The sequence below is a fragment of the Equus asinus genome, chromosome 22 (genome assembly GCF_041296235.1).
Source record: "Equus asinus isolate D_3611 breed Donkey chromosome 22, EquAss-T2T_v2, whole genome shotgun sequence".
NCBI classification, from domain to species: Eukaryota; Metazoa; Chordata; class Mammalia; order Perissodactyla; family Equidae; genus Equus; species Equus asinus.
In genome coordinates, this window is record NC_091811.1 from 50,178,659 (window position 1) to 50,250,564 (window position 71,906).

Sequence of the window (71,906 nt, forward strand, 5' to 3'; positions counted from 1 at the left end):
TAAAAAAATATATAAAACATACGGATTTCTGGCCAAGGTAGACTTCACTGACAGTTAAACATTAATATTTTAATTAATAAGAATTTTTTCAACAAATACATTTATTCTTACAAATAGACTCTACTTAAATATATTCATGAAGAACATATTCTTAAATAAAATCTTAAGAATTCTTCATATTCTAGAATATATTCTTACTACTTTTTAATTTTTATGATCTTCAATCTCCTCCTCTATCTGCCCCTCAGTATCTAGCATAGTAGCAATATATGGGGTAAAGAAAATGGAACATATTTAAAATGCTGTTAGACAACAAATGATTTTTAAAAGCTTTAAATAATATTAAATAGTTAAAGAGGTAACTTTGTTGAAATGATGATTTGGTGAATTGACAATTTGGCAAACTGGCCATTTTACTTTTGTTGAACTTGCATTCTACTTATTGTTAGTGAATTAATTGAGGGCCAATTAGAGAGGTCAAAGTTCATGGGAGCCAGAAGATTGTAATTTGAAGACAAACATCTAATTTTGCTTTCTTCTAAACCCCACTAAAACTACAGAAAAGGGATTTTTTTTTTCTTTAAAAAGACACAAACCTACAGAGTAAATGAAAGATAAAACATCAGGAACAGTATATTTGGGGCACTGAAGGCAGACAGATGTGTCATATCTGATTTTGCAGAGTTAAGAAGGACAAATTCTAGACCAGCAGCTAGGCAGGGGCATGGGACTGAGAACAAACTATGATGTGCACTGCCAAATCCTCTAGAATTGGGAAGGAAAGTTGTTAGGTGAAGGCTAAAATAGGAAGAACTGGTTGAAAGTTATTTAGAAACATTTTTAATCCCTTCATCCCTTCCTCCACTGCATGTAGCTGTGAGACCATCTCTTACTCACCCTAGCAGGAAATCGAAAGTTTATTCTTTGGAGAGAGTAAACAGAGTGATTTGGTCTCAGACACACTAGCTCTACTTGAGGGCATTAATATTATGCCCCAAATAGGGGATTAAAGAAACATATCCTTCCTAAATGCTAATATTCCCAGATCTCTTCTTCCATTTAACCCCCAGAATGCTGGCAGTCAGGTCTTTAGCCACCAGGTAGAAGACTAGAAGAGTCTTCTCTGTGAGGAGTGGGAGCAGCCCAAGAGAAAAGACCTAAACATGCTGATATCAGGGATTCCTAATCAAAGACTCAACCAGATTAACCAATAAAAAAGCTCAAAGCTGCCAAGTCTCACCAAAGCACTTGGAAGTTCAATCAATGTTTTAGTCTTCTACTCTAAATATGAACACACTACCAGTATTACCAGGCAAATGAGGAAAGCTTCCAATATGAAAAATAAAAGATCAAATCAAACTAAAAGAAAAAAAGGACAACTTGAAGGAAACAGAGAGAAGAAAACCAAAAGTCAAAACCCAAAGACACTGAGAGAAGGTGAAATGCATCCATGAAGCAAGTATAGGATGCTTATAAGGAATATCTAGAAAATAAACGAAGTGCTCTTAGAATTAAATATGATAACAGAAATGAAAATCTCAATACAAGAGCTGGAAAATAAAGTTAAGGATATCTCCCAGGAAGTAAGGCAAAGAGTCAAAGAGATTATCATGTGGGAGGAAACCATCACCACAATAATTAAAAAAAAAAAATCTTAGAACCAAACAATTTCCTAGGATTGCATGAATTTCAGATTGAAGTGTCCACAAAATGCTCAGTGTCATAAAGAAAATAGAAATACACCAAAGTATGCCACTGTGAAATTACAGTACAATGGGACAAAGAGAAGATTCTACAAGCTTCCAGATAGATAGAAATACAGAACAATAGAAAGATAGATAGAAATAAGTGAAAAAAAAAAGACTCAGAAACCAGAAATGGTTTTGTACCTCTCAAAAGCAACTCCAGAATCTAGAAAACAATAGATAAATACCAAAGAAAAATATTATTTCCAACCTAGAATACTACACCCCGTGAAACTACCAATCAAGTATGAGGGTACAATAAAGACATTTCTGACACGCAAGTTCTTACATTCACCTCCCACGCACTTTTTCTCAGAAGATACTAGAACACAGCTTACCCACGCACTTTTTCTCAGAAGATACTAGAACACAGCTTACTCTAAAAAAAGGGAGTAAACTAAGAAAAGAGGAAGGTATGGGATACAGAAAACAGGTGACCCAATGAGAGAGAGGTGAAAGAAATCCCCAATGATGAAGAGATATACTTAGATGAGAATTATGTACCAGATTGGAGCAGTGTGACTAAAAGTGATACGTATTAAGGGCTGTCAACTCCATTTCCTCGGTCATTATGCTATTTTTTTTTTTTATCCTGGCAAAGCTACTAGTAAGTATATTCCACCAAAAAAAGAGAAAGAAATGAGATCCAGGAAAAAAGGAATCCAAATCAGGAGAAAGCCAAAGGGAATTCCTAGGATGGCATTGAAAGGAAGTCCCAGGATCACAGCTGCACAGCAAGACCAAGGAGCAATCAGGGTAGAAGGAATCTCTAGGAAAAGTCTCAGTCTGTCTCTCATAGACACACACACACACACACACACAGGAACTAATAGATTAAGCTGATGAAATTGCCCTTGTGAGAACTGTAGTAAGAGTCTTACCCAACCAAGTGGATTCGCCTCCTGGCAAGTTAAAGAAGACTCTCCACCAGAGGTTGTTGTCTCACAAAGTTAAGTATGTTTGCAGCAAATAGGAGACCATGTGGAAATGATGCGGGGTCGGTGAGCCGAGGAGTCGAAAGAAAGATTTCTTGGACTCTCAAGATCTGGCAGTAGTGCTCTTTTATTTAGAGAATAGTGTAGCATGGGGACAGGACCCATGGGCAGTCAGAGCTTCTGCTGCTGCTGCTGGCATGGGGACAGGATGCATGGGCAGGCAGAGCTGGTGCGTGGAGACAGGACCCACGGGAAGCCAGAGCTCCTGCTGCTGCCGCTTCTGCTGCCCCCGCTGGCATGGGGACAGGACCCATGGGCAGGCAGAGCTGGTGCGTGGGGACAGGACCCACGGGCAGTCAGAGCTCCTGCTGCTGCCCCGAGTTGAGGGTTAGGGCTAATTTTATAAGGCATGGGTACGTGAGTAATCTCTTCACAAGACAAAGGAAAGAACATGAAAAAATAGTTAAAATGGTATCAGTGCAGGTGGGGTCTGGTCATTGGGTCTGGCCATTTGGCGGTCCCACAACTTTTAGATAAGAATCAAACCGGATTGAGTAAGTGGCAGAAGTCACCACTCCCTTCTTCCTGGCACAGAGAGGGAGGCATCTTTACAGATAGAGGTTTCCCTTAGAAATGTAAATGTTCCCCAACAAAGGGGCAAGCAAATTCCACTCCTCGGAGCCCGCTTCTTATCTGTAGTTTTAAAAGTAACCAGCCTAAAAATCCTCATCATAAACCGGTTTAAAATTAAGCAGCCTAAAAATCCTCATCAGAATCATTTCCAAAGTCATGGAGCCCCTGAACCAAGGGAAGCAGGGACCTTTTATTTTGGATGGGGAATGAATATTCAAAAGGAAGAGGTCAGGTGGGGGGCAAGCCTGGTGGCTGAGCAGTTAGGTTCGCACGGTTCACTTTGGCAGCACAGGGTTTGCCAGTTCGGATCCCTGGTGGAGACCTGTGCACTGCTTGCTGAGCTATGCTGTGGCAGGCATCCCACGTGTAAAGTAGAGGAAGATGGGCACAGATGTTGGCTCGGGGCCAATCTTGCTCAGCAGAAAGAGGAGGATTGTGGCAGATATTAGCTCAGGGCTAATCTTCTGACAAATAAAAATGGCAAGCAATAGGATATATTGAAGTATATGAGGAAGCCATTTGGTATAAACCTAACTCAGCCTGACTTTGTTTTTTCCAAAAGGGCCTGACTGTGGCCATTGAGCACGCATTGCATATCTGCTTTAAAACATTTACTATGGCAAGACAAAGGCCCTTGAGATCAAGGTGCAACTTCCCCCCACACTGGCATTTCCTTAGGGATAAGCATCTTTCCTTAGGCTAGGAACTGATTGCTTCACTCACCTTTGACCACCCAGCTCACCTGTGACCACCCAGCTCGAGACAACAGACTGCCACCCTGCTGTGTTCACTGAGACAGAACTACCTGCTGTTTCCCTCAATCGCCGTGCTGACAGAGCAGTCTCAAGACTATTGTAAAAGGGACATTTCAATCCTACGTGAAACATCCTCTCTGGGGGTATATAACCACTCTGTGCACCCCACTTCTTTGGTGCCCTTTCTTCCTTCGGGAAGAAAGGCCCTGGGCCACGGTCCTCAGATTTCAGCTCAGAATAAACTCTCCCAAATTTTCATTTATACATTGGTTATGGATTATTTTTGTTGACACTTCCTAAAAAAAAAAAAGGGAGAGGTGGGTATTCGCTTGTGCAGGCTCTGTTGGAAAATATGCTTCCACATACACTGCAGGTTACCTTAATAAGGCCTATGCTCCTCCTGGAGAGATCTTAGCATTAAAAATAAGGCAAAGGTCATAGGCGTAGCTCTTGTGGGGAGGCCTAGTCTGGTTCAGGGTGATTGGTGATTGCGTCTCCTTAACATAACAAAAGGGAAAAAAACCCAATTTGGAAAAACAGTTAAATGTTTCCAAACCCACCCTTGAGTTCCTCTAGGCAACTAGCTGGTGACAATTTGAGTCACCAAGATGATCATTGTTTATTTTTCTCTTTAACAATTGACTTTTTATCTACCATATGCTGTTTTGATGCAAGTCAAATTAATGTTATTTCAGTAAAATACTGGAAAACACCCACACTGTTTAATAAAAACTTTCATTCATATTTAACAATGCAGTTACTGCTAATTATCTCTATTTTCCTCACTGCACTTTGATGTCTTTCATCCTTCACTTAGCCCAAGAAATGATTAGTCATTGGTATTTTCTCTCATTTCCCTATAAACAAATAGCTCATTGCTGTGGAAAGGTCTTTTAGCTATAAATTATCACTGCAAAATAGAAACACATTCTAAAAAGTAACTAGTAAAATAATTAAACAAGAATAAAACAACGGTAGAGGGTAATTGCAGGATTTCTACATTAGAACACACCAACTTAATAGCATCCTGACAGCTTAATACATCAAATTTAACTTCCATTATTTCTTCTCTGATCTGTGGCTTATATGAAAGTATATTGCTTATTTTCCAAACATTCAGGGACTTTCTAGCTATTTTTTTTATTGATTTCTACTTCAATTAGAGAACATCATCCTTCGTATAATTTAAATCATTTGAAAATTTATCAAGATTTTTTTATGCCCTGGCATATGGTGAACTTCAGAAAATTTTTCATGAACGTGAAAACAATGAGCTTTCTGCAGTTGTGGGGTACAAAGATTTATGTGTGTCGATGAGGTCAAGATGTTACTCACTTTTTTCCCAGTCTTTCACATACTTACTGATTTTTGGTCTGCCTTTTCTAATCAGATGGTTATCAAGGGTGGGATTTGTCTATTTCTTCTTTTAGCTATTTTTTTACTTTATATATGTTGAAACTTTGTTATTAGGTGCTCTATCAGTCAGTTATTGCTGCATAACAAGCAACCACAAAATCTTGGTGGCATAGAGGAGGAACTATTTAATCACTCTCATTCGCAGGGATACAGATCAGCTGAGGTAGCTCAGCATTAGGCTGAAACCTGCAGATTGGCTGCACTTGGTTCCTGGCTGCGTCTGTTCCACATGTCTCATTCTGGGGCTAGGCTGAATGATGATCTAATCTACATGTGCTTACAAATTCAGAACTGTTATATGTTCTTGTTGGATTGACTTTTCTACCATTTTAAAATATGTCATCTTCAGTGTTTTGCTTTAATTCTACTTTGAGACTAATACAGTTTCATGAACTTTCTTTTGGTTAATGTTGCTTGGTATACCATTTTCCATCCTTTTACTGTCATCCTAAGTGTCTTTATATTTCAAATATGTCTCTTATAAGTAGCATATACTGGAGTGTTATTTTTTAATCTAATATGACCATCTTTGTCCTTTAATTGGGGTGTTCAGTAGATTTACATTTAATGCAATTATTCATATATTCTGTTTTAAATTTACCATCTAATTACTGACTACTATCTGCTTTCTACAGTCCCATCTGTTCTTTTTTTTCCTCAATTTTTTTGCCTTCTTTTAAATTTACAAAGAATTTTTATTATTCTATTTTTCTCCTCTACTATGTTATGATATACAGTTTTTTCACTATTTTTAGGAATGGCCCAGAGATTACAACATACACTCTTGTTTTATTAAAGTCTAATGTAAAGTAGTATTTTTGTTACTTTCTAAACAGTATAAGAACCCTAGAACATTTTAATTCCATTTCCCATTTCTGCCTTTTGTCCTATGGCTGGCATATGTTTTGATTGTATTTTATATATATGTAAAAGATATTTATGGTTGTTTTGTTTTATACAGTCAATATTCTTTTGGATCCGTATACACTACAAAGTGATCACCACCACAAGTCTAGTTACCATCTATCTTCATACAGCTGACCCCCTTTACCCATTTTGCCCACCTCCCAACTCCTTTCCCCTCTGGTAGCCACTAATATGTTCTCTGTATCTAAGAGTTTGTTTTTGTTTTATTTTGTTTGTTCATTTGTTTTGTTTTGTTAGATTCTGCATATGAGCAAAATCATATAGTATTTGTCTTACCCTGTCTGACTTTATTTCACTTAGCATAATACCCTCAAAGTCCATCCATGTTGTCACAAATGGCAAGATTTCACTCTTTTTTATGACTATTATTCCATTGCATATATATACCATATCTTCTTTATCCATTCATCTATCAATGGACACTTAGGTTGTTTCCATATCTTGGCTATTGTAAATAATACTGTAGTGGACATAGGGGTGCATATATCTTTTTGAATTAGTGTTTTTGTGTTCTTTGGATTAATACCCAGAAGTGGAATTACTGGATCCTATGGTAGTTCTATTATTAGTTTCTTGGGGCTAATAATAAACTATTATTTTCCATAGTGGCTGCACCAATTTACAATGCCACCAATGGCATATGAGGGTTCTCTTTTCTTCATATCCTCTCCAACACTTGTTATTTCTTGTCTTTTTTGATAATAGCCATTCTAATAGGTGTGAGGAGATATCTCATTGTGGTTTTGATTTGCATTGCCCTAATAATTACTGATGTTGAACATCTTTTCATGTGCTTGTTGGCTGTGTGAATGACTTTTTTGGAAAAATATCTATGCAGGTCCTCTGCCATTTTTTAATTGGGTTGTTTGTATTTTTGTTGTTGAGTTGTGTGAGTTCTACATATCTTTTTGATATTAACCCCCCTTGTTAGATATATGATTTACAAACATCTTTTCCCACTCAGTTGGTTGCCTTTTTCATTCTGATGATGGTTTCCTTTGCTGTGCAGAAGGTTTTTAGTTTGATATAGTCCCATTCTTTAATTTTCGCTTTTGTTGCCCTTGCCTTTGGAGTCTGACCTACAAAGCCATTGCTAAGACCAATGTCAAGGAGTTTACTGTCTATGTTTTATTCCAGGAATTTTATGGTCTCAGGTCTTACATTCAAGCCTTTAATCCATTTTGAATTAATTTTTGTGTATGGTGTAAGATAGTGGTCTAATTTCATTCTTTTGCATGTGGCTGTCCAGTTTTCCCAACACCATTTGTTGAAGAGACTGTCCTTTCTCCATTTTATGTTTTGGCTCCTTTGTTGTAGATTAATTGTCCATATATGTGTGGGTTTATTTCTGGGCTCTCAATTCTGTTCTATTGATCTGTGTGTCTGGTTTTGTGCCAATGCCATACTGTTTTGATTACTATAGCTTTGTAGCATAATGTGAAATTGGGGTGTGTGATACCTCTGGCTTTGTTATTCTCTCTCAAGATTGCTTTGGCTATTTGGGATCTTTTGTGGTTTCATACAAATTTTAGAATTATTTGTTCTACTTCTGTGCAGTATGTTGTTGGAGTTTTGATAGGGATTGCAGTGAATCTTTAGACTGCCTTGGGTATTATGGATATTTAATAATATTAATCCTTCCAATCTATCAACATGGAATATCTTTCCATTTATTTGTATCTCCTTCAATTTCTTTCATCAGTGTTTTACAGTTTTCAGTGTACAGGTCCTTCACCTCCTTGATTAAGTTTATTCCTAGGTGTTTTATTTTTCTTGATGCAATTGTAAATGGGATTATTTTCTTAATTTCTCTTTCTGAGAGTTTGTTGTAAGTGTATAGAAACACCACAGCCACAGATTTCTGTATATTGACTTTGTATCCTGCAAATTTACTAAATTTATTTATTCGTTGTAACAAAAGAAATTTGTTCTTGGAAGAGAGACTGCATTACATGCTCAATATACTATTTTATTTTTTTATTTTATTGAGATCACATTGGTTTATAGATTGGTGTAAATTTCAGGTATACATCATTATATTTTGACTTCTATGTAAACTGCATCGTGGAAAGATGGAATGTTTAGGGTTTCTATATAGAAAGTTTCTGTTTTAACATGGTATACTGAAAATTAGCTGTCCATAGATGTATGGTTTTATTTCTGGGCTCTCATTCAGTTCCATTGATCTGTGTGTCTGAAACTAGACTTCTGATGGTGGACACGACGCAGTTTACATAGAAGTCAAAATATAATGATGTATACCTGAAATTTACACCAATGTATAAACCAATGTGATCTCAATAAAATAAAAAAATAAAATAGTATATTGAGCATGTGATGCAGTCTCCCTTCCAAGAACAAAACCTTGGAGAAATATAAAAGAGAAATTTTTAACGAGTTTGTCTATCATCAAATCAAAAAGGGGGATTTCTTAGAGCACCATAAACTAAGTAATTATTGAGGAACTGAAAGCAGGTCTGATGACATTAAAGAGGGAAATGGTAAGGAGAATGGTATGCAGGGCCAGCAGGAAGGTATCAACATATGAAGTAGGAGTAACAACTAAGGAGTTTCATGAGTGTAAGAGTAAAAGCCAGGAGCAGGGAAAGTCAAAGGGCACCAACAGGGACTTTGGCTGGGGCAATGTGTGAGCAAGTACATACGGCATTGGACAGGCAGCTGCAACAAGGTTATGTGTTTCCTTGTAGGAGCAGTATGTGGGATGAAGAGAGATCTCAGTGCCTCTGAGTGGCTAATGATGTCAGGGAAGAACAGGAAGTAGTGGAGGCCAGAAGAACAGCTGCTAATGTACCCCATCTGGCAGTATATGCCCACTTATTATCCAATTTCACTAAAAAAAGTATGGAGCACAAGCCCTGAAGGCTGCTTCTACTTCTCCCCCAAGGTGAACTCCACAAGCAGAGGCGCCTGACTGTATAGATGGGAACCTCAGTTGCAAAGGTTATAATTAAAATAGCAAAAAATATATATAATGCACTAACAAAAGTGCCTAGGGCTTATGTGAAGAAAATAAAAATCAAACTGTAAGCAAAAAGAAAAGATTCAAATAAAGAAAAGATAGAACATATTGTAAAAGTTATTCCCAAATTAACATATTGGTAAAAAACAATTCAACTGAAATCTCAAGAGAATTTTTCAAACCAAAAATCTGATTCTGAAGTGAAATTATAAGAATAAGCAAGCAATAACAGAAAATAAAAAATATGAAAATAAGGGACTGGCACTACTAGGTATTAAAACACAGATTGTATCTACACTCAGGGAGACAATGTAGTGCCACTGTAAGGTCAGATAGATCAAGGAAGAGAACAGGAAACCTAGAAATAAAGCCTGTAAATACAGAAATTTAGAACAGGTTTATGAGCCCTCATCGCCAATTCAAAAATCTCAAAAAACTCTGAAAACCAAACATTTTTTTTCAAAACCAGTTTGGAGGCAAAACGGGAAGTTAACTGACATGAGGCTATCTGAAACCTTTTTAAATCCCACTTAGAAGGGGTACTCGGAAGTTTCACTGCAGAAACAGCAATGTGTTTGAGTGCAGGGTGCAGCAGAGGTGTTACAGAATGTGCAGTATATTCCATATATATCTTTTCTGAAGTGTTGGGACAATCTCAGAAATAGATTAAAATATAAAGGAGTGAGAGTAAAATTTTCACCAACTTGTCCTTTCCTTTGTATCTCAAACAGAAAGGTGTCTAACTCAGTGTTTTTATATGTAGAAGCCTTTAAAAGCAGTTGACTTTATTACTCAAGGAAGGGCTCCAAACTCCGTTATATTTTAAGGCTGCTTATGGAAGAGAGGGGGTTACTAATTGTTCCTGCTTACTTTAAATGGATAAACATAAGTAGTTTCTATGTATAAGCTGAGTGGAGAGGCTCAATGGAAAAGGAGAGACAGCAGAAGAGAAAGAGCATGGTTGATCTAGGGAGATACTCAAAGAGAAGGGTCAGGATAGGATTCAGAGCAGAGAGAGGCACTGACCAGAGATGAAGGAGTGTGGCCTCCTCCCCAAGCTGGAGGGGAGAAAAGAAGGACAATTCCAGGTGTGGGGTTTCGGAAGTTGGAGGTTTCCCATAGCAGGAACAGGAACATTTCCTCTGTAAATTATCAGGTGAGAGTTAGGAATGTTAGGTTAAGGGAGTAGGTAGCTTCAGGAGAGTAAGGAAACCATTGAACTTGTCACAGTGGGAAAGGGAAGTGTGTGTACTTGGGTGGAGAGGGGGAGAGAGAGAGACTGTGTGTGTATTTGTGTGTGTGTGTTTTCAGAACCCCAGGACTATCAGGGACTAAAGAAGCCCTAAGCAGATTCTCATACCTTGGAGTTCACCGAGTCCTCTCCTCCCCTATTAGCAAAGCAGTTTGTAGCTAGGAGCCTTCTATACTCTTGTGTCCTCCTCTGGCCACAACAGTAGTAGTAGCTTGTCCATCTTCAGACTGAGGGCCCCTTTTGCTCTGGCTACTGCTGCCTCCCCATGGGCAGTGAACTGGTTCTGGTTCCCAGGGGTGCTTACTCAACAGCCCTCTCCAGGGCCCACCTGGCACAAGATTACCAACAAGCTATTGAAGAAAGACATATAAGTTACATGAACTGGGCATGAGTTTTCGTTAGGACTGAGGGAGACAAAAGCAGAGTAAATGATAAGGAAGAGTACCAGATTCTCTTAGAGACCAAAAGACTCAAAACAGCATCTACTGGATGTCAGAACAGCTTAGCCCTTACCCAGAAGAAACCTTGAAGTGAACTGCTTTGAGTTTGAACATGACTCCAGACCTAGCATTGATTGGGCACTAAGCCTGCTTTGTGCCAAATCCTGTTGGACCCCTCTGCAGAAGACGCCTACTGCTGGAGGTTCTTTTACATGCTGGAGCCCTGCTTTGGAGACAGTTGATAGCCTGGCTCAAATTGCAGAGTATCGTTTGCACCCAGGACAACCCTACTCAGTGAGGAGGTAAGTGAGTCAGACATACCTCTAACTCAACCAAGGGCTTCAAATGTTCTCAAGGAAGGATCTGGATGGGCACCAGTTCTAAATTTCTCTTTAGAACTGGCAACTGGACCCAGGATGTGAAATCATTGCTCAAAGCCACAAAACTAAGGAGAAACTGTCCTACAAGTTTGAACTCTCTTCCCACTTGCCCATTTGGGATATTTCTGTTTTGTTTCTTCATGTACCAGAGTTTGAACAAAAAAAAAAGATGAACATTTTTAAGAAGGAGGATGGGTGGAGTGGTGAATATTGAAACCAGAGTGATAGTCTTTCTCCCTACCTCTGTTCAAAGATTCCCTAAGTAGCTTGTTTTCAAAGTTATTTTATTTTATTTTGTTCACTGAAAAACAAAAAATGCCCACTGAAAAAGCTACCTATATAGAAAACAAAAATGAAGAGCTATGGTGATTGTAGTACATGGGGTTGGGGGAGAGACCTACACACGTGACCAACTTCTTGGTGCCTGTGGTGGCCCTTGAAACACTGTGCAGCATATTGGGCTCCATGGAGTTCAAAAAAGACTCTGGAAAACCTTCACTAGAGTCTGGGATCCTGGGGACTTCTAGAGTTCATTGAGGCCAGTGTTCTGCCTCCAGATGGGATCAAAATGTGGCATAGTAGCTGCTGGAAGAGTGTAATAAGAGTGTGGAAGATTAAAAAGAAAAGTGAAATTCGCTGCTGTTTTTAGGAAAGAGGACAAGAAGAGAACTTTTATTTACATGGATAAATCCTAATCCTTCATATCCACAGTTACTTACTTGATGCATCACCACCAGGATTTCTTCAGATGCTTCAGGAAGGGAAACTGGATGGAAAACTAGAAGGGCCATCTCTGATACCCTAATCCTCGACCTCTGTAGAGTTCCACTTCTTTTAGTCTGAATTGCTCTTAGTCCTCAATCTGGCTTTTCCTTGGTCTTCTCTTCCTGGCTTTTCCCCTGGCCCAGAAGCCCCCGTCTGTGTTCTAAGAGGCCAAATCCCTGATACCCAAATCTCTGTGAGCACTGGGACATCCTGGGTAAGGAGAAGTTCCAGACAAGTCAATGGCCCAAACTTCCAAGCCACCTCATTCACCTGCCTGGGTTCCCAAGTCCCCTCAGGAGAAAGCATAATCTCCAAACCAGGAGAGATTTTCCCATAGACAAACTTTTGCAGTGTTTCAAAGTAGGAAAATCATGGGATTTGGAGTCCGAGAACCTTGGATGAGAGTCCCAACTCCACCACTTTGTAAAGTCAATGACTGTGTAAGTCAATTAACCTTTCTCCCCCACAGAAAGGGGGTCAGTAATATCTATGTTACAAGGTTTTCTAAGGATTAAATGAGTTCAAGAGCATATAGACCTTGTTAGAGTGTCTGGCATAAATTATGCATTAAATAAATAAGAGTTTTTATTGTATAAGTAAGGATGTAAGTAGGTCGTGGCAGGAAGGAGGATGTGTGAAATGAGGTTTGAGAGAGGGAGGGAAAGAAGGAAGAAGAGTAAGATTTTTCGCTGAGGGGGTGAAATATAAAATGCAGGCGGTAAGTCAGTGAGTCCCAGCAGGAGAGGGAGACTGTCTGGAGAGAACAAATGATGAAGAAGTCTTGGGAATCAGGCTTGGAGGGACTGGGAGCCAGAAAACACTTTTCCCATTTAAAAAAAAAGTGCTTTTAGTGACAACATAATTTTACAGCATAAGCGAAATATTTAACTGGGAAAAGTATGCATGAACTTGACACTCAACAGACGACAAATTTTTATTTACTATGTTCCATTTCAATCTTCTTCAAATATAGTTTTTTTAAAAATGTTTATAAAGCTAGTCAGTGATTATTTAGACATTTATCCCATTTGACTTCATTTTCATTCCCATTTTGCATTTGAGAAGGTTATATCTTGAATAAGTTTTGCAGTCAGTAATCACCAAGGGCCTTATGACTCTGAGTCTAGTGCTCATTTTACCACCACAGCAACTGCTGTAGAACCTTAGGGTATATTGAAAATTCACAGGACCAAGGAAAATGGGGGTCACTCCTTTCTCCCCAGTCTATACCAGTCTAAACTTAAAACTCCTTAAATCCACAAATATTCATTGTCTGTGCATAAAGTACTTGAAAGAGAATTGGATGTGAAATCAGAACACCTGGCCTAGTCCTAGCTCTGAGACTATGTAGCTATGGTGCAAGTCATGTCACCCTTCTGTCCCACATCATCCTCATCAGGAAATATGAGGTCAGATAACATGTCTCTGTTGACATGTCAGACAAGACGTATAAGAATTTAAGCTCTAACAGTTCTGAAAAGTAGCCTTCCACAGAAGGGTCTCTCTTGCTTTGCCTCTGATATCTTTTTACTTGTTGCGACTTCTAGGGTTCACCAGGTCTTGGATGATATCAGGTGCTGAGGAAGGACTGGGGAAGAGCATGAGAGGATAGAGACTGTGAGGGGTCTATCATCTAAAAAGTCAGCAGGCTGGTAGCAATGAGGGTTACAAGAAGAGACTGTAGCTGAGGAAGCATTCATTCTTTCATTTGACAAATATTCAGTTAGAGCCTTCCAGCTGGGTCTACTACATTTCTAGGACTGTGACACTTTCCTGATTGTCTTCTCTTACACAAAAATTATGGAGCCAGTGACAATTATTGGCACTTCGGAATGCACCCTTGAAAAAAAAACAAAGATCCTTGCCTGTGTATAATATAAATTCTAGCAGGAAGAGATAATTTTTTTAATGTACTAAATGAGCCAATTATGCTATGTGTTAGAAAGTGTTAAGTATCATGGGGAAAAAGAAGTTGAGCTTGATAAGGAGAACTTAGGCAGGAGAAAGAAAGTTGCAGTATTTAATAGGGTAATAGGGTAGTCAGATACTTATCTATCCTCAGATTCAATTTCAGGCTTGAAGCAAAATGTGAATCCTGCATAAGTTAAAAAATAAATCCTAAGATTAAAAAAATAAATCACTAAGAATGACTCAGATCATTGTCCCACCAAGTGAATAAATATTTGTTTGTTTTTAGGGATAGTGTACCCAAAAAACCATGAAAAATCTTAGCATCATTGAAGAATTTGTGCTTCTGGGATTGTCCAGTGACCCAGATATCCAGACCGTGCTCTTTGTTCTCTTCCTGGGGATTTACCTCCTGACCCTGATGGGGAACCTGATGATGATCCTGGTGATCAGGTCCGATTCCCACCTCCACACCCCCATGTACTTCTTCCTTGGACATTTGTCTTTCCTAGACATGTGCCACTCTTCAGTCACTGTGCCCAAGATGCTGAAGAATTTCCTGTCTCAAAAGAAAACCATCTCGGTGTGGGGCTGTATCACCCAGAGTTTCTTTTTCATTCTTTCTGGGGGTGCTGAGGGCTGCTTGCTCTCTGCTATGGCCTATGACCGCTATGCTGCCATCTGCCACCCTCTGCTCTACACTGTGGTCATGAATAGACCTCTCTGCACTGCAATGGTCAGTGCAGCATGGATGACGGGGTTTCTGAACTCACTAGTGAATAATCTTTGTATCCAGAGCTTAAAGTTCTGTGGTCCCAATATCATCTCCCACTTCAGTTGTGAACTGCCTTCACTCTTTCCTCTGTCCTGCAGTGATCCCATGGCTAACACCATCCTGCTGGCTGGGTCTACTGCATTTCTGGGACTTGTGACACTTCCCCTGATCCTCTTTTCTTACTCAAAAATCATGTTTGCTATCCTAAGTATCTCCTCCTCTGGGGGCCGAGGCAAAGCCTTCTCCACCTGCTCCTCCCACCTCACCGTGGTGCTCTTGTTCTATGGGACAGCTCTATTTAAAGCAGATATACAATGCATGCTTAACAGCCATGTCAGGCCCTTTTGAAAAAACAAGTTCAGGCTCAATTAGTTTTTACACCAAATGGCTTTCTCATGTACTCCTATATATCCTATCGCTTGCCATTTATTTACCACTCTCCTCTCACCCACTTCTCATACTTCTCTCTGTCACTAATAAGGCACACAACAGCCTTTTACTTCAGAGGCAGAGCGCTGCAACAGCATTTTGAAGCACAAGCAGCCTCAGGCCCCATCCCAGACTTGTGGCACAGCAGGCCCTGAGACTACATTTCCCCCAAGCCACTGCTCCGTCCCGGGTCTCAGATGGAGCACCCTTCCTTCCTAGGGGGCGCGCATGCTCTGAATGTCAGCACGATTGCCCCCACAACTGAAGTACAGTACTAAACAGGACAGGTTAGACCCACCCAGCCTTCAGAGTAGCAGAAAGGGGTGAGCAAGAAGATGGGAATTTTTGACTTTTAGTCCAGGCGCCCAGTCCTTCTCGAGTACCTGTTGCGGTAGCCCCGGGACCTCGCAGGGTCCCTCTGTCAAGTGCCCGCGGTCCCCTGAGGACTGGAGTTTGCTGCTTGCATCCCCTCGCGGCCTTAGGGCAAGAAGGAGCCAGAGCCCCAGGAAAGGGGCTTTGGCGAAACTACACAGAAATTATTTGTGCAGCTTGCATAATTTTAGTTCTAAGTGTAGTAGGTGAGGAGAAAAGTGTGAACAGGAGTGAGATGAGCAGTCAATTTCTTAGCCAAGGGTAAGCACAACTGATGTTGCAGACCTGAAAAACCTGCCCCATTACCATGGCAACAACCCAAGGATTAAAATTTCTGGTTTATTTCATTCTCTAATCAACAAACACAGGTAGAGGTCCACCACATAAGATCTGGCCCTTGCTTTCCAGGAGACCATGTTAGGAGGACAGTAGGTCAATCGAGAAATATTTATTAAACTTCTACCGTGTAGGCAACATACTAGGGGCAGAGGTAAAACAATAAATAAAATGCTGCTGTTGCTTTCAAGCAAGCTATTCCAAGACTGAAGTGATGATTGTTGTGATGTGTGCTGTGGGAACAAAACTCAAAGACTCCTATCCCAGACTGTTGAAATGCAGGGGGAGAGAGTCAAGAAAATCAGCCCAGGAAAATAATAATATGGGTGCAAAATAAGTATACTAATGAGGCACAAAATGCTTGGACTTTAAAGCAGAAGCAAAAGGTTATATTATATTGAGGGAATCAGGACAATTTGATGAAGAGGTGTATTTTGAGATTGGTCTCAGAATAGGGGAGGGTTTATGATTTCCACATGTGGAAATGAGAAAGAGGATATTAAGAGCTAAGGAAAAGAGTACTGTATTTGCTTTCTTAAGCTATAACAACACTGTCTGTAAAGTACTAAGTGCTCTAGAAATATTAGCCTATTTATTCCTCATAATATCCATATTTTATGGATGAAATTGAGAGAAGTTAGTTGCCCAAGGTCACACAGCAAATAAGTCACAGAGATTCAACCCCAAGTTTGCCTGACTCCAAAATCCATGTTTTAGCCATTACAGTAGTGCAAGCCAGGCTTTGAGGGTAATGGCAACTCTGCCTTGCTGTCCTCCAGTGTTGAAGGAACAGCTACAATTTAAGCACTTAAGTACTGGACTCAGTCAATATTGTTAAAAAGCACCAAGCAAGCAGACAAATCAGAAAACAGGAAGAAGAAATAAAATTGGTCAGTGTGGATAAGAATATTTTTATTGTCTAATACTTGGAAGAGTTCTAGGTATTTGAGGATATCAGTAACCAAGGTACTTTCTAAGGCAAATTATTCTTTGACGATGTAAATGTCCCTCACAGTTGACCCACTGATAATCAATACTTACTTTGATTGAAGGGGCCCTTCATGTGAGGAAAGGGACCCTGAAGGAAGGTAACCAGAGGAACAATTTATTTCTGAAGGTAGTAAACATCAACAGAGTAACCACAAAATGGTGGTCCGTGAGACAGACAATTATGAAAGCAAAAGATGGTGCAATTTCAGGCCAAATAAATGGTGCAGAATGCTTTCAGGGTATAACAAGTGTTAATACAGGAGACAAAGTTTGTAAATAGCGTTAAACATTTAAGGGAATTTAATTTGCCAAATTTATAAGCTAAATGAGAACTAAATCTAAAAAGAAAGAAGCATAAACTTTTACAACAAAATCTTGGTTGAATTTAAAGTTTATATCTTATACTTTTCAAAATTAAAATACAAATCACTGTGTTACCCCTCCCAAATACACACACATACAAGCGCTCCTCAGACATTACAACCTACTAACACTAGGTGTGCAATAGGTGACGAGAAAATTCTACATCTCCCTATCTCCCAAGGGCTTTTTGTCCTTACTATGTAATGTCATTACTGAGATTGAAATATGAATTATATTAATTCAACATGAATTAAATAATTAATGTAATTATCAAGGATTATATAACTTAACATGACGAGGCAAGTGTAGAGGACAATATGAACTTGTACTTCATGGACCCCGGTGGGCACAACCCTTGTGAAGACATAGAACTTTGCCACTCACTCTAGAAATCCCTTCTATTAGCCCTGTGCCAGTCATAATCCTCTCTTCCTCCATATGTAACGACTATTCTGACTTTTATAGTAATCACTCCTTGCTTTTTCAAAATATACTTTTATCACTGAAATGTGTATTACTAGTCATATAGTTTAGTCTTGTCCATTTAAAAAATGTTTGATGTCTTTTAAGTCTCTTTTAATCTATAGACTTGTCTTTTATATCTTTTCCTCACTTTATATGCTGACAGCCTCAGCCTGTTTGCCCTGCAGAGTTTCCCACAATCTAGATTTTGCTGCTTGCATACTCATGGCTAATTCCACACGTTCCTTTATCTTTTATATTTTCTGCAAATTAGCAGCTGATTCCAGAGACTATATCAGACTCAGGTTTGATCTAAATATTAAAGATATATGTGGTGTATGGCAAGACTATAGGAGGCAAGTGATATCTAGTAATCTCTGTGATGTTGGCAGCCATTGATACTTCATGCATATATCTCTTAATTTATTGGGAGTTGCAAAACGGTGATTTTTTTTCCATGTGTTTTTTGGAATCCTTTTACATAAAGAGACACTTCATCTATTTCATCTACTATTTTGTTATACAGTGGTACAGTTCATATGGGAAAGGCCAGATAAATGCTTGATCCTTTTATTTACCAGTGTTTCAGACAACAGATTGGTTTCCTATTATCTTCTGTGAAGGACCAATTCTTTTCTTTTTGAAATGTCATTAGGAACTCATGAATTTAAACATATTTGATAGGTCTCAATCTATGATATTTCTTATCCTTATTAATGCTCAAATTATCCCTTCCTTGGCTAGTGGAACATCTTCAAGTTGGCTCCTGAGTCCTTTTGATATAAACCTAATAGTCTTTGAGAGCTTCATAACTATCTAATGTGCCAAGATGTTCCAAGCTTATCTTGTACATTTCCTGCTCTAGACTTGGAATTGGTCAACCCTCTAAGAAGCCCTGGTTTCTTCTAATGTGAAATGATATTTTAAGACCACAATATAGATGCTAGGAGTGCTCATTGCTACTGTTTTTTTTCTTTTGCACATTGTTTTTAGGCATTTTTGGTGGACATAGCAGTTACAGATATACATATACATATTAAAATCCTTATGAGTTCATACTGATATTTCTAATTCAAATTCAAGACTACAGAGTTTTTAACTTAATTTTTTTGGTATTACATCTGTATCTCCTTTCTTCTACATTAATAATCCTGATGATTATTAAGGATAAAGAGATGATAGATTTAGAATATGTCATAATAATCCACTTGTTTTATTCCACATCAACACAGTCTCAGAATAACAATACCAAGACTACCACCATAATGATTACTGAAAACACTAGACATTTTGGGCATACACTGTCAGCTTAGTTTTGCCTGTTTTGAACCTCATATATATGGAATGATACAGTATGTATTCATCTCTCTTTTTTCACTCTACATAATATCTGTGAGAGTCACATTAATAAGAGCTTTTCCCCAATAGTTATGTAATATTCCATTATATAATTAATTAAAAATGAATAATTATTTAGAAAAATTTATCTGGTTCAAGTGCAGTGACCATTTATCACACATGATAGAGGTTCAAGAATCTGGCCTCGGAGACCACACAGTTTGTGCGCCGACTCTTTGAATTGAGCTCCAAATCTCAAGCAGTGTGTTGATACAAACTGAACTTCGTTTTCACTTCTCATTCCTATTTCATCTCTGGGATAAAGTTAAAAGAAACAGAGATATCGATGGAATTATCCTATAGCCTCAAGCCCTGGTCAAGCCAATTATGATCTAGTACAAGCTTCCATAACCCTATGTCCGTGCTGAGCCTATAGGAAGCCATACCTTTGGAGAATCATACAGATTTCGAGGAAGAACCTTGAAAATCAACCATTTCTGTGGTGTTAAGCCTGTGGTCTCCAAACCTCTAGGAGTTCATAAACAATTTTCAACATTTCAAATGTTCTAAGAGAAATCACATAGCTACTTAAGTCTGTGGATGCTAAATAAAATCCTATTTCCTTGCTTTTGGCTGACATATCAACTTAGGGTGACAACCCATGGTTATCTTATGCTCATCAGAAACAAAAATGTCTTGAATTAATAAGAAATAGGAAACAGTTTCTTAATAAATACACCACTTTACAAGACAAAATCTTGAAGCATGCGATCCAAGAAGGAAAAATAGTAACAAATTAGGGTTCTTGATGGTCTAACTGCTGTAGCCCAAGCTGCCCATGTTGAGGATACCTAGGCTTGAAGAGGTGAAATGATCTGCCCAAAGATACACTCCTAGGGAATACAGTTAGCAAAGGTACTTGAAATTTCTTTTATCGTGTTAAAATACACATTACAAAAAATTTACCATCATAACCATTTTTAAGCGTACAGTTGAGGGGTATTACATATGTTCACATTGTTGTGCAGCCATCACCACTATCCATCTCTTTTCATCCTGTAAAACTGAAACTCTATACCTACTAAATAGTAACTCCCCATTTTCCCCTCCCGCTCACCCCTGGCACCACCATTCTACTTTCTGTCTGTATGATTTTGACTACTCTAAGTACTCATACAAGTGGAATCAGATAGTATTTATCTTTTTAGACTGGCTTATTTCACTTAGCATAATGGTCCCTAGGTTCATCCATGTTGTAACATATTGCAGAATTGTCTTCCTGTTTAAGGCTGAATAATATTCACTGTATGTATGTACCACATTTTGCTTATCCATTCATCCATCAATGGACACTTGGGTTGCTTCCATGTTTTAGCCATAGTGAATAATGCTGCTATGAACATGGCTATACAAATATCTCTGAGACCTTGCTTTCAATTCTTTTGGGTATATACCCATAAGTGGAATTGCTGGACCTATTTCTAATTTTTTTGAGGAACTGCCATACTGCTTTCCACAGTGGCTGTACCATTTTACATTCCCATCAGCAGTGCACAAGTGTTCTAATTGCTCCATATTCTTGCCAACACATGTTGTTTGCTTTTTTTTTTAAATAGTAGCCATTCTAATGGGTGTGAAGTGGCATCTCACTGTAGTTTTGATTTTCATTTTCTTAATGATTAGTGATGTTGAGCATCTTTTCATGTGCTTATTGGCCATTCATATACCTTCTTTGGAAAAATGTCTATTCAAGTCCTTTGCCCATTTTTGAATTGGTCCATTTGGTTTTTTGTTGTTAAGTTTTAGGTGTTCTCTATATATTCTGGATGTTAATCCCTTATCAGATAAATGATTTGCAAATATTTTCTCCCATTTTGTGGGTTGCTGTTTTACTCTATAGATGGTGTCTTTTGATGTACAAAATTTTAAAATTTTCATGAAGTCCAATTTGTCTATTTTTTCTTTTGTTACCTGTGCATTTGGTTTCATATCCAAGAAATCATTATCAAGTCCAATGTTGTGAAGGTGTTGTCCTGTTTTCATCTAAGAGTTTTATTTGTTTTATGCCTTACATTTAGGTCCTTGATCCATTTTGAGTTACTCTTTGTATATGGTGTTAGGTGAGGGTCTACCTTCATTCTTTTGCATGTGGATATCCCTTTTCCCCAGTACCATTTGTTGAAAAGACTATCCTTTCTCTGTTGAATAGTCTTGGCACCCTTGTCAAAAATCATTTGACTGTATATGCCAGGGTTTATTTCTGGGCTCTCTATTCTGTCCCATTGGTCTATATGTCTCTCTTTATGAGCAAAGGTATTTTTAACCATAGGACAATAGTGTTCTATGCCTGCTTATTCTTTAGATCAAAGAAGAATGTGAAGCTGGTGGCCAGCGTGAGGGTGAAGCAGTGTGTTTTTGTAAACTTCAGTAGCCTTCTCTGAGAATAAGTAATCTCAGTCATTATCCTCAGCTAAGATTCCTTCCCTTTAAGAGAAATATTAATGCCTATCTATTACAGTTTTGATAAGAATTGCATGTAAAATAAATTACTCATTTACCACAATTCCTGAACTTCAGTAAATTCTACTTATTAGATATGCTAGGCCAGTGGTTCTAAAATGTGGTCCCCAGAGCCGCAGCAACAGCGTCAGCTGGGAATTCATTAAAAATGCAAATTCTTAAGACATACAGATGGCCAACAGGTAACCTTTTAGGCAATGAAAGATGCTGAATATCACTAATGCAATGGGAAATGCAGGGAAATGCAAATCAAATGAGATTATCACCTCACACCTGTTAGAATGACTATTATCAAAAGACAAGAAATAACAAGTTTTGGTGAGGGTGTGGAGAAAAGAGAACTCTTGTACACTGTTGGTGGGAATGTAAATTGGTGCAACCACTATGGAAAATAGTATGGAGGTTCCTCAAAAAACTAAAAGTAGAATTACCATATGAGCCAGCAATTCCACTTCTGGGTATTTATCCCAATAAAATGAAAACAGTAACTTGAAAAGATACCTGCACCCCTATGTTCACTGCAGCATTATTTATGATAGCCAAGACATGGAAACAGCCTAAGTATCCACTGATGGATAAAAGGATAAAAAAAAAAAGTGAAACACACACATACACACAGAGGAATATTTTTCAGCCATAAAAAGAATGAGATCTTGCCATTTGCAACAACATGGATGAACCTTGACAGCATTCTGCTAAGTGAAATAAGTCAAATACTGTACGATTTCACTTATCTGTGGAATCCAAAAAACAAAAATGCACAGACACAGAGAACAGTCTGTCGGTTCCCAGAGGTAGGAGTTGAGGGTGGATGGGTGAAATGGGTGAGGGGGGTCAGAAGGTACAAACTTCCCGTTATAAAATAAGTCCTGGATGTAACGTACGGCATGGTGACTATAGTCAACAATACTGTCTTGCATATTTGAAAGTTGCTAAGAGAGCAGATCTTAAAAGTTCTCATCACAAGAAAAAGAATGTTGTAGCTACGTATAGTGACATGTTAACTAGTCTTAAGGTGGTGATCACTTTGCAATATATACAAATATCGAATCATTGTGTTGTAATCTGAAACTAATATAATGTTATGTGTTAATTACACAAAAACAAAGAAATACAAATTCTGGGGCCTTACCCTAAACCTACTAAATCAGAAATTTTGGGGGTAGGGCCCAGCAATATGCTGTTTTTAAACAAGCCCTGCCGGTGATTCTAATATGCATAAAGTTTGAGAATTAAGTCCCAGCATTACAAAAGCAAAAACTGAAATTCTCCTGAAGACATTTGTATTTACAAGTACGTTGTCATGTTTATCATTTACACATTTTTAAAGGCATAAACTAACAGCAACACCTGGGGTTAATTTTAATCCCATAGCTGGCCAAAACCTCGCTGATGGGCAGGAGAACGAGGTGAAGAGAAGGCCTGCGAGCTCAAGGCCACTGCGCTCGCCACCCGGGAGCCGTGGTGGGAACGACCATCAGAACACTGAGGACACACATGCAGGCGCTCGGGAAGGGAAAAGGTATTTCGTTAGTCGTTCAGAATCTCTGCGCCCCGCGCTGGAGAAAGGAGGTCTCGCGGCTCTGCCCCTGCCACTCTTTCCGAGGAAGTGGCCTGTTTCCCGCTCGCTGCCCCACCTAGCTCCGCGGTTAGCGACTCTTCCTCACCTCAGATTCCTCAGCCGTCCGCTGGACCGGCGCGCTCCTCTCCCCAGCCTCGCAGACGCAACCTTCCCTCTGGGTGCTCCTTTCGCTCTCTGGCCCCTGGCCTGACCCTAACAGACACCTTTCGCCCCTTGACAATTATTTGTCTGTGTTCGCTCTGCTTATTCCTCGTGCGCTCCCCGTGAGCCCTAACCGATTCCCTCCCTCGCCCCCCACCGGGCCTCGAGGAGCCGGCGCCCTCCTGCCTGGGTAAAGGGCGGGAAGGCAGCAGGGGCGGGGCCAGGGGAACAGCTGCTCTCATTGGCCAACGACTGCTTTCCCCGCCCCACCGCGGGGCTCCTGGGAGCAGAGTTCGAGGTGTTTTTTGTCTTTTTAATTCCCTCTTCGCGCGAAGCACCGCCCCAATTACTGGGCTTCGCTGCTGCCCGGCGCGTGGTTTCCTGTTGGTCAAAGCCCCCTCGGGACCTTCCCCTGCGGGCGGGGCAGCTCTGGGAGGCTGTGCCCTCTCTCTCAAGGAGATTCCGGGTGTGCCATCATTTTAGTTTGCACTCCTCTGGCCTCCTGAGGGCTCCCCAACTCCTGGGCGGGCCTTCTGTGTTCATCAGTCATAGGTCTTTCTGTTTGAGCCCTCACTTCTGGAGGTGGGAAATGTTAAGAATTTTTCAAAAACGGTTTTTAGAATAGCCAGAAATCGAGGTTTTCTGAAGATAAATGTTCTCCAGGCAGGCAAGAGGCAGAAGGAGACCCGTTACGTGATCAGTGCGGGTAAAGTGAACAGAAGGAAGGTAGAATAAGCAGGGGAAGTGTGCCCACTTCATTTTCTTCGGGAAAATTTCTCTTTATTTTATAGATTGAAAAGCCCCTACTCGGTTGTGACTACTGGAGGAGCAATCCTCCTTGGAGTCTTAACTTATTTGGGGATTCACACCCTACCCTCAATTTTCCCTTTCTAAAAACGGTCTAATTTCTTTAAAGTTTTGCTTTCATTTTTAAGGCTTTTGCTTCTTTACGAGTACTCACACTTTATTTTCTTTTGTCTGTAGTGCTTTTTGTATTTTCCACATTTTTTTACAATGCACTTATAGTAATGAGTTAGAAAAATAGGATATAAATATTATTTCAAAATAAAAATGACTGTTGACGTTCAGAGGCTCAACACGGCAGAATTAGTTTATCTAACATATTGCCTTCTTCAACCTTATCCAACTACAGACACTGCTGTTATTATCGGCATATGACAGAGACTTTGTTCCTGTATCTTATGGAACTTAAGGCGACTGGATCATGGAGAAAGGACCCGTTTAGGTGAGGAGCATATGAAGAATGGCCAGATAAAAGCAACTAGTGGATTAGGAGAAGGAGCAGCTGTATGTGAAAGTTTGTCAAGTGCCAGAAGAATAGTTCTCAACAAACTAGGCGCTTTACCTGTAGTCTGGTCCTTTTCTTCTGGAAAGGCATATTTTAGGATTCTAAAATATGGGATGAAGGAGGTTTTACTCTCTTCTGGATAACTAAGGCCTTTGGATACTAATCCTGAAATCTTACTTTTTTGCTAATGTTTAAAAGTACTTTCTTGTCTCTAAAGCTTGATAAAGGCCCTAGGGGTTTTTTTTCCCCCCATTGGTTTAAAAAAATAAGTATAAAATATAACTTTTATTTATTCTTTTGATGGTTGAAGGAGGCAACATGTCAGAAAGTGGGACAGGAACTGTGCAGGGGAAGGTTTCCAAAGTATCCAATAAGGGAAATGGAAATGAGTGGCAAAGAAAGAGCATTGATTTTTCTGAAATCTAAGAAAGGTGGAAGCTGATAGGTCATCAGGAATCCAGTGTAAGAGGGAAAACTTGCCAAATATTTTAGCATAGTGAAAACTTTGGGTTGATTTTAAGTTGCAGTTATCCCTTGAGGTGTTGGATCATCACACCTGTTATGTTAGACGGTTGTTGGGGGGCAAAGCTGCTTCTGGTGGTGGTACAGTGGGGACTGAAATATGTGGGATTTGTTTCCAGCACTGCTGTCATTTCATGGCAGTTTGTGCTAGATAAATGTTTATCCAGCATAGTATATGCATAGTCGAATTCTGTGTTTTTAAGAGTATAACTTCTGAATCAATTTAAGTGCTTTGTAAAGTTGGCTGTTTAATCTGTTAAGTTTGTAGTTAGCTTGTGGTTGTAGTATTGGTAAATAATCCAGATTTCTAGCCTAGGTGCATAGGTCCATGGATTTATTTCTTTTAGGATTTGTAGAGAAGATTGCACATCTTTTTGGAATATTTGTGTATATTAATGTCAAAGGAAACTTTTAAATATAATACTTAGATATAAAAATAATTTTAGACCTCTTGTATATATTGATATATACAACCTGTCCCCAGGAGGTGGGGAGGTGGCAAGAGGCAGGACTGTGCATCTGCTTCCAGGCTTCCAGCATGTGCTTCGTTGTCCTATACAACTTCACTTACAAAGGACAAACTCAAAAATGAAATTGTTAAGAATTTTAAGATGGGAACCTCCATATTAACCCTCAAGCATGGAGCCCTGTGTGACTGCACCATCACATGCTGGTGAAGCTGGCCCTGGTAATTCCATTAAAGGAATTTTCTCCAATGTAGAAGACAAGGGATACACATTTCTTGTGTATTCCTGTTGTGTAATTTATCTTGTGCAAAATGAAAGGCTCATTCACATTGGTGACATTCAGAGTGTTTCTACCTGGTGTGATTGCTCATCAGTTACATAAGGATAGAGAAATTGCCCTCTGCTCATTGGTTACATTCATAAGATTTCTGACCCATGTGAATTCTCTTATGTTGTCTAAGGGATGACAGATCAATAAATGCTTTCAACACTCATTGCATTCATAGGGATTCTCTCCACTGAGTGCTTTCTTATGCACAGTAAGCGAAGAACACGGTGGAAGGATTTTCTATAAAGGTTACATTCATAGAGCATTTCTTTAGTGTGATTTGTTGTATGTTTCCTAAGGGATGAAGTAACACTGAGGGCTTTCCCACAGTCACTGGATTCCCTTTTGTATTCTGTTGTACACAGTAAGGGAAAAGCTACTCCTGAAAGATTTTCCATGTGGATTACAGTTATAGGGTTTTCTCCAGTGTAAGTCCTCATGCATATGTCAAATGTGAGTACTTTCTGAGGATTGTTCCACAATCATGGCATTCATAGGGTTTCTTCCCAGTGTGAATTCTTATGTGTGCACTGATGGTAGAATTGACATGGAAAGCCTTTCTGTATCGATTACATTATAGGGATCTTCCCCAGTTTGAATTCTCCTGTGCCCTCTAAGGACAGGTCTAATGCTGGAGACTTGAAAACACTACTTATGCTCATAGTGTTTTACTCTAGTGTGAATTCTCCTATATATCCTAAGGGATGAGACCTACCAAAGGCTTTCCTGTGGTCCTTACATTCGTAGGGTTTCTTTCCATTGTGTACTCATACATACATCAGAAGTTAAGAGCAGCTCTGAAACATTTTCCACATTAATTACAACAGAGCACTTCTCATCAGTATGAATTTTCTTGTGTTGAGTAAAGTTAGATCTTGCACTGATTATATTCATTGAGTTTTTCTCTAAGATGATTTCTCTCCATTTTTACACAATTAAATGACTTTTACCTGAAAAATATCCTGCTTAAGATTTGACCCTTTGGTTTTAAGTAAAACCTACAAATCTAGACAGGTACTTGGAGAATTTTATCCTTCTCTATCATCAACTCTTCCTCCTCCTCCAACCAGAAGATCAAACTGGGTTTGCTGATATCATGCCCAAATGATGCTATTTCTCTAGTTCTTGCTCATCTTATTCTATGCTGTTTTCACTGAGAAAAGTCTAGTAAATCCTACTTCTTCTAGGTGAACTCCACAGCTGTATCTTTGAAGCTCACCCAAGTCCTGTGACCAGCTTGTCAGCAGCCCAGCAGTCAACCCGTCTTTCCTTGCATTTCCCCTCTGGTGTCAGGGAGCTCCAGAGCAGGCCAAGAATGAATTGAGGACAGATACACAACTTGCCATCCTGTGAGTCTGACTGTAAATTTTCTTGAGATACAGAGCAGTGGGAACTCAAGGAAACCCCTCTCTTTGCTCTCACAGTCCATGTCGGGCAGGGATGTTAGACCCCTTAGGCATCTTCCCACTGGACTGTGACTTTTCAGGTGAAGGTCTGAAGGTCTTCTTCAAAAGATTAAGGTCTCCTCCAGTGCCTTGTCCCACAGCATTCCAGAGGTCTGCCCTTTCCCTCTCTCTGGGATTGCCCTCCTTACATAGGGGCTGCCTTGAGACCTGGGGCCTGAGTGAGGCCAAGAAAATCCTCGAAGGTGGGAGGCATATCTCGCCCAATGCCCGTATTATTTCTGTTTGTCTCCATTACTCACATTTTGATCATCAGAGACATTCTCAAGAGCAGTGATTCTCAAACTTTTTGCACCTATGACCTCTTTACATTTTTAAAAATTATTGAAGTGCTTCTAAGAAAGCTTTTGTTATGTGGTGTGTGTGTAGGTATGTGTAAACATGTCTGTATGTATATCAATATATTAACATAAATAACAGATTTTATGAAAAATAGTTTCCTAAAACAAAAATAATTGGGTGACAAGAGTGGCATTATTTCTCATTTATGTCTTGTTTAACAAGAGGCAGCTGGATTTTCATATCTGCTTTTTCATTCAATCTGTTATAACATGTTGCCATGTTTAAAGTATATGAAGAAAACTCAGGCTCACACAGATAATGTAGCTGAAAAGGGAGAAATATTTTAATAGCCTTTCAGATAATTGTGGATATTCTTTGATAATATACTTAAATTCTACGAGTGGTAGTTTCATAAAGGTTAGTTACAATGTGAAATCTGAAACCTTATCAATGAGCTTTTCATACTCCGTTACATTAAAAACCATTGGTCTCTTTTGTCCTTTGAATGAATCTTCTACCCATTCATAATTTTGTAAACTTACATTGTGACATTGCAGTGCATTGGCCATTTGGGAAGTATTAGTTCACTGAGCTAGGCAGATGTTCCAAATACTGACACATTTCACTATACAATATGCAAAAATCACAATTATTAATATCACCACTGATCTCAACAGAAAGCGTGGGGAGGATGTCAAACTTGTTTTAGCTGATACGGGTCTTCCAAAATTTTATTTGTTGCTTGAAAGCCTGACTTTTATCATTGGCAATAAATACTGTCAGTTCTTTTATTTGAAATGTTAGTGAGTCACTTTGTTCATTTTTGAGAATGTGTTTGCCAAATACCCAATTTTGAATAACCATCGTTTGTGTCTCAATTGTTCTTTCAAATGAAAATGCTATTTCATGAAAAAGTTTGTAGCTCAAACGACTGCAGAAGAGCTTTCCCTTGAGACAACCACGAAACTTCATTGCACAGCAGAAGTGCATTGAGTATACTTTCCATTTTGCCACACAGAATATTAAAAAGAAGGGTACTCAGGGGTTCAGATTTAATAAAATTATAATTTTTATTGTTTCATCAAAGATATTTAAAATAAAACTTGCTTTCTTTCCCTTCCTTTCTATGAATGTGTGGTGGTAAAGAATATAGTGTCTTCTAGCACAGTTTGGTGCCACTGCCTTGATTCATGCTAAGAGGTCAGCACTTCTACCCATTGTTGGTTTTGCACTATTGCAGTAAATGTCAACACAGGTAAATAATGTCTACGCATTATTATGAGAAGTTTTGACCTCCTGGTATTCTCCTGAAAATCTTGGCTCCCCCAGGAGTATAAGGGCTACATTTTGAGAATCACTGCCCTAGAGAATAGTAAGGTCTTTTCTTTTTCTCTCTAATCCTTCTCATGCAGAGAAGGTAGTAAACTTTAGTGGGTTATTCATTATCTCCTTTTTTGGGCGTACAATTCCTCATCCGGTTATATCCAAACACCATATTCAATTTGCAACACACAGAAGAGATTTTAGAAGCTATCTGGACCAATAACTAGTCATTTAAAAATATTCCACTGACTTCTGGCCTAAATGCCATTGTTTGAATCTTTGCTGACCTATATATAATGTCTTGTATTTCTGTCTGCTTTCAAGTTTTTTTCTTTATCTTTTGGTTTTAAGCAGTTTGATTATGATGTGTCTGACTGTGGTTTTAAGTTTATTCATTTGGATTTTTCTGTGCTGGTTGGATGTGTAAATTTATGCCTTTCACCAAATTTTGGAAGTTTTCAACCATTATTTCTTCAACTATCTATATTTTTTCTGCTGTAATCTCTTTCTCCTCTCCCTCTGGGACTTATGTCACATGAATATTGGTCCTTTTGATATGTCCTACATGTTTTTAAGTCTATTTTCAATTCTTTTCACTCTTTTTTCCTTCTCTTGTTTATATTGAATACTTTTTATCTTCAAGTTCAGTGACTCTTTCTTGTCATTTCCTTTCTGCTATGAGTCCCTACAGTGAATTTTTAAATTTCTGTTATTGAATTTTCAATTCTAAAATTTATTTAGTTTGTTTTTTTATAATTCCAATTTATTTACTGAGAAGTTCTGTCTTTCCATTCATTTCAACAGTCCTGACTTCTTGGAGCATGGTTATAATAGCTGCTTTAAATCTTTGTCTGATAATTCTGACATTTAGTCATCTTGGGATTGGCATCTATTGTTTGCCTTTTCTTTTGGGAGTTGTTTAGGTTTTTCACTTAGTATGTGGAGTAATTTTGGATCATATCCTGGACATTTTGAATATTATCTTATGTGACTCTGAGTCCTGTTTAAATCTTTTGGAGAATGTTGATTTATCTTTTTCACCAGGCAGTTAACCCGGTTATGTTTTTTAAAGATTGGCACCTGAGCTAACATCTGTTGCCAATCTTGTTTTTTTTTTTTCTTTCTTCCCAAAGCCCCCTAGTACATAGTCGTATATTCTAGGTGTAGGTCCTTCTACTTGTGCTCTGTGGGATGCTGCCTCCGCATGGCTTGGTGAGTGAAGCTAGGTCCATGCCCAGGATCTGAACTGGTGAAACCCTGGGCTGCTGAAGCAGAGTGTGCAAACTTAACCGCTCAGCCATGGGATCGGCCCTAACCTGGTTATGTTTTGATCACATATCTTGGCTTGTTTTCTGTGGGCTCTGGTTCCAATTTCTTCTTTTTTTTTTTCTGAGGACGATTCGCCCTGAGCTAACATCTTTCTCTCTTTGTATGTGAGCTGCCACCACAGCATGGCCACTGACAGACAAGTGGTGTAGGTCCACGCCTGGAGCTGAACACAGGCTGCTGAAGCAGAGTACGCCACTGGGGCTGGCCTGGTACCAATTTCAATTGAATTTTCAAAGCCTTTGCAGTGCTATTCTAGTCTTCTTCTCTTGTGTACCCCATTGGCAGCCAGTCTGAAACCAGGGGAGTCATCTACATGTAACGCAGAGTTTTTTTAAAGCCTTTGCTCTGCTGATTATAGTCAGTTTCACACACGTACAGCTAGGGGGTGATATCAAGATTCCATACTCAAGCTTTGAGGTTCCCTTTCTCCAGCTCCCCCATTTCCTTAATCTTCTGCTCACTCTCTGGTTCCCAGGGCTCCCCATTCCTGGTGTTCTAGCTAGAAAGTCAGGACACTCACTTCCTTGCACTGTTGCCAGGGTTCTGCTATGTAGACTCGGCCACTGCCACACAGTGGGGAGGGGGAGGGACTCTGCCTCTTTATTGGCACTTGCCTGGTATAGGGAAGAAGGAGGAAACAGGGCTTTGCCCCTCAGTGGCTACCTCACTGCTGGTGGGGAGAGAGAGGGACACGGTTTCTTTGCTGGTACTTCCTTGCTATAGAGCAGAGGGAGTCTACAGGGCTCTGACCACACAGTCTGCTGGTGGGGAGGGGAAGCAGTGCTGCTTGTTTGCTGGTTATCACCTGGAGAAGATGAGTAAAAGCAGAAAGGTTCCATCCCACAGTCCTCCCTCTCCCATTTCCCAGTCCTGCAACTAGAAAGAATAGATTTTTCTTCCTTCCTTTTTTTTTTCTGTCTGGGCCATTGGCAGTTCTGATTTTCTGGCTGCTCTAGTGTCCTGGCTGGGATATATATGAGGCAAAACAGAAAACCCAAGGAACTTGCAGCTATATTGTCCCTTAAGTCCTGAGAGCCTGATTTATCTACTTTTCAGAGTCTTCTGGTAGTTCTTTTATGTGGTTTTGTCCAAGGTTTTTAGTTGTAGGAGAGGTTGAGTGGAGGGTGATTAATCCATCTTATCTGGAAATAGAAGTTTCATATCTATATGTTTTTATTAAAAAATAATATGTTACTTTGATAGGTCAAAAATTATTACTTATTTTGTACTTTTATTATAGTTGAGGGTAGAGCTTGTTTACCATATATTAACCATTGTTTTCATTTATATCTTGCTTAATTTTTGGATTCACTCTTAATTTTGGAATAAGTCAGACTTTTATGCAGATTTTTCATCAGTTTGCTTTTTTGCTCTTGTTTTAATTTTTTAATGTACAGAAATTTAAGATTTTTATATAATTGTCTGTCAGTAATTTCCTCTGTGATTCCTTCCCTTGCTTTTATGCTTAGAAGATCTTTCTTCTTCCTAAAGTCAGATACTCATATAAACTTTTCCCTGCTTTTGTTTTTATTTTTAATTCTTTGATCCATCTTAAATTTATTAATGTGTGGTGAAACATGAATATTTTGTTTAAAAATTTCAAGTTGTTAACTATGTTATCCTATGCATTTCTCATTAAAAGTTACTCCTAACTTGTTAAAAATTAGGTCTAATAACAAACAGATAAAAGCTTCGGGGTCTTTTTTTTTGTAAATATAAAGTGGTTTTAAGGATTGGGCTTCACTTTAAAGATATAAATTTGCTTTTCAGGTTGAATGTAGTGAACAGACACTGTTGAAAATTCCTGTGAAAAGAGAGCTATTTTTTCAGTCTGGTCCAATCAGGAGACAGAAACCACACAGTAATTTAAACAGGGAAAGTTAATATAAAGAATTTTAAAGCAATGATAGGAGAGTAGCAATGAAGGACAAACATGGAGTAGGAGTTCAGACCTTGTTGAAGACATAGGGTTACAGGCCATTGGATGGAGGAGAATTTTGCTGGTTTTCCTAGGCCAGAGCTGATCCACAGTCACTGGGCAAGCAGGAATAACCCTTCGAGGTGCTGATAAACCAAGGCTGCTAGGAAGGTGTGCAGAGGGTGTCAGGCATGCCACTGCAGGTACTCCTGGAACCAGGAGCTGGAGAGACCTCCCTCTACAGGAACCTAGTGCACTTTTGTGTACAGCTTGGGCCAGGGAAGCTCTGGGTAGTTGTGTGGCACAAAGGTAGAGTAGCCAGCCTGCTATAAGGCCAGCCTTGCAGGGACCCTGGTAGGTGCACATGTGGAGCTGGGGAGAGGGTTGTGGGAAACAATGACCTGGGTCAAGTTGCCTCTGAGCTACTGTGCAGTGAAAGGTTAGTGGTCATTCCTGCTGGGTCACACCGTGTGTGCACCTCTGGAGGCTGAGGAGATGGTATATGGAGCACTGACCTGGGCTAGGGCACAGACTTGTGCTGTCTGGAGCTCCAGGCTACACCACTACTGTCCAAGTCAAAAACTAGGAAAAATGCCTGGTGACCAAATGTTGGAGAAAACTGTCCTGCAAGCACTTAGCAGTGGAGAAAACTGGGTTGGCCAAGGATTGGAATTAAAAAGCACATTTTCTAGGATATGGATTGGCAGACTTTTTTTTAAAGATTTTATTTTTTTCCTTTTTCTCCCCAACGCCCCGCAGTACATAGTTGTATATTCTTCATTGTGGGTCCTTATAGTTGTGGCATGTGGGATGCTGCCTCAGTGTGGTTTGATGAGCAGTGCCATGTCTGCGCCCAGGATTTGAACCAACGAAACACTGGGCCGCCTGCAGCGGAGCGCGCGAACTTAACCACTCAGCCACGGGGCCAGCCCCTGGCAGACATTTTTGGCAAAGGGCCAGATAGTAAATATTTTTGGCTTAGTGGGCCAAGAGGCAAATTGAGGATATTATGTAGGTACTTATATAACAAGAGATAAAACTCCTGCCTTGTCCTGCTCTATTTGCCATCAGCTGGAGACATTTCTGGAACAAAGAGCAATCAGCCCAAGTGAGAGGGACTTGGCAGGTAGGTGGTCATGTGATGTGCAGTTTCACTCACTGCCTCAGTAACACCCAGATCTCAGTATGTCTTCCTGTCCTCTCAGAGAGCCAAGTCATGTCAGTTTGGGCAGCTGGCTGGAGATGAGGTAACTCATCAAGTTGTTGACTCCTGCACTGAGATTCTACAGTTTGGTGCCTGGCAGTTGCTACCAGTAGAATGTGTAGTGAATGTGTAGTTGGTGAATGTGTAGATGGTGACCTGCACAGGCCCTGGAGAGTGGTGAGACATGGTCCCAGGCCAGGGAGTCATGTGCTGAGAAGTGTAAGGTACAGTAGAGGTGGGGACATTCTGTCTTGTTCTCTGCAGCTCAAAGTGCTAGTCCACTTGAGTGGTGCCCACAAGCCATACAAAAACAGGCGGCAGGCTGGATTTAGCCCATGGGCCACAGTTTTCCAACCTCTGCTTTAAGAACCTGGTAAAGGAGAGGCAGAGAGAACCAGAACCAGAGAGGAAAACCTTTTCCTCATGCAATGTCTCCCCAGTGCCCTCTATTGACAAAGGTTAACATCATGTCAGCTGGAAAAGGAAAAATATTTAAAAGGCCCAGATGCATTTTCACATATCAGGCAACAAAGGGTGAATTTGGTGCTGAAAGGCAATAAATTGGTAACTGGCATAGCTAGAATGGTAGACATTATAGTAGGGAAAGGAGAATGTGAATTGCTTGCTCCAAGCTTTGATTAGTGAGGTGATATAAGAAAAGAGCTGGTATGGAAATTTCTCTTCTTTAGATGGAAGATGAGAAATGGGGATCCTTGCTGGGTTTACCTGTGAGGTATAGAGAATTCTTATTCTGAACTTTTCCTTTGGTACACCATTTACTTTCTCATCTGCACATGTGAATAATGTTATCCACTTTTCAGTGTTGTTGAAAGAATTAGTGATAATTTATACACAATGCCTGACCCATAGGCCTTCAATAAATAGTAGCTGTTCTTCCCTAGATGGATGGAAGGCTGAGAAAAAGCCATGGGAGCAGAGTTGGATTAAAACTGAAATTAGATATGATTTTCCCAGGAAATGGAGAATTTTTGAATTGAAATATTTAGAACTGGAATTTTGAAGGAGAAAATGGGAGAAGTTATGCAGGATCATTCCAGAATGCGTATTGCGAATTGGGAATAAAAATAAGGCTCACTCTTGGTTGTATTCTTTAGCAGGGGCACTTATTTACATGGTTACTTAATTTGGTAGAAAGCAATTTTTAATTATTGAATTTGGATTTTGTAGAATTTTAGGTTTTTAGAGATTAGGATGGAAATAAGGCGCTCAGTAGTGGGGTTGTAGTACCATACAATATCAAATTGAGTGTGTAGGTCTGGGATGTTTTAATTCTCAGACTACAAGAGTTATATATATATGGTAAATGATTGTTACTCTACAATATTCTGTGTTTCTGCTTTGGCTTTATTTGTACAATGTTCTGGGAATTTGACAAGTGGTGGATGGCTTGGAATTACGATGACAGAATTGAATGATGCCCAGAATGTAGTGTTGTTGTGGGGCTGCAGCTTGACCGTGTCTTGGGATGCCCCAAGCCTCATGTTGGAAGCATAAACCCTCAGAAAAATGGGTTGTCAATTTGAGATTGAACTGACTATAGGGGAATGGTTCTTAGAAGTCCCATATTGTGAGCTCACGGAAAGACTTAACTATTAATAATACTTCGATGAGAGGTTTAATTTACATAGCACACCTTTGTTTGGGTGAGAAAAAGAACTTCCGTAGGATTTTGGTAATATCAGAAACCATATTTCTCCCTTGCTGTCCTTTTTTTGGAGAAGGGTATAAATTTTGTATATGGGGAGGGGCGTTTCACAGGATGTTTAGAGCTTCTTGGTAGTGGTCAGGGAGACCCGATCTTCAGATTTTCAGGCCCATTGCTGAGAGATTTGCCTGGTCCTCCAGTAAGGTCCCCTAAATCTAGATTCTCTGGACTCACTTCTGAACAGCTGTGCTAAGGATTAAAAGGATGAATGTCCAATTGCCAGATTGTCTCTATGCTTTTAAGGAATCTTGATATTTTATTTTTGCATTCCTCTTTGTGAACCACTTTAGTCTTCCCCAAAGCCATGAGTGGACTGTGGATGTATCTTCTCAGATGACTGTTGTGGGGTTATTTGCATTAAAGTGGAAGGCACATAGTAGTTCAGGAGAGGAAAAAGGTCTTAGGATATAAAACAAAATGAGAAGGAAAGTTACTTTTGGGAAAAACAACAAGCCATTTAAGGTCAGTGGGGGAGTTGTAATGGATTGTTGAACAGGTTTTCTGTCATTCGGTTTTGGGAGAGATACATTGAATTAATGCAAGATAACTGAGTCAGAAAGACCTAGCACCTTGGAACCTTAGGTCTGTGGATCAAGGAGGGGCAAAGGTATAGATTGAGGTCAGATCAGAGTGTGCTACTAAATTTTGCCGTGCTCTGGCCTGGAGTTATCCTTGGTGAGGTTAGAGCTGTATAACTCTGTATGGAGGAGAGAGATTAATGAAACCTCTGATGTTCTTAAAATTTAGTAATTAAAGGATGCTTATTGTCTAAATCAACCAAGTTCCTCTAGAGATCTCAGAGAGACATGACTGCCCCAGAGGAAGAGTCTTGTTACCAACAGAGAACAAAACGATCTTGCTCTGGAACTTGAAGCAGAAGGATTTAGGATAGACATTATTCCCAAGTACTAACCACCCCTTCCCCCCAACCCCCACCCTGCACACCAACCCTCAAGGCTTATTGCTCTTTCTAACAACAGGGTGGTGCTGTCCTCTCTAGGTGATAGCTTCTGGTTTATAATCACAGACCATTAAAATTTGGAAGGGATAGTTCAGTCTTGTCTTTCTGGAGCGGGAGTTGGTATCTCCTGATGAGGGGTATGATGCTGGTTTGTACTGACTTTTTTTCCTAAGGAAATCATTTTTTTATGAAGTGTCTTTTCCTTTTGGGGTGTCAGAAGAAGAGGGCTGGCAAGTAGATCTATGCCAAAGAGGAAGGAAAGAACTCTATGGACAATGTCCGTCAGCTGGCTTTCTTGTCCTCTGAGCCAGCTGAGTGGTAATGGGGCATTTGTTTCCTGCTTCTCATTGTTTGTTATCCCTCTATTAGTTACAGCATATTTATACAGAAATCTATATAGAAATGAATGGTTATGTATAAATGAAAATGTTTGCTTTTTTTTGGTATAGGTGTTTTTGATATTTTTTTCATGTATTTCTTTTCCTTTGATTTCAGCCTCTCTCCACGGTTTCTAATCGTCCTCCTTTCTGATCATAGGGGTATCAATAAACATGGTTGTTTGATTTGCTTCTTGTCTTTCTTTCATGATGATACCATTGTGTGCAGCCAACCTCTTTTTACTTGGAGTCAGCTGATTCAAAGGTCAGACTTCACTGACTTTCCTAGCCTCAGAGCACACAGTTTTGCTTCTTTTTTTTCTGGCAGTTGCCCCATCCTGTGGCCACTGGCCTATTGCAACCAGGAAGTATAGCCAGGAAGTACTGAGACTACACAAATGGGTGAAATCCTCTTCCACGTGGTTCTGTCTCTCCATCTGGCAGCTATTCTTTGGTGCACTGTCCCTGTGCTGATGTGTTAGTCCCTTGCCCTTGGAGATCCTCGGGGTTACAGGACTTTGCCCTGATTTTAAAGCTGGAGGAAGGTACAGTGAGTGCTTGTAGATACTCTTGATTCTAGCTATGATTGTGGAGATAAACTTCCCCCTGCTGTATAGTGGAGATATGTAACTTACAGAAAGGGCAACCTTGGAGAAAAGGAAACCCAGCATGGTAGTTAAGACCTCAGGCCTTAGAATTAAATAGATTTAAGTTTGAATCCAAACTGTGCCACTTAGTGCTGTGTGACCGCTTACAGCCGTCTCGTCATTATGGCTTCTGTCCTTCACGTCTTGGCCCTAACCCACCTTTCCAGTCTCATCTCTTGCCAGTTCCCTTCTCATTGTCTACTCCTCCTGTTCCAACACTTGTGTTTTAACCAGATGGAACTATCTGGGAGCTTGTTAGAAGACCTCTGGCCCCATCCTAGAACTAACGTATTGGAATCTTCACTTTATGAAGCGCACATTAAAGTTTAAGAAGCACAGGTCTGAACTACTTCCTGGAACTTTGATTCCCGGAAGAAACTACCTCACAGTTCAGGCTGTGACTCCTGAGGATACGTGAATGGCCTTTGGAAATGTATGATATGCTTTGCAATTTGAAGTATTCTTTGAATGGTTCTTTTAATTATTCCTAACTAAACTATGTCCAAAATAAGAGGTCTTTGAGCAACTAGCTTCCTTGGTCCCCTTCATTTCCAACTCTTTGAAATTCATCCTGCTCCTTTCTCCTGATTTTCTGGGAGTTTTCTTCTGAATCCAGAGAAAGCCTCCTCACCAGGGAGGAGCTTAAGCAGACTCAATCAAATGCTGCCATATATAATGCACAGTGTAGGTGCAACATGGGACACAGAAATTCAAAGACTATATGCCTCTCAGGGACCTTTTTATTCAGTTGGAAAGACAAACATCCAGAGTAAAATAATTTTATGCCTTATATTTGGGTAGCCCTTTGTCATCTACCATCATGTCTTCTGAACTTTTGTAATAATTCTATGATGTTGGTAGGAAGGGATTATTAGCCTTTTTTTTTTAAGATGATGTCAGATCCAAAGATATTAAGGGATTTATCAATGTCATATGGCTGTTAAAGAGCCAAGGTATGTATCCATGTCTTCCAGCTCCAAGTCCTGGTTTTTTTCTTTTTTAAAATATTGTGCCACATTGTACCCTCTAATGTCAAATTACTTTAAAATAAAGAAAAAGCAGTGTAGGATTGCAAAAGTGATTGTTGTAGGTAGGAGGAGAGAAATCATTTGACTGAAAGAGACTGAGGAGGTTTCAGTGAAGAAAGTATTTAGCAGGACTTTGAAAGGTGAGAAGGATTTATCAGGGCAGAGAATGGGGCTGGGCAATCCATGAAGAAGGACAAGAGGCAGAAAAGCACAGTCTGTTCAAAGAATAACGATTAGACCAGGGTTCGTAGGCTGTTTAGAATCTGGATTGTTCCAACCAATTGAATGAGACATCTGAACTTCCCAGGGGGAGATTCTCCGTGTGAATCATTGTTCGGGGAAGAGAGACCACGGTCATTCCTTCATTTGCTTCATACTCTTGCACAAAATCCCTCAGGCAGAGTCAGGGTGACGTGACTATGGCTATCTAATAGATGGGACGTAACGGTGGGAGTTTCTAGGCTGGGCTGTGTTTTATAGACTAACACATTTACTTTTTAAAGGCCTACTATTTCTTGTTTTGGATAGTTGGGGGCAGCTTCTCACCTTAGGGAAATGTGGGTAGATGGTGGGCAGGACCACAGAAAAAATAGTGAACTTCAGAAAGCAGTCAAGATCAAGATCAATGAGAGCTGCGAGCATAAGAGTAGGGAACATAACCCTGGAGATCATAAAGGTGATTCTTAGGGGCGCATGGACCCTGAAGATCTGGATTGGTTTAGACCTAAAAGGAAGTGGCGTCTGATTGGTTATTAAAAGTGAAAAAGGGCCCCTGCCTGGGCGGGACAGTCAGCCCTGTCACCGGGATCTGGCAGTCTCGGCGGCCCGCCTTTGTGACGTGGCCCAGCCAGCCCCAGCCTTAGCTCCTGCGTTGGTGGTGAGGCCCACAGTCAGTGGCCCCGCTGAGGCGGGAGCGGGGCCATGGCTGAGGCGGCAGAGCCCGCGGGCGAATCCCAAGGCGCTGAAGTTCAAAGCCAGCGGCCCATGGAAAAAGTCCTTGCGGTGCCGCTGAGGCGGGGTCCGAGCTCGGTGCTCAAAGTGTCCCAGCTGTTGCTGCGAGCCATAGCTGCGCACAAGGGCCTGACGCTGGCCGTCCTCAAGAGGGAGCTCGGGAACGCGGGCTACCAAGTGCGCAGGAAGTGCAGCCGCCCCTCGAGCGAAGCGCCCGGGACTGAGGTTAAGGGCACGTTCCTCCGGGTCAGCGGCAGCGACGCCGCCGGCTACTTCAGGGTCTGGAAGAGTCCGAAGCCGAAGAGAAGGCCGGGGCGCCCCAGGCTGGAGGAGGGCGTCCGCGCTCCGAGGAGGGCCGCTCAGGTTCCCAGGAGCCCACGGAGGCGCCACGCGCGGCCCAGGGCGGCCAGGAAGGCCAGGGAAATGTGGAGGCGGAGCGCGAGGGCAAATGTGAAGGCGAGGAAGACGAGGCCAAGAGCTAAGGAAGCGAGGGGCAAGGCGATGGGCGAGGGGAGAGGAAGGAGCACGAAGGAAGACATCAGACCTAGGACCCGAGAGGAGAAGAGGCCAAGCTCGAAGGCCAGGGAAGAGAAGAAGCAGGACCCCGAGAAGTCGGGGAAACGGACCATCCAGAAGCCAACCTCGGGTAAAACTGACCCGACTTGTAGCGGGCAGGGGAAGACCCATGACGCAAGGTCCGCTCGCACAAAGACTTCCACTAAATGTGAAGGTCCCAGGAATGCAGCCGGGAATCCGTAGTGTGGGAGCACCTTCCCTTCCTGCAGGCACAGACGCCTTTCCCACAGGCTCCGGTGAGGGCCGCTCCCTCTCACACTCATTGAATTGGACAAAACTATTTACAAGTCCTTTCCACCTCATCGTGTCTGTTTCTTCTTTGCCGCACTTGGAAGGAAAAGGGTGGGTATTGAGGGGAGACCTGTAGCAGGGGCGTGTGGGATGAAAAGAGAAAGAGTTGAGATTCTGTTCCTGCTGTAGGACCCAGGAAAATGCCTTTCAGAAGGAAAGAAGTAAACAGGTAGAAGAAAGCCAGCAATTTCACGGGATTAGACAGAAGTGTTGAATTAATGCTAGACGACCTAGCAAATCCAAATTGAGTTTTGGGGAGAAGGGCATGTAAGGAGAGAAGTGGGGGTATCACTGTGTCAAGAGAAGAGTAGACAGTTGAGTGGTCCCACTGATCCAGTGTTCTTGCCTGAAATTCTTTTTAGGAAAGGTCCCTTCTCCCAGAATTGATTGTAATGGTTTGTAGTTTTTGCCCTGACTTGACAATCTACTTTAACTTTAAAAACGTGTCTTCTGTTAATGGTCAGTTAAATGAGAATGTCTGTGAAAGCATCTAGCACAGGGCTTGGCACAGGGTAGGTGCTCATCCCTGAGAGTTAAATATGAGTATAAATAATTCGTGGTGGACTGATAATGTGCTATAGCAGAAAACTGCTGGGTCAGTACTTAATGAGACCAGGATTCCAGCCAAAGTTCTGCCACTCTGACTTTAGCTATTACCTAACCATTCATGGTCTTAGTTTCCTTCTCTAAAAAAGTTGGGATTGGGCTAGGATGATGTTAGGTGGTTTTCAGTGTTAGTAAAATGCTAAGAAGGATTTAAACATCATGACATATGCTTTACTTGACAAAATTCAATAAGGGAATTGTCAACTGGGAAAGTACTAACTCCCAGAGAGGAAACTAGTAAGATTTACAGAGAGCATATCAGAAATGGAAGGAGATGGGGAAGGCTAGATACTGAATAGCTAGGTTTTTTGCTCTTAAAAAACAACATGTACTGAGCACTATATACCAAACATGGAGAAAATGTATGATTTCTTTTAGTTCTGAATGCAGGAATTAAGAACAGTGTGGGAGTAGTTCTTATACCATAGGCCATGACAGAACACAGAAATGGTTCTGAGGGACCTAAACATCAGGGTAGCTGATTCAACTTGCTGTTTCCAGCTGAAGCCAAAGGAATGGGGAAAAGGGAAGCACCTGGGAGGTGAGAGGGACTGTGGAAGGTGGGAAGGTGTTAAAACAATCTGGGGAGCTTTTGCAGAGGATACCTGGCCAAGCTCTTCCCAGGAGAGTCTGCTATCTTCTACGAGGAGGAACAGGGTATGTATTTAAAAAAAAAACAAAAAGCTTAAGCAATGCTACTGTTCACCCTCTCACACCCTTAATTGACAATTGCCGCTTTAAGCCTATGCAAAGCTGAGTAACAGCAAAATGCTTGCAGTGTATCTCATCTATAGATGATTTGAACTTTGAAATTTTCCCTGTAAGCCTGTAATTAGGTTTCCTGTGCACCTGAATTGTCTATGAGTGGCAGAATGAAGCAAACAGAATCAGACACTAGGAGCCATCTGAAAAGAGGCAGTGAGAAACATTGTCTATTGAACACAATTAGAACAAAGTTAATCAGATACCCTTATGATAGCCAGATGCATTGCCCCTTTATAGTCCTGGGATATTTTTACCTAAAGAACCAGATGGTCTAGAATTAGAAAGCCTGTTCCCCTAAGATAGGAGGAGAAGGACACTGGCAACAATTCATTTTCTAGATTTCCTAAAAATCATTACACTTCTGTTTGTGTTGTCTTGATTTCTTTATTTAAACAAACTTGCATTCATTCACTCGGTAAACTTATCAAATTTATTAAATGCCAGACCTTGACCTTATGTAGCTAACAATGGTTATTTCAGATTATTTTTCATTGATAGGTTTTAGGATGGCTGTACTCTGATGAAATATAAGAAATGACCTTAACTCATTGGCAGGCTATCCAGATTATCTAGTTCATAATGCAAGCTAGGTACTTCTGTGGAAGGAATTCCCAAGAATAGCTAATCTCATCTCTAGTGTTCATTAATGACTAAGTGCCTGCAAGATTCTGGGTCCTTTGCTGGGAATAAAGATGGATAAAACTAATCTCCACTTTTAAGTGCTCACATTCGAGTGGAGTATTAGGGTTTTTAACTTTAGTCAGAGCAAATGGAATGTCCCTGACCTCAATTCTTTTATCTCAACTTCCCAGTGCAATGATCATCAGAAAATTGTTGGACTTTAGAATTATAACAAACGTTAGATGCCCTCTAGCATCAAATATTGGATGGTTGTGGAAGAAACGGTTAACAAAAATATAAATGGCTATTAAAAATACGAAAAAGGTGCAATTTTACTCATAAGAGAAATGCACATCAAAACACTAAGACAGCATTTTTAATCGATCCAAAATGTTTGAGAACCTACTCTATCAGTGAGGCTGTGGAGAAACAGGTGCTCACATACAATGCTACTGGGAGTGTAAATCTCCATGACCCCAATGGAGGGAATATGGCTTTCAAAATTACACATGCAAATATCCTTTGACCCAGCAGAACCACTTTTAAGAATTTTTCTTTGAGATATAAATGTATTTGTGCAAAGACTTATGTCCATGGTATTTAGTTCAGCATTAACAAAAAAATGGAAATACACTCAGTATCACTAGGCGGCGGCCTACATGTGAAGCTTCCATACAAACAGCATGCAGCTGTAAAAAGGAGGAGATTCTCTATGTGTTGTTATGACAAGCTCCCCAAGATACATTAATGGAAAAAAACATTCAAGACATGAGTCTACCAGACTACCTTTTGTGTAAAGTGAAAATATCTCTCTCCGCAATTGTATAAAGAAACTCTGGAAGGATACACACACAAAAAAACCTAAGTGGTTCTCTATTGTGAGGGGAAGGTGATGGGAATTGTAGTGGATACATAGAAATGAGACGCTTTACTATATCTTCTTTGTACTTGTTTTCAGAATCAGATAAATTGTACCTTGTTCAAAAATAAGGTAGAAATTTCCATGTAATAGTTAATTGTACCTTTTTCATTTATAAGGCGATTTGTAGTTTTGTATGCATTATTCATTTCACCTTCACCTCAATCTCTTAGATCTTAAGTAAAAAAGCTAATATTTAGAAAATGTACAATTTAGAAATTGACTTTTAACTGCAAATCTGGTGCTGCTTTTGCTACAGTTATAGATGTTGAGTGTGGCCTCACCATCTACTCAACTCTATGAGACATCTTTTTTATGTAGGTAAAGTTCAGAAGTTTAGGTTTATTTCTACACTGAGTGTTTTAATGATTTACAAGTTTCTTGCCGGGGGAGGGGCATGTTTTCAGAACATGCAAACATCTCCATTTGTCAGTGGTCTCAAAGCAACATATCTCTCCTGTTCTTCCTCCTCCTCTGGGGAGCTCTAACATGACAAGGCTGTCTGGTTGGGCTGGAGATCACTCCAGCCAACACCTAAGTGCCCAGCAAGGAAAGGAAAGCAGGTTGTTGTTTGGGAAGTTACTAAGGGGGCACCATATCACGAAAGGACTTAAAAAAAAATCCAGGGACACCCAGTGGCGTAGCGGTTAAGTTCGCACGCTCTGCTTTGGTGCCCTGGGTTCATGGGTTTGGATTCTGGGCATGGACCTACACATTGCTCATCGAGCCACGTTGTGGTGGCATCCCATATAAAATAGAAGAAAACTAGCACAGATGTTAGTGACAATCTTCTTCAAGCAAAAAGAGGAAGACTGGCAACAGATTTTAGCTAGGGCCAATCTTCCCCACCAAACTCCCCCCCCCCCAAAGCCAAAGGATTTGGAAGAGAGGAACTGAAGGCTGAGGGGGTGTCAGCATGAGAACTGGGATGAGGCTGGGAAAGGTACTGATAGAGTAAGGAGAAGGAAGTCAGATTTCAATAGTCCACTGGAGCTGGCTGAGAGAACAGGGGCTTCAATGAACAACACAGCTGTGTTTCTCCTCCCCTTCTTGTCAGTTCCCCCCCTCCTCCCCTTTTTGGTTAGGGGAAAGACCAGACTTGTCAAAAGTATTACTCCAAGTGATTGGGGGAAGTTAGAGTCAACACAAGAAGATAGGGAATCATAGGAAGCAGGGAGGCTGGTGACAAAACAGCCTGGCTGGTGTTCAGAAAGCTGCAGAAAAGGCAAATCCTCCTCTAAGCAGTAGGCTGAAGCTCTTTAAGGCAACTCTCCTGGAGAAAGAGCAAAGTCTTTGGATTGCACTCAAGGTGGATCCCTCTCCCCACCCTAGTGAAGCAACATGGGCGGGAGGCCCTGTCAGTGGGTCAGAGGCTGGCAGTTTCCCCCATGCCAGCCTTCCGCGTTTCTCTCACACTATTTCTTACCCTGTCCTCTCAATACGCTCTGCCAGGTGTCCAGCCTCTTCACCCTCAAAGGCAAATGAGTCTGGCGGACCTGGTTCCTGCCTAACCTCAACTGTGCATGCCTCCCCTGGCTCCCCCCAAATTTCCAATTATTGCAAATTTGCCTAGGGAGTCAATTCACAGTCACCACCACCACCTCAGGCTCCAGACTCCAGATCAGCACTGTCAGGGTCTCCCAAGAGCAGGGCCAGCACTTGAACGACCCCGACAACCCTGAGACGGAGGGCCTCCTTAAATGTGCATCCTAGGCCCTCACTGCCTCACCCCAGGCACGGCTCTGCTAGGCACTCTGCTGCACCCCTGCACCCTCCCTTCATCCCAGTCTCCAGGTTGGGTTGAGTTCCTGCTGGATGACTGGGGAGTGACTTCTGAGAGCCAGAACATCAGGAGGGAAGCAGGGAAGCCTAACTTGTGGCATCTGGAGGCTTATATTTTGGGAGGGGTGCCAAGGGGGCTTGCATGAGACTGCATGACTCCCCCCCTCCACCAGCTGTCTGGTGTCACCCACTCTGTTGCAGCCCTTTTATCAAGAGAGAAGAACTAAGAATGGAGGGAGGAGTAGAGGAGAGGACCGAGAGAGGAAATCAATGACACAGCCAATACATCCTTTATTCAACTCACAGGGACCATAAAGAGCATATTATAGATCCCTAAGGATACAGATGAAAGTCCCCCATTGGGTAATCCTTGGGAAGTTCACAGTCCATCAGAGGGAACCAAGTCAGACAATGGCTAGAAATCTGGCAGGCACAGAGCAGATAGGTTGGATGGCAAGTGGGTATATACCCCCAAAGCTTCCTGGAAGAGGCGCCTTGGCACACAGTGTCATGAGGCATTGTAGGAAAGTGGTGGCAGGGGAGGGCTCAGCTGAGGAACATCCTGAGTACAGGGACCATGGTAAAACTAGATCTCACAGGCCTGGAACAGCCAGTGCCTGGCATGTAGTATGGACACAGAAAATGGCTTGTAGAATTGAGACTGATTCTCAGGAGCCACAAGAGACAAGAAGGGACTGAGTAAATCAAAATAACAAAAAGTAGAAGGCCACTTTGGAGGCTACAGGGAAGAAGAGCCTGTAGAAAATGGAATAAAGGGCCTGGATTTGGCACTACTGGCAACCTTGGCCAAATCTGGATGTAGGGACGTGTGCATGAGAGAGAGAAAGATGTAGAGTGGTGAGATGGCAGCTGAGCTGCTACAGCCAAGCTAGGAATTTGAGGGACGAAAGTGGGAAGTTTGAGGAATGACTCTGCTTAATAGGCTTAAAGCTGACAGAAAAGAAACTGGACAATAGGCAGAGAGACAGAGAGCAAGTGGGCTCATGAGGGAACAGAACTGGCCAGAAGCTTCAAGAGAGAAACTCTGATGGAAGGAGAAGGATAGGGATTGGGAAGAATGAATACCCTTGGGAAGGTGTGGCATTCCCCAGGCAAAACAAAATACCAAACCAAATCACCTGAAAAAGAGAAGTGGGAGTGAAGACTGGAGGAAGAGCCCCGCTTACTGGGAAAACGAGAGTGGTGACAGGAAAGGAAAGAGGGAGAGAGCCTGAGGCCTGGAGTTGAAGAAACCCATAGCCAAGCTTCTCTGCCTTGGAGAAGGCGACTCCTGACCTCCCCCAAAGAAACTTAAGTTCACTCTAACCTTCTGACCTTGGAGATCCCCACAGAGGTGGGAGGTTGGCAACTGTCAGTTCACTCCGCCCTCGTGGGTGTGCCCAGGAAAGGAGCTGGAAGAGGTAATAGGGCCATGACCTACAAGACAGATCCCTTCCCACAGCCTGAATTGGACAGAATTTTAAAAGCAGGAGAATGCATTTTTGACATAGGCAAATTGGTTACCGCTACCTAGTAAGCAGAGTCTGGGTTCAAATCTCACTTGTGTCACATCTAACTAAATGATCCTGGTTCCTTCTTGTGTCCCAGGGGTTCTCTGGTGCTCCTGTTGCCCTGCCCATAAGGTAGGCCAAATCATCATTAGAAATCCCTTACATGGCACTTATTGGTGTTCAATGCAATTGTGAGATTGGAAAACTTGGGTCCTTAAGGGCTTGAGACAGCTGGCCTTACTCTCTACCTCTGTGCTGAATGCCTACCCTGCTTGTCTCCAGGGCAACTTATTAGGCATAGAAAAGAACCAGATAACTAGCAAAGGAGGACCATTTCCTTGGGTGTCAGCTTTTCAGTTTTACATTGGATTTCCCTTGAGGTATCTGCTCCTTTTTGTCCTTTCAGATTTCTGGATGCATAAATCCTCAGTGCCCATTTTAAAAGCTCCAGCCCCAGCCAATCACAGCAGCTTGGTTGTTGCCCCACTGGTTTCTGAAATTGGTGACTAACCCAGTCCTTTCACTAATTTAAGGATGAAGACCTTTGGACTCAAGGGTAACACAACTGAGGAGTAACTAGCCTAAAGAAGTTGCAGAAAACAAATCTGACAACAGAAGTGTGAAGAACCCCTCTCTCACCATTTGAAGAGGGTGAGGTACCACTGATTGAAATGGAATTTGAATCTCCTAGCCAGTGGTTCTCAAACTTTAGCACACATTAGATACCCTGGAACGTATATTAAAAGACTGATTGCTGGGCTTCACCCCCAGAGTTTCTGATTCACTTTGTCTGAGATGGAGCCTTAGAACTTGCATTCCTAAAACAAGTTCCCAGGTGATATTGATGCTGCTGGTCCAAAGACCACATTTTGAGACCTGTAACCTAATATAGCACTCCAGGGAATAGAAGGAAATTTTGCCGTCTCAGGATCTCCAAGGGGTCTAAGGGAATAGATTTCACTTTTCTGTTATTGCCCAGCCCCGCTCACCCCAGTGCATGCATCTGAATAGAGATGGAAAGAACCTGTCTTCTGGCATCTCTGGTTCTTAGTCAGGGCTCTCATTGCCCTTGATGGAAATAGGAAACAGTGATCTGATTGCAGGAGTGCTGGAAAGGGAAGGATTTTCTCCCAAATTATCACCCCTTTAGCTTCCTGAAGGCATAACATCACTCTATCAAGGGAAAAGCTTTTCCTTCCACTTACACTATCAGAGGTAAGGCTTAAAATGTAAACAGCTCTGGGAAAAGATAACACTTTGGGTTATGTTCTCCAGTGTAAGGGATGCTTTGCAGAGATACTTTGATGGGGGTGGGGGATGGGGCGGGGAGGACACTTGGGCCCTGAATAGGGTAGAATCACCATAGAGGGGAAAAAAGGGACAGGTTCCTGAAGATGGATTTCTCTATTTTACATTTTGCCCAGAGAGAACACAGAGGCATTTTTTATTTAAAGGGGACAGGGTGAACATTTGGCAGAGGGAGTTGGGAGGAAGATGGGAATTTGAGGCTGATTCCCTGTGGGAAAAAATCATTCAAATCTATTCACCCATCTAATGGCTGTTGCTTATTTTATTTTTTGTCCAAGGGAAGTGGTGTTGGACCGAGGTAGAGAAGACAGAAGTACACGAGAAATGACCTAAAGGGATGCCCCTTCTGCAGAAGGCCCTTAGACTCCTTGATACCTTTCAGTTGGGTGCTATGTACCTACTCTTGGGGCCGTCACTTTCTACCCTGACAATTACTAAAACACATCAAAGGCTGGAGGTTATCATCTGCTTATTAAGAGGTGTGATCTGATAGTATGGAGAGTCACCTCCCACGAGTCTTTAAAACAAGGTTTGTGAGGAGCTGCATTTGTCAGCATGTCATATCTCTTTTTAAAAAACAGAGTAGAATGTAAGCAATACCATTTAGTCATTAAAGACCAGACTATTCTTATACCCTACTGCCTCTGGTATCTTAGTCCTTAAAATATTTAGTGATCCTTGCCTTGTAATTCTTGACACAAATATATATAATGACCATACTGGGTCAGGGTATCTTCCTTTCTTTGACCTCAGTTTAGTGATTCCACGGATGGGCTCTGAACCTGCTAAATGTGTATGCAAAATGCAGCAAATTGCTAATATGTATTTTTCTCCAAAGTGAGTTTCTGATTTTTATCAGATTCTCAAAAGGGTCTGTGACCCAAAACAGATTCTGAACCATTGCTTACATATAGATGATTTGCATTAATGAATTGAGGCATAGTGGGAGGGTAAAAGAAATGGCATAGTCCAGTTTTACCACTGGAATCCATTACTTTCCTCTTACTTGGGGCATCTCCTAATACTGATCCTAAAACGCTTCTGTCTCTGAGGATCTAGGACAAGGCCACCATAAAAGCCTGGCCATTTTGCTCTATTCCTAGGAACACAGCAAGAGAAGTATGTTCCAGGCAAAGAGGGAAGGCCGCTCTGAGCAGCAGAAGGGAGGTGGGTGCTGGGTTGCTCAAGTAATATCCAATCTAAGAGGCCCAGTCAGCAAAATAATCCTATTTTCAGCTCCATCTGGGTCCAGGACTGAGGAGCTGTGATTCACCCAGTTTTTCCTAAGCAAATGGGACAGTCATTGAACTAGGTTGTTGCAGCTCACTTCCTCTTGCCTGTTTAATTGACCAATTGTGGTTGAGAAATAAGCATGTTAATGAAAACCCAGAATCTAAGCATTAAAGAAAAAATATCCCACTTCCATCCTCTTTTCTCTTCTCCCCCCCAATCCCAAACTGCTCCTACATACGACGTAACTTTTAAATTATAAGACTGGTATTAACACATCATCAATAAAGAGAAACAATGGCCAACTCATCAACTAACAGATGCTACAACACTTATGCAAGTCCTGGAGTTAACAGTCTTAGAGTGGACATCTTCCCAGAATTGGGAGGACAACCAACCAGAAAGCTCATTACCCTGCACCAGCTGAAAAGCTAAACCATAGCCATTTCCCCCAAAGTTCTGTTTCTGGGAGAATGAGATCCTCAAGAATAACTCTGCTCCCTTGATGAGGCAATCAAGGTCAAACGAGAGTGATGACAACAACCTGCAACTATGATTCCTGCCCTCATTTCCCAGCACTTAAAACAAGACAAAAACCCCACTCGACACAAAGCTTCTATACGCACTTTGCTTGAAATCAAGAAAAAGCTTGCCTTACTGAGGATGTCTCTTTCTCCTTCCTCCCAGGCAAAAAGAATCTGTAGCCCAGAGAGTCAGATGTAGACATATATATCCACAGTTGCCTTGACCTCAGTGATACTGGGGAAGGCTTTATACCTCGACGCCCACAACATAACCCACCACTTAACCCTTTCCACTAGGGCTCCCTTAATCATCGCTCAGGTTACTTCCTATCTTGAAACAAAAACAAAAAACCCCATACAATCCCTACTACCCTCATCCCCAGAACACAACCGCTAGAAAATCTAGCTTGTACAGTTTGCACTTTGCATGCTCTCTTCAAAGACCCTGCACAAAGATACACATAGACACATAAAGACACAGTCAAGAGGAGAGGGGTCTGTTCAAGGGGATAAAGTTTTTTTCTTCTGTGTGGGCCTGGGTTACTTGTGGGTATAAAGGTCATCTCTTAGCATTGTAGTGTGATCTCTCAGCTGGATATATGTATGTGCAGGATGAAGGGAACAGGAATAGGGGGTGAAAAGGTTATTCTATTTTTCAGCAGGTGGGGGTGAGAGGTGTGGATATATATTTGGATGATTGGAGTAAGGATGATAGACCCACCCAGGAATGAGGTCTGCCCCTTGGCTTTCATTTGAATATAAAAAGGGGGCTCTGGGTGCCTGATCACTATCTTTTTCCTGTTTCCTCATTACTCTCTAACCCAGTGTTCACCAGAGTGTTTCATGGAGTCACCAGTTCTGTGGGATGTGAGATAGAAAGGATACTGAGGTCAAATAAATTTAGGAAACACTGCATTAAAGGAGGCTTAACAATTTGTTCTGCTGCATAAGTTTTCAGAGCCTTTAATATGCCAGTAGAGTCTCTCTCTCTCTACATATAGAGAGAATATAAAAGTTATGGTATACAAATGTGATACTCAAAATAGTTAACAACTGGTATGGCATAGGCTCCAATCAAAATGGACCTCAGTCATAAATTGCTAGTACCACTGCACCCTTGAGAATGGGCTCAGGCTGAATATCAGCCCATGTAAGCACTTGTTTCCCAAAAGTTTTGCCCAAAGGATTCTATTTTATGTGGTATCTCACAGAACTGGTGAGAAACGCTCTGGCCCAAACTGAAACCTCATCTTTCTGGGGATGGGGCCAGGGCTTATGAATCTGGCCACTGAGGTGCAGAAGAGGGGCAGCTCTGGCAGAGACTCCTGATAGCACCAGCTGACAGATGTGACCACAGCTGCAGCAGAAACAGATTTCAAAAGACAGATGTCCCTCTGTCCCAGCTGCTCCGGGGACTTTGTCCCTGATGGGTCAGCAGGTGCCTGTCCAGGTGATGTTTACGGCCGAAGCTCTTCTCACAGCGAGGGCACTGAAAGGGCTTCTCCCCTGTATGAGTCAGCCAGTGTCTCACCAGGTGGTGCCGTCGGCCAAAGCTCTTCCCACACTCGGTGCACACATGGCACTTTGGTGCCGGTGGGGCGCGCTGCCGTTTCCTAGCCCCAGGGCTCTCTCCAACCTCTTGGCCCTTGCAGGATTTGCCTTCTGCATGCACTCTCTGGTGGCTGGCCAGATGGGAGTTGCATCGGAAATTCTTGCCACACTCAGAGCACCTGCTGGGCTTGTCATGTAGGTGGGTTTTCTGGTGCCGGATCAGGTGATGTCTTCGCCCGAAGCTCTTCTCACACTTGAGGCAGCTGTAGGGCCTCTCCCCAGTGTGTGTTTGCTGGTGCCTGGCAAGGTGGGAGCCCCACACAAACTGTTTCCCACATTGGGGGCATGTGTGCGGTCTTAACAGGGAATCCATCTCTGTGCTACACAGAAGGTTTGAGAAGCTATCTTCCTGAAGAAAAGGTGGGCCTAGGAGCATTCCTCTGGAGCTCCTGGACATGGAATCCCAGCTCTCATCCTGCTCTGGGTTCCAGAGCACAGTATCTTCGGACACACTAGATAACATTCTGGGAGGTTCTGCTTCTAGTTCAGGGGTATCCCCCTCATGCTCACTTCCATCTCCTGTGGAGAAGGGAAAATACCGATCCCAAGAGGGGAGTCACAAGAGAGTACCCCAGGAGCCAAGTCACAGGGAGGCTGTATGATACCTATTAGGGGCCTAAACCTCACCCCAGGAGTCCTGAGAAAACAGCTTCTAATGTTGTACAAGACAGTGCAAGACATGTAGAGGTTAAAATCCTAGGTTTAGGAGGCAGAGTACCCAATTTTGAATTTCAGCTTTCCCATTTAATGTCTGTAAGCCTTCATTTCTTCTTTTGTAAAATGGGAGCAATTATAATGTAGGTGTTATAAGGTAGAGAGCACAGCACCTGCACATAGTAAGCACTTAGTAAATGGTCTTATGTTATTGTTGTTATTTATTTCTTTTATTTATTTACTATTAATCACCATCTTCCTGCCTAAGCACAGATGGAGAGAGTTACGGAATGTGCTGCAGTCATCACTGGCTGGGTGACCACCTGTCAGCAATACTAGAGACTCTGTGGAAGGCGTTTCCACAATGGGTGGGAGGTTGAACAATAACAACAACAATTAACATTTATTGAGTGCTTATTATGTGCCTGATACTGTTCTACTAGGCTAACATTTTAAATCTCACAATAATTTAAAGATCAGGAACCCAAAGAGAGGTTAATTACTTTTCCAAGGTCCCACAGGTATGGTCCTGGATTCAAATCCACAAAGTTGGCTCCAGAGCCTGCCCTCTAAACCTTTCTGCTTCACTGTCTTGCTTTTGAAGAAAAAGATCTCTAAACCCTTCAACTCTGTAACTCTCTGAGGCAGAGGAGGGATCAGAAGGACACGTAATGATGACACTCCAAGAGGGGTGAAGGCAGTGGCTGCAAGTCTATTCTAGGTCCTTACCTGTATATGTGACCCTCAGGATGTCCCTCTCCTCTAAGTCCTGGGGGTCAGGGACCCATTGTTCTTCCCCTCCTTCTAATTGAGAAAGCATGTCCAGTTTGGGAATTGGAAATCCTGCCCACAGGAAAGGAAAACAGAGATGGCAATGAGTTCAACTGGTAATATTATATTTCTGAAAAAAGCTGTTTTTTAGATTATTCCTTGGAACTCTAGATAAAAGAAGGCCAGATTCAGACCTCTCCCTTGCCCCCTCTTCCCATTTTTGTTAAGTCCCTCTTCTTTCTTCTAGAAAATCACACTCTTTCCCAATGAATCTGTTCTCTTCCAATCAAATTTCAAATACTTCCAGCCCAAGTGTCCTTTCTGGTCATAACTTCACTTAATTAGCCCGACTACAGCTGTCCCACCCCCTGCACTCCCATCTTACCCTAGATGGTTTCTGAGTTTCCAAGGACTCAGTTCCATCTCTTACATGTCCTCTCTATGCTTTGTAAGAACATCCCAATTCTCAAACAAGAAGAGTCTAAAGTCCTCTTCTCTATAATTCAGCATTATTTTGCTGTTGTTTTTAAAAAATGACACATCACTTCCATTCTCCTTGGATTAGGCCTACTTCTTTTTCTTTGGTGGGAGCCTAGACAGATTCCCTGCCAAGGAATGAACCCTAGACAGACACTGCCCAACATCCTTGGAGCAGATGGCTCCATCCTCCCAGAGTACAATCTTTTAGTGGCTGGGGAAGGTCATGCTTACTTAGAGAAACCACTATCCCACAGTTTTCCTGCATGACATATTCTCCATAAAAGTCTGTCTGAGAGGGGTCCAGGCTCCGCCACTCCTCCTGAGAGAAGCACAGTGACACATCCTTGATGGTTACCAGGCCCTGAAACAAAATGTAGCCTGGTCAGCAGATGTTCCTTAAGGAAAATGTGTTCTCAGTATAAAAGGCTCATGTAGGAGAGGAGAGAGAGCAGGAAAGGACCTAGAAGAATTGCCCAGAGGTCCCTCACAGTTTTGGTGAAGGGGAAATGAGGAGAGGGGTAAAGATAATGGTCAGTGAGTGAGGATAATGTCTATAGAGGAGCTTCCCAAGTGGGACCCTGAGAAGTTGGAAGCACCACAGACTCATTGCTCCTGTTTAACTACAGGTGTCTTCCCAGTCTCTTCTCACCTGTCTTATTCTTTTCATTGCAAAAATTGTGTACTAGCTCCTCCTTACTCCACTTGACCTTTCCTTTCCTACCAGCACAAAATGATACAGACAGAACATTCTTTCTCTCCCCAACCCTGTCATGCCATATCCTTATCTTTCGAGGCAGCACAGTATGGCAGTTAGGAGGCCAGATTCTGGAGCCAAACGACTCCTAGCTCTACCACTTATTAGTAGTGTGACCTTGCACAAATGCTTCAATCTCTTCCTGCTCTATTTTATCAACTGTAAAATGGGGACAGTTGAGTCTCTCTCAGGGTTAGATGAGTTAATATACACGAAGCACTCAGAGAATAGCAAGCATGGTAAGCACTCTGGGAGTGTAGCTACTACTATTATTATTATCCTTCCATGGCTCTCCCATTGCCTCTGAATCTACACCTATTTTTCTCTCTCTTGCTCTGCCCCTCTTTACATCTTTCTATCTTCTCTTTTTTCCATAAATCTCCATCATCCACCCAATCCTGTCCACTTTATGTTCTTTCAAGCTTCCTTCAGGTCCTCTCAATTTTTCCAGATTTTTCTTTTTTTTATTTTAATTTTTGCAGGGGAAGATTTTTCCTGAGCTAACATCTGTTTCCAGTCTTCCTCCTTTTTTCTTCCTTTTTTCCCCCCGCAAAGCCCCAGTATATACAGTTGTGTATAGTTGTAAGTTCTTCTGGTTCTTCTATGTGAGCTGCCGCCACAGCATGGCTACTGACAGACAAGAGGTGTAGTTCTGTGCCCAGGAAGCAAACCCCAGGCCACCGAAGTGGAGCATGCCAAACCTTAACCACCAGGCCATCAGGGCTAGCTCCCAGATTTATTTCTTAAAGGACATTAATGAATTGTTCTTAAAATCCTCCTGTGGATAACACAGCCAAAAAAAAAAGAAAACCTAACCTTTAGGAATTCCCCTCTTCTTGTTATGCCTCCATTCATTTTTTCAAGCGTATTATGAGCCCCTTGGAAAGGGAGAGAATCTGCTCAGTTATAAGATGAACATACTGATAGTGACCATGTGAAACTACAAATCAATGGGATGATGCTAAGGCTACGGAAAGGCAGCAGTGATGAGACCCTGGTAGAGGCCAAGGGAAGCACACAGCCCACCTGTGATCCAGCTGCAAGAAGTGCCGCTGCCATCTCCCAGTCTCCAGTGCTCCCCTCCTGGGGAATGGCAGGAACCCAGGGAGCAGACTGAGCTGGGGAGGGGAGAAAGGAACCATTAGAGATGGATCATCCACCCTTTCCCAGTAAGACCCTGGGCCCCATTTTAGAAGGGCTTAAGGGTCACATTTTGTCCTATATCTATGCCCATTGGTAAAACTCAAATGCATAAATGTAGTACAAGAGACCTTCCCTCAAGATGGTCTGTAAGGGTATTGATTGGTTCTTAGTAGAGCTTTTATGTCCTCCATCTCTACAAGACTAGCTGTGATGTGAACTGATATTATTTGAATGTAATTTTCATCTTACAAAGTGCATCTTACTGGGTGTGTTCCCCAACAGTAATCAGTGTTGCTGTCACTTCTTTTGTCTCCTACATTCAATACCACTAACCATGCACTTGCAGCACTGGAGGGAGCAATTATACAAGAAGGAGAAGCCCAGTTATATGGTTTGCAGAATCCAGGAGCTCCTAAATTCCTGTGACGAGGGCCCAGGAAGAATGGACTAGTCCTGGCACTGGTTATGCTGTTCAGTCCTAGCAATTTGGGGATCAACTATACTTTTTGAACAGAGATTAGGAGACTGCTCTGTGCTGTGCTTCCCACACACACACCCTCTGGGCTCTCACCCTTCTCCTGAAGGGACTGGGGCTCCTCTTCAAGATCACAGCACAGGTGCTCCAGGGGCTCTGGGGCTGTTCTCCATGGCCCCTCTTCCTGGGTTCCCCTTTCCACCTGGGGCTCTGCTCCATCCAGCTGGACATTCATTGACTCCCATCCTGTCCCCAGGGCTGCTGTCTGTTCTGAAAGCATTTTTGCTGCAAACCCAAACTGTGACCTGGAACAAATTCATATCAGCTGTCCCCATGAAAATGGAAAGAGGTAATATTCCTAAGGGAGTTATGGAGAACAGCCCAGGGAGAAAAGATGAAAGTGGATAAGAGGAGCTTGATGGAAGATGAACTTTAAAAGCTTGATGTGTGTTCCAATCAACTGAGCCTGAGCCAAGCCTCTTGGAGGAACTAAGAAATGAGCAGGTGCTACACAGCAAAGTCACTAATGGTTATTTTGGGGACCTCATGGTAGAAAGAGAATATCCTTAAAAGGTAGAAGAACTTCATTTAAAAAAAAAGAATAATCTTGGAAATTGAAAAGCTATCCATTAATTTCAACCACTGAAAATACAGTAAAGTAAGCAATCTGGAAACATTCAGTAAGGAATGGACACAGACTTGCACTCAACAAAAATGGATGTAATTACACATAAGATTTTCTGTGACAAGCCCCATTCTCATTAATTAGTTTAGAATGAAATGATTACTATAGGTAGAAGTCTCAGCCAAAAGGCATATGTGTCATGAGCACACACCTCCTTTATGAGGCTGAACCAAATGGTGCCTCACTTAGGACAAGCCTCAACAAACAGACCTATAACCTGTCACTCTGACGTAGACAATGAGAACTGGTATTAAATGTGGTAGAAAGACCATTAACTTGGAAAGCAGGTGTAAGACTTGAAAGCAACCCTAACGGATAAGAGAAATTGTTGATTAGTGAGGCGCTTATGTCTAATTGGGAAAAGTAAAAAAGAACAGAAAGTGTTTGAACTAAAAGTGGAAAAAGGAGAACCAGTTGGTGCTAACATGGGGTGAATTAACAGCTCCGGGATTTAAGACACAGGAAAGAACCTGAGACACAGGAAAGAATCACTCAGATATCATTAGAAAAATGTATTCAGTTTTTAAAAAGGGTATGGAGAAGCCAGAGTGTGTACATCGAAGAAAGAACAGTGAAGAAAGGGGTGGGAAATATGGCTATTGGGGAAAAGTTAACAATGATGGACACAGTTTTCTCTTGCCTAGGAAAGAAGGCTGATGAATGAGGCTACCAATGAATAAAAAAACAGATGTCTTCTATCTCTATATAGATCTCTTCTCCTGATTGCAAGAGAAAAGATTTAGGTTAGATAAGAAAAATTCTTAACAATAATCCTGCAGTGCACAGGACCAGGTTGTGGGCTCTTCTTTGGACATCTTAGGAGCAGGACAGGTTCCACTTGTGTTGTGATAGAGGCCTCCCTGCCTTATGGCAGAGAAATAATCTATGAGACTGCACAGAGTCCCTTTCTGCTTGGCAACATCATATTTTTGTGATTCTTATTCAACACCCAAGCAGTCAGAGCCAGTGAAAGGCTTCCAAAAACAGGTCAGACCCTTGGTAACTATCCTGGCTCACTCACATCCATCCAATAATGTATGCAAGAACCAGGAGCAGAAGATAGGCAATGACAGATGCCAAGTTGTTTATTTTCTTGCCTATTTGTCTTTGACAAAAGAGGTAGGTGGGAATTCTAAGCCCAATACACAGGAAGGGAACAAATTCCCATTTCATCTCAGAAGTCCAAAGATGTCTCAGGGCCTCATGAGAGCATCCTGGACTGATTCCCAGATTGGGAGGTTTCCTTTTCCGAGACTTCTCATGAGAAAGGAAAATTCATGATAAAGCAATAAGGGAAACTTCCATTTTAGCTCTCTCCTCTGAATTCCAGCCCCTGTATTCGCTTCAGTTTTAACACATAAGGCACAGATTCCCCTCTTCACCAGAAGTCTTCCTTGTTCTCTAGCTCTCTTCACAAATCCTCCCTCAGGGCTTTTACAACTCTAGCTAAATATCTGGACTCCCGTCTCAAACCCATTTCTCCATCTTCCCAGAGTCCCTTGATGGGAAGCCTCTTGCTGCAGAGCCCACGGGGCCAGCGGCGAGCCTCTCCAGACCACTGACAGAAAACCTGTGGAAGCGCTGGCAAAAATCTCAGCAAAGGAGGGGCGGGTACTTGTCCTCAGACTGCATTTCCCAAGATGTTCACTCGCAGAGCCAGCCCTGGGCAGTGGAGATGTCAGCCCTAACCTGGTTTCTCCTGGCTCCAGGATGATCCAAGGCCTACTGGAGGCGGGGTTCTCCGGCGTTCATTTCCCCCCTTTCCTCACTTATCTGGGCGCACGGCACCTGCAGAAGTTAGTTTTTGCCGCGAGCGCTGTAGGACGGAGACAGGGCCCTGCTATGGGAATGAGGAGCCCAAGGGCACAGGGACGAGCGGCGCTCTGTCACAGAACCCCGGCCCCTGCCCCGGCTGGGGCGTGGGCGGGACGGGCGCCTGCTCCGGAGTAAGGTTGCTTCTTCCCTCCTTCTTGTCACAGTGCCCCTGGAGAGGGTCAGATTTCAGAGAATCCGAGAGAGGCAGAGCCGGAGCAGGGGAAGTGAGGTCAGAAAACAGGTTTCCCGTGAACTGGGGCATGAGCAAGTGGAGAGAAAGGAGACGCAGGGTAACCTGTGCGCGAGTGACAGCGGCGGGGACCAGCGGGGCCTGACAGCGACGATGGGGACGGGGAGACAGGGCGAGGGGCGGGCACAGAATGTCAGTGGGACCGACCCCCGGGGAAGACAGCGACCCGGAGGCCGCGTCGATGCTCCTACCCGCCCCCATGGGGGACCGGGCCCCCACCCGCCGCCCGGGAAGCCAGGCGTCCCTCCCGCCAGCCGCGACTCCCTCAGGCCAGCCCCACTCACCCCGGTCGGCTTGGCCTGCGGCCCGGTGCCTCCCTCCTGGGCGCCGCCCGCCCCTCCCCTCCCCTCCGCCCTGCGCTTCGTCGGAGCCGGCGGCCGCCGAGCCAGCGACAGGCGGAGACGGCTGCCCGGCGGGCGCGGGCGGGGCGGGCACAGGAAATCCCCGCCCGCTTCCGGGGCTCGGCGGCGGCGGCGGCGGCGGCGGCGCGGGCGTGGGGAGGGGCGGGCGCGGCTGCCGCGTCCCCCGCCGCCGAGCCCCAGGGGCGTCGTGGGCCCGGGCGTCCGAGGGCGGCCTCCCGGGGCCGCTCGCCCGCGCCCGCTCCCTGCCTGACCGCCTTCCGGCCGGGCCCCTCGGCCTCCCGCCGCGTCCTGTGCACACGGGCTCACGAGTTACCTCGACATTTAATGACCGCTCGTCGTGTGCCAGACAGTCGCTGTGGCAGCGATTTCTGGAGACAACAGTCTGGAATTCCTCAAGGAGCTTACCTTTTAGGTTTCAAGACAGCGAGGATGAGGCGCTTGAGAGGGCGTCGAGGAGGAGTCCCTGATTCTCAATGAGGGAGAGCCAGGCCGACTTCAGAGACGGTGCGGTCTGAAGTGGGCCTTGCAGCTACATTGTCCAGTTTGCGGGAGCCACTGGCCACATGTGGCTGTCCAAATGGAGATGTGTGGTGACACACACACCAGACTTAGGAGACAGTTAACAAAATGTAAAATGGATAATAGGCAGTATTTTGGGTATATTGGGTTAAATATATTATTAAAATTAATTTCACCTACTTCAACTTTTTAAATATGGCTACTAAAAATTTTAAAGTATATATGTGGTTTGCATTATATTTCTGAGGGACAGAGCAACCTCAAAGCATTAAGATGAATTTGACTGGAAAAGATGAGAAGGGCCTACAAAACAGAATAAACGCATCACCATTAGAATCTGTTTATAATCTGGAAATCACATCCATTATTTCGTCATCACAACAATTCTGTAAAATTTTATTTTATAGACTTAAAAAATAAGTGACTTATTTAAGGTCATAGGTGACGATCATTCCTTTAATATATATTTATTTTTTGCTATGTGCTGCGCGTTGTAACTAAATGCTGGGAGTCAAGGATCCAAAAGGAATTGTTGGTGGATTCAAGGACTCAGTCTGTAGAAACACGTCAACAAATATTTGCAATAAAATGTAATAGATGCTAAAATGGAGGAATATACTCTGCACTAGGAGCAAAGAAGTGAACACGTATGGGAGGGAGGTCAGAGAAGGTCTCAAGGAAATCTTGAGGCAGAGAAGAGTGGAGAGGGCTCCATAAGGAGAAAGAGGAGAAAGTGCTAGACATGTAGTTGGGAAAGGGTATACAGCATATTATAGAGGGGATCATAAGGTATGTGGGAGGAGTGGTGGAGCCAGGATTTGTTTCTTAGGTTCTAGAACTAAGTCCGGGGGTTCTTTTCATTGATGTTACCACTGGTGATAAATACAAGGTGTGTTAATTGGGGTAGGCTAACAATACCAATATCTCAGTGGCTCAACACAATAAAGGCTTATGTTTCGTGCAAGTCACAGTGTGTAGCAGTTTGGCTGGTGCCGGTGGGTGGGGCGTCTGCTCCTTGCAATCATGAAAGGACCAGGCTTCTTCTATCTTGTGACTCTGCCATCCCCTCTTGCCTTAGACTCATCTAATCTATGGGCCTCAGCTAACGAAGGAGAGCTGTGGCTGACTTGTTGGAGATATCAGGGGCCAGCCCTGGAACTGGCATACATCATTTTCACCCCATTCCCTCAGCCAGAATTCAGGTGCATGGTCTAACTGCAGCAGTGGCTGAGAAGTAAAGTATGTGTGCCTGGTGGAAAAGGAAATGGCGTTTGGTGAACGCTTAGCATTGTCTCTACCACATAATATTAAATTGAACATAACCAAGCACCTAAATCTGACTTTACTTGAAAGGGATATTTGGGGAGAGCTGGCAGATAGATATGAGAGGCAACCCAGACTCTCCTCTCCTCTTCTCTGGGAAGCAAACCAGTGTGAGATTGTATCCTTAAAAAAAAAAAAGGCAAAACAGGCTTTGGCCTAATGGTACTATTGTAGGTTATTAATATTTAATAAACATCTACCTTATGCCAAAACCTTGTTTTAAACATCACAGGGAAAAAATGTAAAATGCCTTTATATTATGCTTTGACATGCCATCTCTTTAACTACTGATCAACAAACTGTAAAGTGTAGATATTATCTCAACATGGGGTCAGGGGCATTAAGTGAGCCAAAACGCGAAATTGGGAATTGAGCCCTGGCCTTAGGCTTATAATCGGGTGCACCTATCCAGAGTGGTAACTTACCGTTCACAGTAATACATGGACAAGTCCAAACTCCTATATGATGTTACAGGGTGGAATAATTAAATATGCTGTGAGTAGCAGGAAGATGATTCTATATTTTAAGGCTTTCTGGTGGAAGAGTTTCAAGATCAGCTTTGAAGGCAAAATGTAGGAAGAATGTCTTGGATAGAATCAGAAGGCAGATATGGATGTGCTGTGGCCTGCTACAGGATGAAGACCACACAGATGTAGGAGTGTCTATTTAGAATAGAGAAGAAATGAAATGGGGAAATTGATAGAAAGATTAGAATAATGGGTCAGGGTTTTTTATTTGCCTTGTTAAGTAATAGGGAGTCACTATATTTAGTGTTATAAAGAAGTGATATACCTGATGGGTCTAATTATATCATTCTAAGGAAACTTGGTGGTCCAGGGCTGCCCTGTTGATAGAGTTCAGAACAACAGAATGGGATGAGTTGGACCCATAGCCAGATTCTAGTGTGTGGAATGCAGAGTTCCTTAGGACACAGCAGTGTTCTTTCTGGGGCTCAGGGAGAGGACCCAGACATCTAAGGTTCCAAGTTCTCTATGGGACTTCAAAAGACCTTAAGGGACTCAGTCTCTTGCCTGTCAGCCTTGGCTCCTTCATTTCTGAACTCTTCTTCTGCTGTGGTTTGAATAAGAAAGTACCATGCAGGTGTTCACCAGTTTAGGACTGTGTTATAAAAGTTCCTTTATTAGTCATTTGATTATAATGAATTATCAGCTTGGCTTATAAAGCCTGTTTGGCCGTAATGAAACTATACTTTCAACTGCTAATTAAAACCTAACCACCATTATGACACTGCTTTTCTTTCATTCAAAGTTTTGAAGCTTGATGTCAGAGATGAATTTTCTACCAGTAGGGCAATGGAGAAATTTACTCATCTATGTCCGTGACTGTAAGGGAAAGAGGAAGATTGAGAGAAGTGTCAGGTTAGGACTCCTGTGGAGAGAAAGAATGGGGCCTCTTCTCAATAGTTAGTAATTATAACTAACATTTGTAGAGCACTTTACAAATTACAAAGTGCTTTTGCTCACATGTGATCTTCACAACTCAGGGAGATAAATTATCTTTATCTCTAGTTTATGGTTAAGGAAATAGTGGTTCAGACATTTAAAATTGTAGAACCTCCACTTTTTTGTTCTATAATCCTGGGAAGATTTATGTATATAACTCTGTTTCCTAATCAATACAATGAGTGTCATTATACCTACTTCATAGGGTTGTTGTGTAGGATAAATGAAGTGATGTAAATACACAATTTAATACATAGTAAGAATTCAGTAAATGATAAGACTTAGGAACTGAAGCTGGACAGGGGGTGAAACGAGGATGGTAGTAGAGTGATGGACAGTGCAAAGATGGGATGCAAGATAAATTTTATTCCTGAGTCTCAGTTAGGTAGACAAATTGGCTGGAATGGAGTGAGCTGAAAATATAGGCGGCAGAGTGGGGTGCTTGAACTGGAGATTCAGGAGGGGTTGTGGTTGTTGATAATACCTGGGTATAGGATATGACTGAGAGTGAGTGCCCGAGGTGGTGGACACATCATTTAAGGTAAGAGAAAGTCAAGGAGCTGAGAGGCTAGGGTGTTAGTATTGATAGTATTCAAAGTATTTAACCACCAGTACTAGCATGGGCATGGATCCATCAAAATGGATGTAGCCTATAATGCTGATGCAGTGTTCTGGAGGCACCAGCGGCTATGAAAATATCTCAGTATTTTAATAATCATACTGGTACAATGCAACCCAGGGCATGAGATGGATTGTCCACACGGTATTGAAGTCACCAGGAATGCTGATGGGGTTATGGAGAGTGGGAGAGCAAGCCAGTTGAGGGAGTCTTTAATGAAAGAGGGAGAGTGACTAGGAGTGTGGTAGGTGATAATAACAAGGAAGGGCAGTGTGTGGAATGGTTTGATGGCACGGCTTCAAAGGAGCAGGACATTATTTAGAGGAGGAAGAAGGGAAATGGTACTTGAGGCAGCAATAAAGAGCAGAGAGAACACTTATTCTGCTTCTAACCCTAGGTGGTGTAAAGCAGTGGTTTTCAAACATATATATATTCAAAAGCCATCATTTGTATAATTGAAACAAAACTTTCATGAAACAACACTCAACTACATGCAGTATATGCTGATGTTTTCTATTCTATTACTTTATTTTAGAAGTTTTGTTTTTACTACCCACTAAATTGATTTACAATGCACAAATGAGTTACAATTTACTGTTTGGAAAGCATTGGCATGTAAGTATTAGGAGAAAAAATAGCCACCCCTGAGAGGACTGCAAGGGAAGCGTGCGTGTCCTCAAGTGTAGCCGGGTTTCAGTTGGATAAAGGAGGTGAAAGAAACATCTATCAAAGAGGTTGAAGGATAAAGGGATGCCTTAGTCTGTTTGGGCTGCTATAACAAAATACCATAGGCTTGGTGGCGTATCAACAATGAACATTGATTTCTCACAGTTCTGGGGGCTGAGAAGTCTAAGATCAAGGCGCTAACAGAGTCAGTGTCTGGTGAGAACCTGCTTTCTGGTGTCTTCTCCCTGTGTCTTCACATGCTGGAAGGGGTGAGGGAGCTCTCTGAGGCCTCTTTTACAAGGGCACAGATCCCGTTCATAAGGACTCTGCCCTCATGACCTAGTCACCTCCTGAAGTTCTCACTTCCAAATACATTGGGAATTAGATTTCAACATATGAATTTTGGCGGGGGGACACAAACATTCAGTCTATAGCCATGGGATTTTGTCGATGGCAGACCCTGAATTCCAGAGGTCACAGTGGAAGGAATTAGAGATTGTTTTGGGGATTAGAGTCTGATTCAAATTAGGCATGTAGAGGACTGTAATAGGGTAAGAATCTCTATGATGGGGGATGATCTGGAGGCCAAGGATTCCTGTGGTGAGTGCTGTAAGCAGAGATATAGGGCATGATGGGATTAGTACTCTCAGAGGGAGGTGGATAATCAGTTCTAATTATAGCCCCCTTCTTGGGACTGGTCTCCTAGTCAGCTTGTCAGTGGTGAGGTGAGGTTTAAGGGTTAGTTGGGGTTGAGTAGATGAAGTGTGTATGGTAGAATGAGGGTCTCATGAGAAGTGTGTTGAGCTCTGAGGACCCTCTTTCACTTCTATTGTGGATAGAGTTAAGGCTAGAGGAGCTGTCTTTCCAGAAGTATCAGAGCACTAAGGGTCCCTTAAATTATGCTTGGCAATGGGTGGTAGTGGTGAAAAGGCTTAAGAAGTTCTGTGGCTTACCCTTAAATCCCACTGTCCTTGAATTTGAGAGAGAAGGAGGGAGTGGACTTACAAGGAGGTAACAGTTTCTGTGTACTTTTTAAGCAGGAAAATTCTAACTAAAAAGACTATGCTAACTTAAATAGTGGGCACAAAGGTGTGCTAGAAATAGCACTAAACTGAGAACCAAAAGATTTGTTTCTTCGTTCTGGCTGTGCCTCTGGGTGAGAGAGGAGAGCCTTAACTTCATCTGTCAAATTTTATGTTATTCTTTTCCTTAAAAGCCGTAGTGAGGACTAACAACCAAAAATATAGGCATACAGTGTGAAACTTATAAAGCACCATTCAAAAGTAAGATGTTGGCCATGGGAATTACTTGGCAGAAATAATTTGTAGTCAGTGCAAATAGTGGACCAAGTGCAGACAGCTGTCAGTTAGTGACAGCTGGTGTTGCAATCAGGGTAAGACTAGATGTTTTATAAGACTTAAAGATTTTTTTGATGGTGGGACACAACTCAAAGACATAGATGAAAGGCAGAGCTCTGTTACTTACAGCTCCAAACCAGAGAAGGCTGTCACGCAGGGCCACACAGGGGTTTGCACCCCAGGACAGGGAAATAGTTAGCAGGAATTGCAGGAGGTGCTTATGTATGGCGAGCAGGATGGAGTTAGCTAGGTTTCGCAGGCATCCTAGGCATTGGGTAGTTTGAGCAATTCCGTGGGCCTGAGATAAAAAAGTCTGTCCCTGGAATGGGTATCTGGGGGCCTCTGGCAGTTGGGTATGTGTGTATTGTAAGTCAGGAGTTAGAGCCTGATAAAGCAAGTAGTTGGGGTGGGGGTTTGACAAATTGCCAGCAAAGGAGAATTGAGAGTTTTAGCCATGACTTCAAGAGTGGGCCAAGACAGCACTTGTGAAATATTGTGTTACACTGGGAGAGTTTCGAAGTGGTGTAATCTCAAACTGTCAATTTTTTTTTTAGTAGTATGAAAACTTACTCTAAGCAGATTTCTCATGGATATAGGATATTTCTTCATCTAGCTATTTGCTTATTAATAACACATTTTATTTATGAGTTACAGAAAATATAATCTTTAATTCTTTTATCTCTGACTCTTAATTTTTATTTTAAGTATACCAGATTGTTGAATTATTGTAGACAGATACCTCGCACCGTCTAATACCCAGTGGCAGAAAGAAGTAGAAGCTGGGTTAAAAGTTCTTCTGAGACTATAAATGCCTATTGCATATACTGGCTGAAATAATATAGGCTCCTCATAAGGTTAGGATTATTTTCCTATTATATGACTGTGTTAGGCAGAATTCTAAGATGTCCCCGAACATTCTGGCCCCCTGGTGTACATGTGCAGTATAATCCCCTCCTCTTGAATATGGATGGGACTTGTGAATATGATGGGATTTTGCTTCCGTGATTAGGTACTGATCAGTTGACTCTGAGTTAATCAAAAGGGAAATTATCCTGAGTAGCCCTGACCTAAGCAGGTGAGCCCATATAAGTAGGCTCTTTGTGAAGTCAGAGAGATTAGAAGCTGCCATGTTGTGAGGGGGCCATGTGGCTAGGAATTGAAGGCAGCCCCTAGGAGCTGAGAGCAGTCCCTGGCTGACAGCTAGGAAGAAAGTGGCAAACTCAGTCCTACAGTCGCAAGAAATTGAGTTCTGCCGACAACCACGAAATGTTGGAAGAGACTCTGGGTCTCAGATGAGATCATAGCCATTGTTCACATTTTGATTTCAGCCTGATGAGACCCTGAACAGATGACCAAACTAACCCACGCCTGGACTTCTGATCCACAGAAACAGTGAGATAATAAATTTGTGTTGTTTTAAGCTACTAAATTGTGTTAATTCATTGTGTAACAATAGAAAATAAATACACTATGTGTCCCATTTTTCATTTTTATGCCCGTGCATGCCTAAGCACTAAATTTATCTTTCTCCTTGTGGATGGAAATTTGAATTGTTTCCTTTTTTTTTGTTTGCCTCCTTGAACAATGCTACTATGAATACCCTTGTACATGACTTCCAGTGCACATGTTCAGGAGTTTCTCTAGGACTATAATTGTTCAACCGTAGAGTATGTGAATGTTCATCATTACGAGATAATGCCAAATTACAAAAGTAGTTGTACTAGTATATACTTTTAGCAGCCAGCAGTGTATAAGAACTTCTTTCCCTTGATCCACATCCTTGTCAACACCTGGTTTTGTCAGACAGCTAAATGGATGATATGTCAATGTGGTCTTGATTTGTGTCCCCCTGATCATTAATGAAATTGAACATTTCTTCCTATTTTATTGGCTATATGTTTCCTCTTCTGTGAAATGCCTATCTCTATCTTCTGCCCATTTTTCTATTGAGTTGTTTGAACTTTTCTTATTGATTTTCAGGAGTTCTTTATAACATATGTTCTGTTTAGTAACCCTTTGTGAGTTACATGTTTGCAACAATCTTCTCACAGTTTGTCTTGTATCTTGTCGCTTTCTTTATCACGTCTTTTGATGACATAAGGTATTAATTTTTTGTAGTCAAATTTATCATATTTTGGTTTATGGTTAATATATTTTATGTCCTTTCCATTCCTAGAGTGATAAAAGTTTTTATTTTGTCACAAAAAGGTATTGAAAATTCATCAAATTCCTTTCCTAAATATATTCATATACTCATAAAATGTTTTCTCTTTTAATCTGTTAATGTGGTGAATTATGTTGATAGATTTTAAAATGTTAAACCATGCTTGAATTCTTAGCATAAACCCACTTTGGTCATGATGTGTTATCATATTATATGTGACTTGATTCTGTCTGCTGATATTTTATTTTGTATTTTTCTATCTGTGTTTGTGAATGAGATTGGCCCAAAAGTTTTGTTTATTATTTTTCCTTGTGTATTTTTGGTATTAAATTTGGTATTAGACTAGACTTATGGAAGGAATTGGGAGTAGTATTCCCTTTTTCTATTCTCTGGAAGATTTTGTTTAAGATTGGAGTGACCTCCTTTGTAAAACTTTGTTAGAATATATAGTTCTGCACCACGCAATGATGTTTTAGTCAATGATAGACCATATACATGATGGTGGACCCATAAGATTAGTACTATATAGCCTAGGTGTGTGGTAGGCTATGCCATCTAGGCTTGTGTAAGTACACTCTATGATGTTTGCATGATGAAATCACCTAATGACACATTTCTCAGAATGTATCCTATCCTTTAGCAACACATGATTGTACCTGTAAAATCATCTTGAGACTTTTGCTTCTGCTCATGAAGGAATAATTGCCAGGAGACTTGACCTTCTACCATAGAAAGCTAGAAAACTGCAGAAAAACATGAAACATCTGTTTTGAGCCATTGAACAATGGGTAAAGCAGAACTGTGATCCTTGAGAGAAGGGAAACAAGATCACCCTGGCTTTTTTTGCCTAAAGGCATTTTCCGGACCATGGCATAGGGACAGGGATCTCGAACAGAGGTCAGTGGTCTTGCTAAGTTGAGGAGGCATAGATGAGAGTTCAAGATAGTTGAAGCAGCTACAATTTGTAAGCAGAGTACCGGAGAGGAGAAAGCTCTGCAGAGAAAGAGATTTAGAAATCTGCCTAAGGGTCTCTTGAGTCTTTGGATGATTTTGAATATGTACATTATAGGGTGAAACTCCCTAAGTCTAGGAAAAGAAAAAGTACCAGTTCTCTAACCCAAATAATTCTTGAGCTCATAGAGGCTTAAGAATTGTTTGTATTCCCACCTCCCAAAGTGAGACACTTCATTGAATACATGGAGCATTCAGCAGAGAATTAGAGGGGTCAGGCCTTAATAGGAGAGATAAAGTAGCCCTAGAGTAAAGGCTACTCTAGATTCATCCTAACAAAGCTTAAATAAAAACTTATACATGATCAAGCGAATCCACAAGTAACTTAACTGCCTGCCAAGGTTCAACACTCTCTAAAGGACTACAATAAAATCCATACTCAACAATGTAAAATCACGTCTGACATCCAATCACTAATTACTAGACATGCAAAGAAGCAGGAAAATATGATCCATGCCTGGAAAAAAATTAGTAAATAGAAACCAACCCAGTAATGATAGAGTCGGTGGAATTATCAGACAAGATTTCTAAAATCAGCTATTATAAACAATACAAATATGTTCGCAGATTTAAAGGAAAACTTGAACACAATGCAGAGAGAAATGGAAGACATGAAAAGAGTGAAATTTCTAGAGATGAAAAATATAATACTGAAAATGAAATTTTTACTGGGTGAGATTAATAATCAGGGAAAAAAATCAGTAAACTTGAAGACAGAGCAGCAAGAACTACCCCAAATGAAGCACACGGAGAAAAAGATTGCAAAAATAAACAGAGTATCTGTGATGTGTGGGACAATATTAAGTAGCTTGAAATATGTGTAATTGGATCCAAGAAGGGGGAGGGGAAGCAAAAAATTTGAATAAATAGTATCCTAAAGTTTTGCAAATCTGATGAAGGCTATAAAGCCACAGATGTAAGAAGCTCAGTAAACTCAAACAGAACTAATATAAACATTTCACCAACAGGGCACATTATATTCCAATTGCTGAACACCAGTGCTAAAAAAAACCCTTAAAACAGCTAGAGATATAAGGCATAATGCACATGGTGGTACAAAGATCAGAGTTACAGTAGACCTCTCATCAGAAACCCTGCAAGCCAGAAGATAATGGAATGATGTCTTTAAAATGCTGACAGTAGGGAGGGGGGAATGAGGAGGAGACTGTTAACATACAATTAATTCTATACTGAATAAAAATATCTTTCAAAAATGATGTCAAAATAAAAATGTTTTTCAGACAAAGACTGAATTCGTTGCCAGCAGACCTGTATTACAAGAAATGTTGAAGTTCTTCATGCAGAAGGAAAATGATACTAGATGCAAACCTGGATCTACATAAATGAATAGCTAACATTACAAATGGGAAATAAATAGGCAAATATAAAAAATTTATTTTTTATATTTTTAATAAGATAATTGACTATTTAAAGCAAAAATAATGAATATGTATCTGGCAGGGATTGAAAACTTTTTCTGTAAAGAGCTAGATGGTAAATATTTTAGGCTTTGGATCTCACATGGTCTCTGTGGCAACTACTCTACTCTGTTGTTGTAGCACTAAAGCAACTATAGACAATAAGTAAAAAAATGAGTATGGCAGTGTTTCAAAAAACTTAATTTATGAAAACAGGTAATTGGCTAGATTAAATCCATGGGATATAGTTTTCCGACCACCCCCCATATTATGAGGTTCATAATGTATATAGGACTAAAATGTCTCACAAAAATAGCATGAAAGATGGGAGGAGGAAATGGAAGTACTTTGTTTTAAGGGTCTTACGTTATATGTGAAGTGGTATAATATTATTTTAATGTCAATTGTGATAAGTTAAAGATACATTTTACAAATCCTAGGGCAACCCCCCACCCCCCCCACACACACTAAAATAGAGAGGCCTAGCTGATAAGCCAATAGTGGAGATAAGATTAAATACTAGATAATTCTCAATTAATTCAAAAGGAGATCAGAAAAGAGGAAAATAAAAAGAACAAAGAACAGATGGGACAAAATGAAAAGAAATAGCAAGATGATATCTTTAAACCTAACCATACATATAATTACTTTAAATGTACGTGGTCTAAAAATCTAAATTAAAATGAATAGATTGTCAGATTAGATAAAAGTGCAAGATACAACATACACTGTTTATAAGAAACCTACTTTAAATATAAAGAAAAGATACATTAAAAGTAAAAGGATGGGAAAAGTTATAACATAATAAGCTATTACAAGAAAGCAGAAGGGTCTATATAAATATAAGGCAAAGTAGACTTCAGAACGAGTCATACTACTAGGGATAAATAGAGACATTTCATAATAATAACAGAATCAATTTTCCAAGAAGACACAGCAGAGCTTCAAAATAATGAAGGAAAGACTGACAGAATTGAAAGAAGAAATTGATTCAGAACTATACTTGTCATTTCAACATTCCTGTCTCAGTAATTAACTAGAAAAAAGTAGACAGAAAATCAGTAAGGATATAGAAAAGTTGAATAACCCGTCAACAAACTTTATCTAATAGACACTTATAGAACACTCCACCCAACTACAGCAGAATACACATTCTTTCCAAGTGCACATGGAATAGTTTCAAGCTACAACTATCCTGAGCTATTAAGCAAATTGATCACAGTGGAACTAAATTATAAACCAATAATTGAAAATATCTGGAAAATCCCCAAATAATTAAATATCAGACACACTTTCAAATAACCCATGTTTCAAAGAAGAAACCACAGATAAAATAGGAAAATTTTTTTAACTTCTTTTTTTTTTTTTTGAGGAAGATTAGCCCTGAGCTAACTGCTGCCAATCCTCCTCTTTTTGCTGAGGAAGACTGGCCCTGGGCTAACATCCGTGCCCATCTTCCTCTACTTTATACGTGGGACGCCTACCACAGCATGGCCTGCCAAGCAGTGCCATGTCTGCACCCGGGATCCTAACTGGCGAACCCCAGGACACGAAAGCAGAATGTGAGAACTTAACCGCTGCACCAGCAGGTTGGCCCCAGAAAATATTTTTTAAGTAAATGAAAATGAAAATGTCAACATTTGTTGGATACAGCTAAATTAATACTTAAAGGAAAATTAAATGCTATTATTAGAAAAGAAGAAAGGTCTAAAATCAGTGGTCTAAGTTTCCACCTTAAGAAGTGAGAAAAAGAAAATCAACTTAAAAGAAATATAAAGGGGCCATAACAAAAAACAGTAATTGAAAAAGAGTTAATGAAATAGAAAACAGAGAACAACAGAGAAAATGAGTTAAACCCAAAGCTGTTTTTTTTTAAAAAAAAACAATAAAGTCAATAAACCTCCACTAAGTGATTAAGAGAAAAAGAGAAAAGACAAATCACCCATAGCAGAAATTAAACAGTGCATCACTACAGATTCTTCATGAACTCAAAAGCTAATAAGAGAATGTTATGAACAATTTTATGCCAATGAATTTGACAATTTAGATGAAGTGGACAAATTCTTTGAAAGACATAAATTACCAAATTACAAGAAAATGTAAAAAACCTAAATAGCACTATATCAACTAAAGAAATTGAATTTGTAATCATAAACCAGGAGGAAACTCAAGATCCAGATGGTTTACCTGGTGAATTTGATCAAACTTAGACAAAAGGATATTAATCTTACAAAAAAACTTGCAGAAAAGAGAGAAATGAACACTTCACTCATTTAAAGAGGCCAGAATTACACTAATACTAAAACCAGACAAAGACATTACACTTCTAAACTCATTATGAGACAAACATAACCTTGATGCCAAAACTGACAAGAACATTACAGGAAAATAAAGTTACAGACCAATACCCCTCATGAACATAGATGCAAAAATCCTTAACTAATTTTTAGTAAATTGATTACAGCAATATATTGAAAGAAAAATACATTATGACCAACTGGGGTTTATCCCAGTATTGCAAGGTTTTTTTAGTGTTTGAAGATCGACAAAGGAAATTTACCACATAAACAGAATAAAATAGAAAACTGTTATGATGGTTTCAACAGATGCCAAAAAAAGCATTTGACAAGAGGCAACACCTCTTCATAAACTAGGAATAAAAGGGAACCTCCTCAATCTGCTAAAGCTTATCTCTGAAAAGCCTACAGCAAACATAATAGATAATGTGAAAGACTGAGTGCTTTTCCCCTAAGATTGGAAACAAGACAAGGATGTCTGCTCTCACTACTTCTTTTCAACATTGTACTGGAGCCCTATTCAGTGCAAAAAAGGGCAAAAATTTTAAAAATGCACATAGTTTAGAAAGGAAAAGTGACATTGTCATGTACATAGAAAAATTGAAGGAATCTACAAGGAAATTACTAGACTATAATAAGTGAATTCAAGAAGGTCA

General features: G+C 41.3%; 3 protein-coding genes across 4 annotated transcripts; 2 read left to right on the forward strand and 1 right to left on the reverse strand.

Annotated features, from left to right (window-relative positions):
* Window positions 1–14,446: 14,446 nt before the first annotated feature.
* LOC106836892 (olfactory receptor 8S1-like) lies at window positions 14,447–15,259 on the forward strand. The gene has a single exon (XM_070494190.1). It carries the CDS (start codon window positions 14,447–14,449, stop codon window positions 15,257–15,259), a length of 813 nt encoding a protein of 270 aa, XP_070350291.1.
* Window positions 15,260–39,249: 23,990 nt separating this feature from the next.
* On the forward strand, window positions 39,250–40,038 carry H1-7 (H1.7 linker histone). Its single transcript, XM_014850039.3, has one exon. The coding sequence runs from the start codon at window positions 39,250–39,252 to the stop codon at window positions 40,036–40,038; it is 789 nt and encodes a 262-aa protein (XP_014705525.1).
* A 5,079-nt stretch (window positions 40,039–45,117) lies between these two features.
* Window positions 45,118–58,585, reverse strand: ZNF641 (zinc finger protein 641). 2 transcript variants are annotated; one of them, XM_044755738.2, is made up of 6 exons: window positions 58,335–58,585; window positions 55,397–55,605; window positions 54,709–54,800; window positions 53,160–53,289; window positions 52,407–52,520; window positions 45,118–51,542 (listed from the first exon to the last, which is right to left on the reverse strand). In XM_044755738.2, exons 2-6 carry the CDS (start codon window positions 55,578–55,580, stop codon window positions 50,788–50,790), a joined length of 1,275 nt encoding a protein of 424 aa, XP_044611673.1. In that variant the 5' UTR covers window positions 55,581–55,605; window positions 58,335–58,585; the 3' UTR covers window positions 45,118–50,787. The 2 variants fall into 2 exon arrangements, with proteins under 2 accessions (XP_044611673.1, XP_044611674.1); XM_044755739.2 differs by lacking the exon at window positions 58,335–58,585 and adding an exon at window positions 57,675–57,899.
* Window positions 58,586–71,906: the final 13,321 nt, after the last annotated feature.

Excerpts from the sequence above, each read along its gene's own strand:
- ZNF641 (XM_044755738.2), bottom strand. The coding sequence starts at position 55,580 with ATGCTTTCAGAACAGACAGCAGCCCTGGGGACAGGATGGGAGTCAATG. Across the intron at positions 54,801-55,396 it reads CCAGTCCCTTCAGGAGAAGG|CTCAGTCTGCTCCCTGGGTT; the intron begins GTGAGAGCCCAG and ends TCCCCTCCCCAG. Across the intron at positions 53,290-54,708 it reads TTCTTGCAGCTGGATCACAG|GGCCTGGTAACCATCAAGGA; the intron begins GTGGGCTGTGTG and ends ATTTTGTTTCAG.
- LOC106836892 (XM_070494190.1), top strand. The coding sequence starts at position 14,447 with ATGAAAAATCTTAGCATCATTGAAGAATTTGTGCTTCTGGGATTGTCC.
- H1-7 (XM_014850039.3), top strand. The coding sequence starts at position 39,250 with ATGGCTGAGGCGGCAGAGCCCGCGGGCGAATCCCAAGGCGCTGAAGTT.